The sequence below is a fragment of the Podarcis vaucheri genome (genome assembly GCF_965113315.1).
Source record: "Podarcis vaucheri genome assembly, chromosome: 7".
NCBI lineage: Eukaryota > Metazoa > Chordata > Lepidosauria > Squamata > Lacertidae > Podarcis > Podarcis vaucheri.
The window spans coordinates 73,056,092-73,108,795 of NC_138765.1; the positions used below are offsets into that span (position 1 = coordinate 73,056,092).

The 52,704-nt window shown below is 46.1% G+C and overlaps 1 protein-coding gene across 4 annotated transcripts; it reads left to right on the forward strand.

Annotated features, from left to right (window-relative positions):
- Window positions 1-11,576: 11,576 nt before the first annotated feature.
- MMEL1 (membrane metalloendopeptidase like 1) lies at window positions 11,577-52,163 on the forward strand. 4 transcript variants are annotated; one of them, XM_082229990.1, is made up of 23 exons: window positions 11,577-11,775; window positions 17,819-17,982; window positions 24,687-24,746; window positions 26,499-26,660; window positions 28,015-28,095; window positions 29,427-29,522; window positions 30,765-30,883; window positions 32,063-32,128; window positions 32,885-33,019; window positions 33,464-33,553; window positions 35,199-35,335; window positions 37,001-37,094; window positions 38,837-38,965; window positions 40,121-40,219; window positions 41,244-41,327; window positions 42,193-42,296; window positions 43,441-43,499; window positions 44,122-44,241; window positions 45,929-46,062; window positions 46,611-46,676; window positions 48,378-48,473; window positions 48,973-49,049; window positions 50,389-52,163. In XM_082229990.1, exons 2-23 carry the CDS (start codon window positions 17,829-17,831, stop codon window positions 50,486-50,488), a joined length of 2,262 nt encoding a protein of 753 aa, XP_082086116.1. In that variant the 5' UTR covers window positions 11,577-11,775; window positions 17,819-17,828; the 3' UTR covers window positions 50,489-52,163. The 4 variants fall into 4 exon arrangements, with proteins under 4 accessions (XP_082086116.1, XP_082086117.1, XP_082086115.1 ...); XM_082229991.1 differs by lacking the exon at window positions 11,577-11,775 and adding an exon at window positions 16,638-16,770; XM_082229989.1 differs by lacking the exon at window positions 11,577-11,775 and adding an exon at window positions 17,134-17,607.
- Window positions 52,164-52,704: the final 541 nt, after the last annotated feature.

A 52,704-nucleotide genomic window follows, 5' to 3' on the forward strand; every position in this document is an offset into this window, starting at 1 on the left:
GTGCCTTATGGCTGCCGTTAATTTAGCCAATTCTATAAATTCATAGTTTACCTAACCAATCTTCTTTGGTGGGGATGATGTCCCCTTTCCAGTTTTTAGCAAGTAATAATCTGGCTCTGGCTGTGGCATATAAAAATAGCCTTTACTTATCCTGTGGAACGTCCTTTCCTAAAATGCCCAATAAGTATGCCTCTGGCTTTTTTTCCCTAAAGAGGCTTTGAGCAACCCTTCTTTTCTTATCTCTGTGGCTGTGACCTCTTGGGTGACACAGACTCCATTAGGCAGTTGAATGTATATGTATACTCTGTCCGTGTTCTTTCCCTCCCACCCCTGCTCTGTGCAGCCCTGGGCACTAGTAATCCCCGCTACGCCACTGTCACAGAGTCATTGTAAAGACAACATGGAGAGAGAGAGGATGCCACCTCAACTTCTCAGAAGAGAAAGGTGGGATATAAATGTAATTTACACAATAAAACAGGTTCAGGAGAGGTATTCCACAGGAGGGGAAAAAATAATCTGTGGGAAAGGTTGAAAGAACTGGGTATGTGTAGCCTAGAGAAGAAGAGAACTGAGTAAGAACATGAGAGCACTCTTCAAAAGGTGTGAAGAGTCATCATATAAATGAAGGCAAATCATAGAATTGCAGAGTTGGATGGGATCCCAAGGGTCATCTAGTCCAACCCCCTGCAGTGCAGGAATCACAGCTAATCACAGGAATGATTGTCATCCTTTCTGTGCATGCTGCCTTTTCAGAGTTAAAACTGCTTGTGGCATCAAAGATTTGCATAATTAAATGCAAACTAACAAAATTCAATTAGTCCTAAAGAGTAAATGAAAACATCCCAGTAAATACACAGCAAAAATTAACAATCCTCAAATAATTCATCATAAGATCTAACAATAAAGATGCAAAACCATAGTACGAAGAGCAGCAAAGTTAAATATTGACATCCCCCACCAACAGTAACTCCTAAGCAACACCCCATCCCTAGAGTCTCTAGGCATCCTGAGCAGCGGATCCTGCAGGACTCACAGGTAGGATGATCATGGATCCCTGCAGAAGTAGCAGCAGACCATCTCCAGGCTAAATTAACCAAATTTGGGTCCCACGGACCCACTAAGCATGGTTAACCTAAGCTCCATTCATTTCAATGGGAACTAAGTGCAAGTAAGTGGTAAGTAAGTGGAGGGAGATCACAGTCCCTCAAAGCGTCCCTATTTTCCAGGGACGTCCCTACTTTAGAGAAGCTGTCCCAGTTTCTGATTTGACCCCGGAATGCCCCACTTTTCCTTAGGATGTCCCTATTTTCATTGAAGAAATGTTGGTCTGTATGGAGTTATCTGACCCCTGAGATATCTGAAGGCAATCCTGTAGAGGGAAGGTTAAAAATAAAATTTATTATGTTTTTTATATATGTTGGAAGCTGCCCAGAGTGGCTGGGGCAACCCAGTAAAATGTGTGGGTTATAAATAGTAAAATGATCATTATGGAATGGGACGTCCCTATTTTCATCAGAGAAATGTTAGAGGGTATGAGCTCAAGAGGCAGAGATGAGTCAAGCTGGTGAAGAGTCATGAGTGTCACCACCTCCTGCTGTAACAAGCTCCCCTCCCCCTTGTCTCCCAGAACCAGGGGAGGCATGAAATGGGCAGAGAAAAGATTGACTGCATGAAGGTGCAGTCTCCAATTGCATGGGGGGAAGCCGTGGAAAGGAGGACATTGGCAGATGTGGGGAGGCAGGAACCTTTAGTCTTGGCAACTGATTTCATGGAGTAAGACCCACAGGGAATGAGCTGCTGTGCTCAACAGGCCTGACACTCAGCCAAGTCTGTGGAGATCATGTTTTTGCTAATAAAGAGTTAACTCCAGCTTGAAGTGTATACAGTGGTACCTTGGGTTAAGTACTTAATTCGTTCCGGAGGTCCGTTCTTAACCTGAAACTGTTCTTAACCTGAAGCACCACTTTAGCTAATGGGGCCTCCTGCTGCCGCGCCGCCAGAGCACGATTTCTGTTCTCATCCTGAAGCAAAGTTCTTAACCCGAGGTACTATTTCTGGGTTAGCAGAATCTTTAACCTGAAGTGTATGTAACCCGAGGTACCACTGTACTCTGTGACACTCTGCTTGTCATTGACTCTGGTACCACTTCCCATTGGCTTTCTGTCTTCTGTCCCACTAGTCCCAAAGGGTGCCAGCCACTACTGTGCCTATTTTGCCTTGCCAGACTTAGCTCTAACCATGACTTCCAAACTCAGCCTTTTCCTCGCAGGGCAAAGATGTCCAGGGCTCTTGCCTTGCCCCACAGCCACCCATACCTTCCTTTTGATTTCTATTTCCCTGGGAGTATATAAGGACACCGTTCTGAAGCCGGGAGGCAGATGTTTCTGTTTTAATGACAGCTCATCTAAAAACCATTTTGTTTTACTACCATCGCCCCAGGCAAGATTGGAAGCTGCGTTATCGTTTGCATTGTCTGAGCCTTGAGCAATTTCCAATTTGCCGAGGTTCTGGGGAGCCGGCATCCTCATTAATTTAATGTGCTATGCAAAATTACCGTTGGCATCCCAGCCCTGCCTTTGGAGACATGGTTCCTTAATCACATTTTGACTCAACCGGTCTGCATCAGAACCTGCCGGCCCGCAAAGCCATTTGTCAATGCCATCTCAAATAAAGGAGCTTGTTGTTTTCGGGAGGCTTGCCTCCCAGGGGTCCAAAGAAACCTCATCAGCCCACGAGCACCATAAAGAGAGAGGAGACCCTCATTGAATCCTAAGCTTACAGAAAAGCTTCTGCATGCAAAGAGAACCACCCTCTAAAATGCCAGCAACTGAGGAGATTTCTGAGACATTTCTTTTTTCTCATTGCCCTAGAAGAAGAAGAAATTTGCGCAATTTTCTCGGAACGTTCGCCACCATTTCTTTGCTTTGTCTCTCATTAGCTGTGATTCCGGCAATGCAGAAGGTTGAACTCGAATGACCCTTTAGGCCCCTTCCAACTCTAAAGTTCTGATTCCCAAACAAATGTGCATGCACACTCACACAAAGAAACAAGCAGAGTCCCAGGATTGGGAAATTGTAGAGTTGGAAGGGACCCCAAAAACCATCTAGTCCAACCCCCTGCAATGCAGGGCTATGCAGCTGTCTCATATGGGGATTGAACCTGCAACCAGTGCCGGATTTACGTATAAGCTAAACTAGCTATAGCTTAGCGCCTCTCTCTCCTGGGGCCCCCCCCAAAAAAATAAAGGAAAAAACTGGGTGTACATTTCCAAAATATAAGATAAAAAACAAATAAAATAAAACCTGCATGCAGCAGCAGTGTTTTGTGTTGTATAAGCTCCTATGATGTAAGTAACGCTAGCTTGCTCCCTAAAATATCACTGGTTTGCTCATTTCTATATACAGTGGTACCTCTGGTTGCGAACAGGATCTGTTCCGGAACTCCATTTGCAACATGAGCAGAACACCACCCGCGTCTGCGCTTGCACGGGTCGCGGTTTGCCGCTTCTGCGCATGTGCGTGACGTCATTTTGAGCGTCTGCACATGCACGAGCGGTGAAACCCGGAAGTAACCCTTTCTGGTACTTCCGGGTCGCCACGGGATGCAACCTGAAAAGATTTAACCTGAAGCAAACGTAACAAGAGGTATGACTGTATAGGGTGCCTAAATTCTGCATGGACTGGTTGCATGACAATATGTGCAAATGGCTTTAGATACCTATTAGGTCCATAAATTACCATATAGCATATATTCAACACAAAAAACAGTGACAATTTGTTGTTGACAAAGGACAGCTGAACATATAAAGGGCCCCATTACCTTCAGTAGCTTAGGGCCTCATCAAACCTAAATCTGGCCCTGCCTGCAACCTTGGTGTTATCAGCACCATACTCTAACCAATTGAGCTATCCAGGCTGAACCTCTGGCCCAAAGCCTCACTAATCTGGCCCTTGGGATTCTCCCAAGCTTCATCGGTTCCCCACACCCCTCACTGGCCATGCTTCACACCCTCCTTGAGTGTGTGTTTTTTTGCCTAGCTGGGAATGCGCCATTGAACTCTGATCATGCCCCTTAGTTGCCTGGATGGAGTTTAGAGATCAGGGGGCAGGTGAGCGTAGAAACAAAGCCTACAGTACAAAGGTAAACTTTGCACCTCTCATAATATAGAACTTATGGACAGACAAATGAAGCTGAATGTTGCAAGATTCAAGACAGATGAAAGAAAATATTTCCTCACATGGCATATAGTTGAACTATGGACCTCTCTCCCATGGGAGGCAGTGATGGCGCACCAAGCTAGAATGGCTTTAAAAGAGTATTAGACAAATTCATGGAGTAAAAGGGCTATTAGCCCTGATGGCTATTCTTTGCCCACACAGTCAGAGGCAGAAACACTTCTGAATGTCAGTTGCTAGAAGCTGGAGGGGAGAGCCCTCTTGTACTCAAGTCTACAAAGTTCCCAGGATAACAGTAAAACACAGAGACATGAAGTATTTTGTTTTATGAGTTCAAATAGGCCACAACTTTATTGGTTACAGATGTGAGCGGTTTGGCGTGGGCATTTGGGTGAAGCTGGCTATATCTCGACTCCTGTCTGTCTGCAGGGAGTCCACTTAAGAGTAAACCCCGATAGGGGGTGCCCTATGACTTACATCAAATAAGGGCACCCCAAGCGGTCCCTGTAGGAGTTTGACGCGCAGCGTAAATTAATAATGCAGAGTTTTAAAGAATAAAAGCTTTACTGAATTAAAATAAACTTCTTCATAAACAACATGGTTCCAAACAGTTTGGCTGAGATTACATATAGACTCTGTTCATAGCTGAAGCAGACAGACTCTCACTGAAATCTTACAGAGAACACAAAAGAGAAATTGGCTAAAAAGTCACATGTCAGAATGACTCAACAGTTAGCAGTTAGGCCTGAATAACTTTAGTAGGCCCAAATGATTGTGTAGTCCCAGCACTTCCCAGCCTGCTTTGCTGCTTCTGCTCTCATGTGTCTTTGTCACATGACAGAGTTGTGTCATGGCCCTAGCCCACATCCAGGCTTTGGACAGAATTCACATCCTGGATCCCTTTAGCACGATACCTTTACTGAGGAGGGGCGGGTGAAGGCAACAACCCCCCCTCCAACCAAACAAAGGCTTACCCAATGCCTAACCTCACAAAAGTTGTGATGATTGTTACTAGGTAGGCAAAAACCCAATGGCCAGTGCCAATTTGCCAAGTAGAAAAAATTCCTACCCGGCCCCAACAAAATGGTGACCGACAATTGTCCATAGCAAGGTCATATCTGAGCAAAGCATGAAAAGAGGGTGGGTGGGCAGGGCCATCTGGCGATCTGGTTCTTAAGTTCTTATCAGAGTCTGCCCCACCTCATTGGAATGAGTTGGGCTGTTTTAACCGAAGAGACATCTGCCATGTAAGGCAAAGCTTGCAGTTGAGACCAGAATGGCTGCTCCTAAATGAAGCTCAGTGGCTGAAGCAACATTAGAGTTTTGCCTTCTATACAGGCAGCTTGACCACTTGCCTTGCATGAGGTCAGTGATTGCATCATAAAAGGATGCTTCTTAAATCCTGGCCCAGCCAAAAGGTGAGTTGGCAGTGTTTTGTGCTAGTGGGAGCTTCTGCGCTGTGTTATGAAAGGAAGCCCCAGCCAGAATACATTCAATAACCAAGGGCTGCTTGAGGGGGTATTTAGCAAAGCACATCCTGATGCATGCCCTCTTTTGTCAGTGGGTTTTGATACGCTTCCGTGTAATAATTCTCCATGGTGCCCCTGGGTGGTGTTAATTTAGGACATTGTGGGGAATGTAAATGGATGAGCACCTAGAGCTCAATGGAGGAAAGGCCAGGTATAAGCGTATAATTCAGTAAGCAAGGGCCATTATCAGAGTTCAAAGACACATTCCAACCAGGCAAAAGTACTCAGGATACAAAGCAGAACCCAAGAGGTGTGTGGCCTGGGTAGAACTCCAAAGACCAGATGGAGAAGCTTGGAGGGCCACATTTGGCCCCCCAGGCCTGTGGTTCACCACCCTTGATGTTAGAAAAAGGCCATAGCTCAGTGGTAAGTGTTATTAAAATCATGGGGTTGTATCCAGTGGCGAGGAACCCTCTCCAACACCCGGGGTGGCGCAGCCCATACGGACTGCACATGTGTGGCACCCCGTGCATGTGCACTCCGTACAGAATGCCGCACATGCGCAGTCTGTATGGGCTGCTGCTCACGCGTGGTGGCCACATGGGCTGCCGCTTCCACGGCGACCATACAGACAGCGCATGAGCAGTGCCCATACAGACTGTGTGCGCCCTCGGCTGCTCTACAGCTGGGGGGAGGCAGGGGCCATCTTGTCACCCCTCCCAGAGTAGCTCCTGGGGCGAACCACGCCCTCCACCCCCCTTCCTACGCCCTGGTTGTATCCAATGAAGTTCTAATCAAAATGGACCCATTGAAATGAATGGGCTCAAGCTAGTCATGTCCATTAACATGGCTAACATGTTACTGCTTTGAGTCGAATTAGCATTAGATGTAACTCTTGATGTCTACCAACAGGAACTATGTAAAAAGTTGTGACAGTGAGGCAAAATGGTGGCTGTAGAATTTGGAGATAGAGTGCACACTTCTGCTCATGCACTGCTTGTGGGCTCCCAGTTGGGGCATCTGGTTGTCCACAGTGGAGATAAGATGTTGGACTAGATGGGCCATGGACCTGATCCAGCAGCTGGTTCTTGTGTCCTTTCTGGTGCTAGCATTGGTTCAGTCAAAAAGCATAGCTAGGGGGTAGACCCTGCAAGTGAGGAGGCACTGGGCAGGCTGCAGCAGCAAAGCCAACCTGAGAGAAGCTCGCTGGTGGGTCCCAGACCACTCTTTGAGAAACACTCTTCTGCAGCCTTCACAGGTGCTAAATGCTTGCACTGAAATGTGATTGATTTCCCCCCCCCCCTGGGCAATTTCAGCACAAGGACGGATTGGGTAATTAGCATTTTGCAAATGTTGCACACAGCCTGGGCCCTTAATGGACTTGGAGTATGATTATTATTGTTGTCTTAATTGACCGCCTCCTCAACTGCCTGAGACTGACCTAAATGCCTGCTAATGCAATCCAATTAAGTTCCTCTTAATCAACCTTTTCTGGCAAACTGCAGTATAAAGCAACAGTTACTATGGAGGCATGCAGCTGGTGTGCTGCCCCCCAGCGGCGAAAGAGGGGCAATGCTGTGATTTTCTAAGCTAAAATGCCCAGCTATGGGCTTGTGCAGTGCGCATTGGGAATCTCTCTGATAGTCTGGAAACTGAGACTTACCTGCTCACAAACAGTCCTAGTGGAATCCCGTCCAAAATGTATATAGCAAGGAGGGAGTTGAATAAGGGTTTAACTCCAGTTCCCACCAGCCCAAGCCAGCATAGTCAATTATGGAAGTTGAAGCCCAATATCTGGAGGGCTAGAGGATTAGATGCCCCAGATGTAAACTCTCAGCTGCTGCTTGCAAGCTGCCAGTCTAGTTACCTTATGGACAGCTCCCCTCCTGCTGGACAGCTCCCCAGCCTTGCTTAGAAGGCTGAAATGGTGTGGCCAGCATGAGGTTTAGTGTCTCCTTCCAGCTCCCATCAGTCAAGGGACCAGGGCTTGGGGCATGTACCCAAACCATGGGTTGTATTCAGTGTTACTCCTTCTCAGAGTAGACTCATTGATATGAATGGATATAACAAAGTTAAATGCATTTAATTTCAATGGGCTTGCTCTGGTCGAACTTAGTTGGAGACAACTATCTGTTTCTTGCTTCATACCAAATCAGTGGGATTGATTGGAGAATTGGAAGTTTTTTTCTCCTTCATTGGAGGTTTGTAGACAGAGGTTGGATGGTCATCTGTCAGAGATTATTCAGCTGTGATTCCTGCATTGCAAGTGGTGGACAAGAGGACACTTGTGGTTCCTTCTGACCCTAGAGTTCTATGGTTCTGTGACTGATACCTTGTATTTTTGCTATTTTACTTTGTTGTGTCTCACTTATGGAGCTTTGAAGCTACATTACTTTTGAATCAGGAAGCGTTTTTATTTGTTAATGATGTGCCATGGTTGCGAACTACTTTGAACTCAGATGGTGGGGGAAGCAGCATACAAAAATAAAATAAAATCTGCCAGAATGGTGTTTGACGGGACTACAAGCATAGTTAGTGAGGGTCAGGCAGTGGCTGACCCTAGGCCACCAGTGAGCTTTGCAGTTTATCAGGCAGTATTTGTGGATATAGAAAAGTTCTTCTCCCTCTCATATAACATGAGAACTCGTGGACGCCTAAAGGCTCTAAATATCGGAAGACTCAGTAGAGACAAAAGAATGTACTTCTTCACAAAGCGAATTGTTAAACTATGGAATTTGCTCCCACAAGAGCCAGTGATGGCCACCAATTTGGGTAACTGTAAAGGCAGTGGAGGCAATGGAAGACAGGAGTGCCTGGCGTGTTCTGGTCCATGGGGTCACGAAGAGTCGGACATGACTAAATGACTAAACAACAACAAAGGGGGATCAGAACACTGATGGAGGATAAAGCTATCAGTAGCTACCAACCCTGAAGGCTTTGTTCTACCTGCATTGCTGAAGAGAGTATGTCCCTGAATACCAGATTCTGGAAGTGGACGGAGGAGAAATTGGAAGCTGGACTAAATGGGTCACTGGCCAGATCCAGCCAATATCTTTATATGTTCAACCCACAGCTGCCTACACTTGTATTTTAATTTATGCACTGCCTTTTTGCCAAATGAGCCTCCTAATGTTTCTCGCAAAGGTTAACAAATAAACAAGTTTCAATCAATAAAAAACAGTAAGGCAAAATAATCCCAACAACAGAACCTAATACCCAAATTGGGGACAGGCAAATCTATCGATTTCAGTTTCTCCTTTTGCCCTGTCTGAAGTTTGGATCTCCACATTTCTGAATCACTTTTATTAGGTTTAGTCCTCTTAAAAACCCATCAGCATTTTTGCTCAATGTTAACATTATTGCAAAGCAATTTCCCCTTAGATGGTGCGTTTTTTTATGTTACTTTCACCAATGTGTGAGTTTATATGGACACTTCTGACCCCATTACATGCATTTCTATGTGCATAACTTAACAATAATAATAATAACTTGACAGGAGAACCACACTACAAAATCCAGAGAAGTGTGGCTTTCAAAAGATAGCAGTGTTGTGGTTCATATATTGTTTCAGTAAGTGCAAATTAGGGAGGTTCGCCTTTCAATGAAATCTGAATCAAATTTCTCCCCCTTCCCTAAAACACATAAATTCAGCCACTCACCTACCTAAATGCTAGAACCACGACTCCAAAAAAATGCCTGGGAAAAACCACCTCCCATGCAGTAGCTCTTCCTTATAAAGACCCCAGACTAGGGGTGGGTGGGGCAGAACAGATAGGAAAGCTTGACCTTTGGTGGTCCATCATGGTCTCCCCATTGCAGCCATTTTTTGATTCTCCTTAGGGGTGTAGCTCTGGGCATTGTGGGCATTGCAGGAGGTTGGGCAAGATGACCCTTTGGGTCCTTCCAATTCTATGTTTCTATGAGCCCTTGCACTTCAAAATTAAGCCTTGATTCACTTTCTGGATACAAGTCTACATGAGCGCCAGTGTGGTGTAGTGGTTAGGAGCGGTAGACTCGTAATCTGGTGAACTGGGTTCGCGTCCCCGCTCCTCCACATGCAGCTGCTGGGTGACCTTGGGCTAGTCACACTTCTCTGAAGTCTCTCAGCCTCACTCACCTCACTGGGTGTCTGTTGTCGGGGAGGAAGGAAAAGGAGAATGTTAGCCGCTTTGAGACTCCTTAGGGTAGTGATAAAGCGGGATATCAAATCCAAACTCTTCTTCTTCTTCTACATCTGAAGTCCTACATGCCAGGGATTCTAATGGGTGATGGAATAGCCATTTTGATGTAAACCCTGCTGGTCTTCAGCAGCTCATAATCAGAAGCTTCCTTATACCAAGTCAGACAAGTGGCCCATCAAACTCACTGACCAGCAGTCGTGCTACATAGAATGATGGGGACTGAGCCTGGGACTTCCCACATGCAAAGCAGCTACGCTATAGTTCTTCCCTGAAGACATAGGGAGCTGTCTTATGTTGATTCAGATCATTGGTCCATGTGGCTCAGTATTGTCTACTGACAGCAGCTCCCCAGGGTTTCAGACAAGGAGTCTCTCCCAGGCCAACCTGCAGATGCTGGGGATTGAACCTGGAACTCTTTGCATGCAAATCAGATTCTCTGACACTGAGCTATTCTATGGGGGCGGGGGGAGGAAATCTTCATATGGAAACATTTGAGGCATAGATGGTGAGTTTAGTGTTTAGGTTGGCCAGGAAACATCCATGTACCACTTTCCTGTAAGAAATGCAAGAGAAGTCAAGAGAGTGCCAGGGAAATGTTACCTAATTTAAATAACACTTTGGTTATTTTTGTAATAATTTTTTTTCCCCTTCCAGTAGCACCTTAAAGACCAACTAAGTTAGTTCTTGGTATAAGCTTTCGTGTGCATGCACACTTCTTCAGATACACTGAAACAGAAGTTGCCAGATCCTTCTATATAGTGAGAAGGTGGGGAGGGGTATTACTCAGAAGGGTGGTGGGAATCAGAGATTGGCAGATAGCTGAGATGAGCCTGTTGATGACTCTTAACGACTGTAATAGGTCTTACAGGAAAAGGCAAGGGGTGAGAAGGTGAGAAATGGCTTAGTCATGTATAATGAGATAAGAATCCAATGTCTCTGTTCAGACCAGGTCTCTCCATTGTTTTAAGTTTGGTAATGAGTTGCAATTCAGCAGCTTCTCTTTCCAGTCTGTTTCTGAAATTCCTTTGTAGTAAAACAGCTACTTTGAGATCTTGTATAGAATGTCCTGGGAGATTGAAGTGTTCTCCTACTGGTTTCTCTGTTTTGTGATTCTTGATGTCAGATTTATGTCCGTTTATTCTTTGGCGTAAGGTTTGGCCTGTTTGTCCAATATAGAGAGCTGAAGGACACTGTTGGCATTTGATGGCATACACAATGTTAGACGATGAGCAATTAAATAGTCCCGAGATGGTATGTGTGATGTTGTTGGGGCCAGTAATGGCGTTGTTCGGGTGTATGTGGCAGCAAAGTTGGCATCTGGGTTTATTGCAGGCTCTGGTGCCAGTGTCCGTGTTAAGTCTGGTTGTATTATTATTGTGGGTTAGGAGTTGTTTAAGATTGGGTGGCTGTCTGTAGGCAATGAAAGGTCTTCCTCCCAGAGCTTGAGAAAGAGAACTGTCATTGTCCAGGAGAGGTTGTAGATCTCTGATGATGCGCTGAACTGTTTTAACTTGGGAGCTGTATGTGATGACTAGTGGTGTTCTGTTATTTTCTTTTTTGGGTCTGTCTTGCAGCAAGTTCTCTCTGGGTATCAGTCTGGCTATTTTTGTACTGAGTAACTAAACAAACCTGCTGAGGAATTGTGCTAGCAATGCAAATGGCCACACCCACTACATCTGATTGGGTGTTCTGTGGTGGGAAGCAGTCAGCTTTTTATTTCATCAATCCTGGACCATTTCTTTGCAGTGGACTTTCATTCTCTGGACATCCCAGGACACCTGTGAGCAGACATGGAAGAACACCACAAGCCCGATGTAGCCTGCATGCATGCTTTCGACACCAATGGCCAAATCTACAAAATAAATGCACTTCCTACCAGAGGACATTAGGAGCAAACTGATATCCCAGTTATGTTGCTCATTATCATTCCTGAAAAGAAAAGGAAAGCAGGTAAGAATGCTCCACATTTTAAATATTTTTGTGCTTGAATGAATCCTTGTGCATGGACAGCTGTCCACCTAGAATTTGGAAAGCTAAGGAGAGAGCTTTGAAAAATCATGCAGACTGCTCCTGAAAGTCAGTTGCTGGGAATCACAAGTGGGGATTGTGATTGCGGTTTTGCCCATGTTCTGCTTCAGAACTTCCCACAGGGGCAACTGATTAGCCACTGTGAAGACGTGATGCTCAAGTAGATGCAGGATTTCCCCCCCCATGGGCTGTATCCAGTTAAGTCCTACTGAGAGTAACCCCACTGAAATAAGTGGACAAATTAGTCATGCCCATCAATTTCAATGGGTGTACTCTGAGAAAGACTAGGACTGCCTACAACACGTTCGGCAGGATTCCACTAAGTTTTTGCCTGTGTAGAAGGAGGGCTGCTTCTGAAACTAAACTCTCCACCCCTCCCCTCTTCCTGCACACCTCTAAATCCGCTCTGGAGTGTTGGAGCAAAATCCAGAACAGCCTTAGGAGGCCATGGAGAGGAAGGAGAGTGGGAGTAAGTCCCATTGCACAAGTGGTCCTCAATTCCCTGCACATCTATCCACCTAGTGCCATGTTAAATTCTGCACTGTGTACTTAAAAACCTTTTGAGATTTCTTTCTTTCTTTCTTTCTTTCTTTCTTTCTTTCTTTCTTTCTTTCTGCTTCATTGGAAAATTTTACCTTTAAGGATTGCATATCCCTATCTGATATACAAGTTGGGAGCCTTGAATGTGACTCCTTATGCATCACACACAAGAGGGAGATATCTACATGCTTAGAGAAAAACCAAAGTCTGCAGAAGTAAATATGCAGCTCTATCTATCTGAGGGGGGAAACCTAAAAAGACAGGACCCCAAGAATCACTCAATTGAAACTGAACACACTATTAAGGCGCTGTGGGTTAAACCACAGAGCCTAGGACTTGCCGATCGGAAGGTCGGCGGTTCGAATCCCCGTGATGGGGTGAGCTCCCGTTGCTCGGTCCCAGCTCCTGCCAACCTAGCAGTTCGAAAGCACATCAAAGTGCAAGTAGATAAATAGGTACCGCTCTGGCGGGAAGGTAAACTGCATTTTTGTGCGCTGCTCTGGTTTGCCAGAAGCGGCTTAGTCATGCTGGCCACATGAACCGGAAGCTGTATGCCGGCTCCCTCGGCCAGTAAAGCAAGATGAGCGCCGCAACCCCAGTGTCGGTCACAACTGGTCCTAATTGTCAGGGGTCCCTTTACCTGTACCTATTAAGGCACAGAAGGCTGGCTGCTTGTTTTTGTGGTTGAAGAGGACAGAAAACAAGAGTGAAAGGGTACAGAATGGAGTTACCTAGGGAAAGGCCATGGCTGACTGGAAGCCTGAACTGGAGCACTCCAGGCCCCACTTACAAGGAAGGACGAACCTGTCAATGTGTCATGAACTGGCAGGGCAATGGGGAGGAGGAAGAGGATCCCAGTGAGGGGTGTAGCTGGGACTGGGACACACCAGGGCAAGCTGGGAAAGGGGAAGGAGAGGTTGGTGTAGGAAGTACTCATGGGGTGATGGAGGATGACAAGAGGATGGGGGTCAGTGCATAGGAACCAGAGCAGCAGGACCCATCACCAGAGCCAGAGGGGCACCTGTCTCCATGAATACGACAGTCTCTGAGGAGTGGGGAGCAGTGGGAGGGGTGCTCCAGTAGGCTGAGGCAGGCAAGGGCCCACAGCCCAGCTCCGTAGCTGGCCAGGTGGGGCTCGCTAGCTCTGGGAGATAGTATGTGGTTCCTCAGATGGAGTGTGCTGGGAACAGGTGAGAGTTGCATGCCTCATCAAGCCCAGATGCTGCAATCAGCATACAAAACATAAAAGGGCAGCAGATCTGAGGTGCTGTTTTCTCAACTGACCATGTTGATGGTGCCTCAACTTGGATGTGAGGCTTTGCTTCACTTTAGACATGTGGATTGATCCTGGGCTGGGGACTTGACAAATGGACTTGCCGCCAGTTAGGCCAGGGGTTCAGGGAACAATGTTGGCTTGTCCCCCAGCTTCTGACAAACCAGGCAAAATAACTCAAGGAGGGTATGCAGTAGTAGGGCTAGCGAGGGATATGAGCCTGTGGAGAGTTCAAAGAGCTGAATAGCGAGGCCTAGCGAACTGCATTTTGCCCTGAGGCTTCAGGCTCCTCATGCCTGCCAGTTGCATTCCATTTGTTCACAAAGGTGTTTATCCATTCCTCTGCATTTCTAGGGAACCCATTTCCAACCAACAGCAAATTTGCTCCCCTGATACCCTTGAGTCTTCATCTGCAAACCATTTTTCCATTTCCAAGTGTTCCTCCAAATGAAATATCTGTGGCAGTAAACTGCATTTGCTCCCAAGTCATGTGGACTCCCCATTTATCTGAGGCAGAAAAGTTCCCACCAGAAAATTGGTGAGAATGTGACGTCCTGGACATCTTCTGAGTCTGAGGGCATCACATGAAGCCTGGAGAGGGACGGAACTTTCTTTATAGCTGACGCTTATCTTGGTCCGTTTGAAAGGCAGACTGGCCTTAGGCCCCTGTTCCTGAAGGCTGTAGTGAAAACCGTCACATTGATCCGGGGACATTTGGTGCTGTGGTTAGCATTTGTCTGATGATCAGGGTGGAGAGAAGAAAATGTCTTTAAGAGAACCTGAGGCAGTTTTCCTCTTTCATGTTGGCCAGATGTCAAGAAGACCATGTGCAGGAGTGGGGAAGGACGGTGAGCATCTCAACACCACAGACTTGAACTGGCTTGAAGGAACTGTTCCTTCTCCTCAGAGATCTCTGAAGACTGTAGGTCTGGGGGGACATAAGGCACTTCCAGCCAGAGGCCCATCTACTCCAGCGACATATTCTCATCATAACCAATGAGGTGCCCATTATTGGAAACCCTCAACCAGTTGCCTATTATGCTTCTCTCACATGATTCCCAGAAACAGAGATTCAAAGCCATACCATATGACAGTGGAGGGAGACATAGGTGCTGTGGCTAGTAACTACTGACAGCCTTCATGAGGGCAGAGGCAGGATACTAGGGAATACTTGTGGGAGATAGACAGGCCTAGTCTCAGCTGGCACCGCTGCCCTGAGGTCCCTTTTCTGCTGCTTCACTGGGTGCCCTTGTGAACAAATACTCTGGGAGCCTCCTGACACCCATAAGAGCAGGAGTCACCAGTGTGCTTGCCAGTAGTAATAATAATAGTAGTAGTAATAATTTATTATTTATACCCGGCCAACTGGCTGGGCTTCCCCAGCCACTCTGGGCAGCTTTCAACAACGTATTGAAATACACTAATACATCAAAAATTAAAAGCTTCCCTAAACAGGGTGTCTTCTAAAAGTCTGGTAGTTGTTCTCTTTGACATCTGGTGGGAGGGTGTTCCACAGTGTGGGTGCCACTACTGAGAAGGCCCTCTGCCTGGTTCCCTGTAACTTGGCTTCTCGCAGTGAGGGAACCACCAGAAGGCCCTCGGCGCTGGACCTCGGTGTCCGGGTAGAATGATGGGGGTGGAGACACTCCTTCAGATGTACTGGACCGAGGCCGTTTACTTCCTCTGAAACCGACAAAATATCCCCTCGGAAATTCACTCTAATTCAGGAACAGGAACCTTTTGTTTCACCCCAAGGACCACATATTACCTAAGAAGAGGAGGAGCTTGGACTTGATATCCTGCCTTTCACTCCCCTTAAGGAGTCTCAAAGTGGCTAACAATCTCCTTTCCCTTCCTCCCCCACAACAAACACTCTGTGAGGTGAGTGGGGCTGAGATACTTCAAAGAAGTGTGACTAGCCCAAGGTCACCCAGCAGCTGCATGTGGAGGAGCAGGGAAGCCAGATTATGAGTCCACAGCTCTTATCCACTACACCATGCTGGCTAGAGAAAACTTCCTGCAACCACATACCAGTTGTGGGTGGGGCAAAGGTGGGCAAAGCAAGGAATGTAAATTTTACCTCTCGTACAGTATGTTAGAGGGACGCGGGTGGCGCTGCGGTCTAAACCACTGAGCCTAAGGCTTGCCGATCAGATGTTCGGCAGTTTGACACACACCCCCCAAGACGGGGTGAGTCCCCATTGCTCGGTCCCAGCTCCTGCCAACCTAGCAGTTCAAAAGCACATCAAAGTGCAAGTAGATAAATAGGTACTGCTCCGGCGGGAAGGGAAACGGCTTTTCCATGCACTGCTCTGGTTTTGCCAGAAGCGGCTTAGTCATGCTGGCCACATGACCCGGAAAAACTGTCTGCAGACAAACGTTGGCTCCCTCGGCCAATAAAGCAAGATGAGTGCCGCAACCCCAGAGTTGTTCGTGGCTGGACTTAACTGTCAGAGGTCCTTTACCTTTACCTTTTACAGTATGCTAATACACACACTCCCACACCCATCTCTATCCTTCATGAAGATCAGAGTTTAGGGACACATCCCAGCCAGCCAAGGAGGGTGTGAATCAGGGCCAGTGAGGGGCATGGCCTGCAGAGAGTCCCAAGGGCTAGACAGAAAGGCCTAGTGCAGGGGCGGAGGAAGGGGGTGTGATGGGTGTCAGCCACCCCAGGTGTCACCACTGAGGGGAGTGACAAAATGCTGGGCGGCACTTACTGCAGGACCAGCAGTGCGCCTGAGCCACACGTCTCTCCTGGGAGAGATGCGGTAACTTGGGCGCATGCAGGTTCTGTGCTGCCCAAACGGTCTTCCTGTTGCCTCCCTCCAGCTGTAGGGCAGCTGCGTGGGAGGAGGCAGGCAGACTCAGGAGGCCCTGCAGTGCACCCCACCCCTATTGGCGGCTCGCCCCGCCCCTGGGCACGCCGCCCAAGCGGCTTCCTCCACCACTGGCCTCATGGCCACCAGGTGTGAGGTTCCCCCATCCCTGCTCTTATCCTCCATTCCAAATGCCATTGCAGCCAGTTCCTCATTGCTACCCACACAAGTCCTGAGCATCCCTCCTAGAATGGTGTTTCAAGGGAGGAGGAATAAACATGGCTGGTAATTTCAGCACTTGAAAGGGAAGGGAAGATAGAAGGGTTTTTTGTGGTGGTGGTGTTTTTCAATCTAAGGAGCATTTGCTGCTGCTCTCTCCTTTTGCGGCTGACAAGACCAAGGCAAACGATGTTCCTCCGCTTGCTGGCTTGCTCCCCACCCCCCAGGTCTCTGTAGCATTGTAGCACACTCCTGCCATCAGCTGTCTGATTGACAGAACAGTCTGATCACCTGGAGAGGAGCAAAAGTGCATCCATTAGCTAGTGAGAGAGGGCTAGGTAGAATCTTATCTTCTGCTGCTGGCTGCTTATGAGCTGTGTGGTTGCAAAAAGGCAAGCCTCCTCCTCCCTTCTCTTCTCGCACTCCTCCTCCTCCTCCGGCTCATTTGCTGGAAGAAAGCAGCAGCAGCAGCAAGGCTGAGCTGAGAAGTTTTTGGCATGGACTTGAGAAGGCAGAGGGACTTAAGCTCACCAGCTCCAGCACCCCAGCAGCCAGACTGCTCATCCATAGCCTGGACAGGTTTCCAAGCTGCTCTGTGTTCTGCTAGGGAGAAACCAAGCACAGACGTGTTTCTGGGACTTGGTTTGGAATCACAGCATTTTAGCCAAAGTTAATGGGACTATCTGAGGTTGTGGTTTTTTCCTCCCTCCTCCTTATGGTGAGAAGATCCCAAGAAGTGTCAGTGGAAAGGTGGGGGTGCCTTTGAATCCACCCCTTTTGGTGGGGTCAAGGAGGTTCTCCTTCCTAAGTACCAAAGAGGTCTCTGTTTGGATGTAAGCAAGATCACCAAGACATCCCTGCTGATCAAAGCTCGTTCTGCAGGAACTGGAGATGGAGAATGAGGTTGGGAAATCTGTGGATAAGCAAATGGATAAATACATGTAATTATTCTGGTCTCTCTTTTTTTAGAAAAGCTCACTTTCTTTCTTTGTTTTCTGCTTTTGCACCATTGCCCTCTCCATTCTCCCATCTTCTGTTCTTCTGGTGTGTGTGCATATCCCTTTAGAAAGTCAGAGGGACGTGTGGTTAATCATTTTGTGCCCTTCTTCCATAGAGTGACCATAATGGGGAAATCAGAAAGCCAAATGGATATTGTGGAGAAAACGACCAGATCTGGGCAGAAGTCCTGGAGCTTGGTTGCTCTCAGCTTGTCTGTGCTCCTAGTCCTCATGAGCTGTGCTGTGGTTTCCTTAGTAATCCTCTACTCGAAAAGCAGAGGTAAGAGAACAACTGTTACTTATGTGGTTTCCTTCTCTCCTTAACTGCATATTTGGGTAAATTGTATACAGTGCTAAAAAAAAAAAAACTATTTAGGAAAGAATTTGTTACCATTGCTTGGGAGGGGGGGATTGGGGGATAATTTGTGAGATCTCTTCTCCTAATGTGTGTGTGTGTGTGTGTGTGTGTGTGTGTGTGTTTGTGTGTGAATATGAATAAACTCACCACAATCCCATCTGCAGTTTTCAAGGTAAATCTCAACTTGACAAGAATGAAAATCAAGAAAGGAGTCCCTGTATAATCAAGGGCATTCTCCACATACCTTACAAGGGGTGAATAGTAATCCCAGATCCCAGGCAAAAAAGATAGCTGCCATTGCCCAGCATAGTACAGCAGATTAAATGTTGAGTTTCAACACAGAACACCAATATTTAAATACTCGCTGCTCCACAGAGTCTACTAACTGGGAAGCTCTGGGATTTGAGCAAATGAGAATATACAGAGTTTGTGTGTGTGTTTGTGTGTACACACACACACACAGAGAGAGAGAGAGAGAGAGAGAGAGAGAGAGCCAATTTAAGTGGAGAGAGAAAATTTAAGAGAGAGAAAAGCTGTATAAGTGAAATAGAGGGGGGAAATTGAAATATTATCCTCAGTTAACAATATTGAAAAGCTTGGTTGAGTTAACAAGAGCCCAGATTCTCAACATTCAGCTGGTAGACATAAGAATGTGTGTTTGCATCTGTCTCCTTGAGACAGTGTGCAGTGGAGGAAACGACTCCTTGTGCAGTGTGGATTTTAGGCAGAATGAGGAGAGGGGCTTATTTAGATGTAGACAATTTGGGATCTGCTACGCTTATCACGCTAGAGGAGGAGATGCAGTAAGCTTGTAAGAACTGAATAATTTTGTACCTTCTGCAGAAGCCCAAATGCAGTCTGTTGCTAGAAGAGTGAGTTTTAAAAGAACTCCCACACAGAACTGGGAAGGAGGGGGAGAGCGACATGCTGTATTTATTCTGCCTTTAAAAGCCTTTTTTAAAAAAAAAAAAAAAGTTCTGATGGCAGCACTGATTTCCTCCTCGTTGGCTTTCTCTCCACTGAAGTGTTGCCTGAATATTTTGTCCCCGGGTTCATAAAAATATACATGTTGTTGTGGAGGACAGAGTGGATACAGAGAAGCTTTCCCACCTCCATTCGTAGAACTAGAAATCAATCGTTCAGCAGAACCAGCTCCCAGTAGATTTAGGGAAGAGGAAAGGATTGTATTTCATTGATATCTCATTTTTAGCCTAAGAATCTTTAGAAGTAGTCCCTAAGAAGCCCACGGGGGACACATTCTCTTCTGGGCAGCATTCAGGGGAGGTACATGCCAATGGTAGGCAGGGCAAGAGGCAAAAGTAAGCAGAGAAATGAATGCCTCTGTATGGTAGGGGAGTTTCTGAACACACACAAACAGCCTTATCCCCCAACCAGGCAAACAAGGGGCATTATCAGAGGGTTTTTTAAAACTGTTTTTATTAAAAGATTTCCATGGGTAATAAAGGAATAATAATAATAATAATAATAATAATAATAATAATAATAATAATAATAATAATAATAATAAATTTAATATTAATACCCCACCCATCTGTCTGGGTTTCCCCAGCCACCCTGGGCAGCTTCCAACAAAATATTAAAATACATTAAAACATCAGTCATTAAAAATTTCCCTAAACAGGGCTGCCTTCAGGTGTCTTCTAAACATCAGATAGTTGTGTATTTCTTTGACATCGGATGGGAGGGCATTCCACAGGGTGGGCGCCACTACCAAGAAGGTACATATAACGTCTCTGTTTTCAGTTTGTAGATTCTTTTCTGCATGTCAGTTACGTTCAATGTGAGACATTGCTGTCATGTGCATTCTGAGGTTGGGGGGAGAGAGAAGTAGGTCCAAGGAAATATTCCAGCGAGATCGAAACACTCGGGAAGGGTGCAAAGAAGAGCTGGTCATGGGGTGTAAGAAAAGCCCTGCTGGAATCAGGCAAAAGGCCCATTTGCTCCAGCAGCCTGTTCTCACAGTGGCCAACCAGACAGTGATGTAGCATGGGTTGCCAGTGCCCAGGGCAGAGTCAGTGTTGCACCCCCACAGACACAGCTGGGGTGGAGGTGCGCACCACAGCCCCAAAGTTTCAGCTTGGGTGCAGCTTGCCTCCCCATGGCTGCAGAAGGCAGCAGGGGCTCACCCATATGGCCTCAGTGAAGGAACCTGTTGTGGGGGTGCCTGGTTTGCCCCTCTCAGAATTTTGGGGCCCAGGGCCACTGTTAGAATTCCTGCTCTGTGATTGCAGTCATGGGATTGTTGTCTATCACATTACAGTGTATATTTTGACTCCACAGAGTAGGAAGTGATGGAGACAGGATGTTTGTGTTACTGTGATCTGTGAAGTAGGACTATTGTCCTTTGTTCTTTCTCTTTGCTGTCTGATTCTGGAGAGAGAGGGAGCCATGTTGCAGTGCTCCGTGTGTGTTTATATGTAAATAAAGTAGATTAGCCAAAATGCTGAGTTCCTGAGGTCGGTTACGCAAGCTGCGAAGACTCTGTGGATCCCTAAGTGTGCTGATGTCTGTTGGCATCAGTCACTGTGATGTTCGGGCTGAAGGAAGCTTTTGAAGCTCACAAACGATTGACCAGGAGGGCGAGAACATGCCAGCTGGGCAAGTGTCTCTGCCAGGATCCTACTCGAGTGTAGGGCAAGCTCCTGACAGCCACTACCCCTCCGCCCCCCATGCTATGCCACTGCAACCAGATGCCGGCAAGTAGGACCTGAATACAACTACCCTCTGTCCAGTGATTCCAAGCAATGGTTATTCAGACCATATAGCCTGTGACAAGGATATGGGTGGCGCTGTGGGTTAAACCACAGAGCCTAGGACTTGCCGATCAGAAGGTCAGCAGTTCGAATCCCCGCAACGGGGTGAGCTCCCGTTGCTCAGTCCCTGCTCCTGCCAACCTAGCAGTTTGAAAGCACGTCAAAGTGCAAGTAGATCAATAGGTCTGGCGGTAAGGTAAACGGTGTTTCCATGCGCTGCTCTGGTTCATCAGAAGCGGCTTAATCATGCTGCCCACATGACCCGGAAGCTGTATGCTTGCTCCCTCAGCCAATATAGCAAGATGAGCGCTGCAACCCCAGAGTCGGTCACGACTGGACCTAATGGTCAGGGGTCTCTTTACCTATACCTTTATGGCCTACGACAGTGGAGGCAGAGCACAGCCACAATGGGCTTTCTTTCCAGGAATTTGTCCAATCCTCTTTTATAGCCACTGGAGCCAACTTCAGGGGGCTATGGGCAGTGGCAGAAGAAGCCAGTCAGGCACCTGGAGCGGGGCGCCCAGGGGCGGGGCTAGCCGCCCATAGGGGCTGGGCACACTATGGGGCCTCCGGAGTCTGCCTACCTCCTTCCACTCAGCCACCCTACAGCTGGGGGGGAGGCAGCGGGCAGGCCGTTTGGGCAGCGAAGAGCCTGCCCACGCCCAAGCCATCACATCTCTCCCAGGAGGCCCCGCAGTGAGTGCCTCCTGGCATTTTGTCACTCCCCTCAATTGTGATGCCTGGAGCGGCCCGCACCCACCACACACCCCTTCCTCCACTCCGGCTATTGGTGCTTCAGCACCCACAATAATGCACTTGTGGAATGTGCCCCCAGAAAGTCGATGGGCAAAGCTGAAGCCCTTCATTGCAGGCGCCCACAATCTTTGGCGCAAGATAGCACCGATTTACAGCCTTCCAAGTAGGTGGCCATTGCCCCCCTTATGTCAAATAAATCTTGGCTTTGTCCCTGTCTTAGAAAGGTATTAGGGTGACAGGAGGGTTAGGTCAGGATAAATCACTGTGAAATAAGCTCTCAGAAGGGGTGCTCTTTTGACAGATTCAGTAAAAGTAGTAGGACCCCCCCCCCACACACACATAAGCACGCCCCCCCCCCACATATAGACACACTCACAGAAGAAAAGCCCTGCTGGGTCAGGCAAATGACCTATCTAGCCCAGCATCCTGTTCTCACAGTGCCCAGTCACATGCCCACGGGAAACCTGCAATCAGGATTCAAGCACAGAAGCCCTCTCCTCTTTTGTGGCTCCAGAATCTGGTATTTGGAAGCATGGCCCTCCAAGTGTGGAGGCAGAGCATAGCCATCCTGGCTAATAGCTATTGATAACCCTCTCCTCCACCAATTTGTCTAATCTTCTTGTAAAGCCATCCAAGTTGGGGAGGAGTGAGTTCCATACTTTAATTGTGTGAAGAAGTGCTTTCTTTTCATCTGTCCCGAATCCTCAAACATTCAGCCTCCTTGGATGCCCATGAGTTCTAGTGTTATGAGGGAGGGAGAAAACCATTCCTCTATCCGCTTTCTCCATGCCAGGCATAATCTTATAAACTTCTATCATGTCACTTTTTACTCTTTTCTCCAAGCCAGTGTTTCCCAAACTTGGCTCTCCAGCTGTTTTTTGGACTACAACTCCCATCGCCCCCAGTGGTCAGGAACGATGGGAACTGTAGTCCGAAAACAGCTGGAGAGCCAAGTTTGGGAAAACACTGTTCTAAACCAAATGCTGCAGCCTTTTCTCATAGGGGAGTCGATCCATCCCTTTGATAATTTTGGTGGTCCTTTTCTGAGCCTTCTCCAAGTCAACTCAATATATAATATATATATATATTCTAACTATAAGAAAAACCAAACTTCACACATTGGCGTTTGTGTTATCGGTGTCACCCAAATCCTCCAAGTTCAGGAACACTCTGCAGAAAGTTTACACATTTATATCCATTCCCCATGGTGATGCAAATAAAAATATCCTGCTGGTTCTGGGTCTCGGTGATTTTCACACCTACATAAAAAACGAGGGCTACTGAAACCAAAGATGGCTATCAAGCTGGATTGGATTGCGGGAGTTCTTGGTGAGGAGAGCAGGAGGGTGGGAATCCTAAGAAGCTGTGTTATGTTTGCTGGGGAAAGAACGTGGTTGAGCTGGCTTGAGAGGAGGCATTGCAAGATGTCCAGGCGTGTCGCACATTTCTCAAGGTCTGAGTCTGAAGATACAAAGATGCCCACAAACTTGGCTCTAAAGGAGGGGAACCTCAGACCTGTGGCCCAAATACTGCCCTCCAACTCCTCTATTTGAACTGCAGGCTTCATTCCCTCTCAAAGGCAACATCATCCTTTGGTGCTTTTTCATGGTTGGAATGTGCCCTGAATCTGTGACGATGCCTCATGGTTACCTGCAAGGAAGATGGAGAGACTGGGGGCAGGGGTGGGTGTCTTACTCCACATAGGCAAGAGTCACATCCATTGCCCATAGGCGCCAACTCCTAGGGACTGAGGTCCCTTTGCCCACCCACCCCCCAAAAATTGAGGAGGCTGCTACCCCCAAAGTTGATGGGCATTGCCATTCAAATGGTGTGTGTGTGCATCTCATCTTGTGATAGATTATGCAGCACTTACCTGCCCCTCCCCAACGTTTTATTCAAGTTGGCACCCTGATCTGGCCTCACCCAGCAGCTATATGTAGCATCTGGAAGGGCACCCACAAAAGAACAAAGAGTAGAGTTGTATGGGACTCTGAACATCATGGTCCATTGGCAATATCATGAGCACACTGCCTCTGAACCTAAAGGCTGAATATCTATTCATCCTTACTAGGATGTCCTGTCTAAAATCCCCTCCAAACCCTGGAGCCGTCAGTGATGAAGCTCCTGGGATACACCATTGACACAATGCCAGAATAACTATGGAGATGTCAATAACCTTTTGGTGGAATTCTGAAGAGCAGTTGCTGGGAATCACAAGTGGGGAGAGTGCTGTTGTGCTCAAGTCCTGCTTGTGGGCTTCCCATCATGGGCAACTGGTTGGCCACTGTGAGAGCAGGGTGGTGTGCCTGATCCAGAAGGGCTCTTCTCATGTAGAACAGGAGACATGATAGAGGTGTATAGAATTATGTATGGCGTTGAGCAAGTGGACAGAGGACAGTTTTTCTCCCTCATAACACTAGAACTCAGGGCCATGCAATGAAGCTGAATGTTCAAAGATTCAGGATGAAAGAAAATACTTCTTCATGCAGCACATATTCGATCCCACGGGATCTAGTGATGACCACTAACCTGGAGAACTAGCCTCTTCTCCAGGAATTTCTGTCAATGGTAAAGGTAAAGGGACCCCTGACCATTAGGTCCAGTCGTGGCCGACTCTGGGGTTGCGGCGCTCATCTTGCTTTATTGGCCGAGGGAGCCAGCATACAGCTTCCAGGTCATGTGGCCAGCATGACTAAGCCGCTTCTGGCGAACCAGAGCAGCGCACGGAAACGCCGTTTACCTTCCCGCCGGAGCGGTACCTATTTATCTACTCACACTTTGATGTGCTTTCGAACTGCTAGGTTGGCAAGAGCAGGGACTGAGCAACAGGAGCTCACCCCATTGCAGGGATTCGAACCGCCGACCTTCTGATCGGCAAGTCCTAGGCTCTGTGGTTTAACCCACAACGCCACCTGTGTCCCATGTCAATGGTATCTAGCCACAATGGCTATGTCCTGCCTCCACTGTCAGAGGCAGTATGTCTCTGAATACGAGTTACTGGAAAATTCAGGTATGGAGAGGTTTGTTGGCATGTGGTTTGTTTTGTACAATCCTTGAGAATGGTCTGTGTTTTATGTGCTTTTCTTATATCCACAGATTTACAGAATGGTGCCAGTCCACAGAATGTCTGTACCACCCGTGGGTGTGTAACAGCAGGTAAAAATGACATTCTTTCCTGACTCATTCTTTTTTTGCCTGCTGAGGTCCACTACAGGGAATGTGCAGGCATAGCAGACCAATGAAGTCAGCAGGATTGAACCCTCCACTCATCAGCTATGGGTAGTGCTCCACTATTGTGTTCTCTGCAAGGAACATGCTGAAAAAGCAGGTGTCTCCCAACTCCGCCCACCAACCAACTTTGACAGTACCTCCCACTTTTGAGCCACTAACTGTCAACATGATGTCAAATGATTGTTGGCCCTGCTTGGAGTCCCTAAGACAGTTGGATGGTACCTTGTACGCCTCCTTCCGGCAACTCCTTCAGCCAAGCTGGTGCCACAAGTATTGCTTTGCTTTCCTTTGGACCACATTGACAAGACCAAAAGGGGTGGGGTCTTGTCATCTGGGCAGCCCAAGACCTCCTTACACACTGCCAAGGTTAGTGCCCTGGGGAGGTTACATTGGTGCTGCTAATGCAGCCGTCTGACTTCACCCCCAGAGGTGCACTTTATTGTATCTCAAAACAGACAGATGCCAACAAGGCTGACTCCACCCACTTGTCAAAGTTGTGCCGTGGTGGTGGGAGAGATAATGATCTGTCCCCTTGGGCCAAAAATGTTCCACATAACCCTGGGTTAGGGGGAGCCCAGAAAAGGCAAATGATCAGGTAACTTAATCAGAATATTTTTCTGAATAAATTTTGGCTCTGTCCTCATTTTGATGTTTATTAGATACAATAGGAGTGGTGGACTTTTTCAGTCTGAGGGCCACATGACCTTCTGGGCAACCTTCAGGGGGCCACATGCTAATGGTGGGTAGGGCTAGAGGCAAAACTGGGAAGAACCACTAATGTAAAGCAACTAATGTTATGTTTATACAGTAGGCTGGGTTCTAGACACACCCCTCTATATCCCATGTTCTAAAACACACTGGTTGCCATTTTGTTTCCAGTCCCAGTTCAAGGGGCTTGCATTAGCATGGGGGGAGCTACTTAATTACAAGCATTATTTAATTATTTTTGCAAACAGTTACCAAGTGTGTAGTGTTGTCTGCCAGAACAATTCCAGTTCTAGGTGAATTCTTTCTTCTTCTTTCTTTCTTTCTTTCTTTCTTTCTTTCCAATTATTTTTTATTGCTTTTCATTTTTTAACGAATTAACATCAAATTAATTCCAATTTAATACAAATTTAAAAGTTGACTTCCCATCCCGCTCCCTTGATGTTTCACTTCCCACCCTTAATTTCATTTCAAAATATTTTAGCTTTTCAATCTTAATTCCCCCCCTATTTTCTTCTTTACTTCCCATCAGCTGCTCTTCTTCGATCCCTGCCAGACTTCTACTTAGCTATAACATATTCGCAAATATCAAGAAGAATTGCTCCTCACTTTGTCAGCCCACATGCATCCTTAATTTTAAAATCAACAAATCATAAACACAAAAAAAAAGCTCTAGGGGAAATTCAAGCTCTAGGGCAGTGATGGCCAAACTTGGCCCTCCAGCTGTTTTGGGACTACAGTTCCCATCATCCCTGACCACTGGTCCTGTTAGCTAGGGATGATGGGAGTTGTAGTCACAAAACAGCTGGAGGGCCAAATTTGGCCATCACTGCTCTAGGGGGATGTGCTGCCTCTAGGTACAAACTGGCAAACAACAGCTGGGAATGGGCTCAATTATTGGGCACCACAAGAGTACTTGAAAGCATTCTGCTTCCCCAGTAATGGACACTTTTATGTTTTCATGACATGCAGCTGCCAGAATAATTCAGAACATGGACCCCACGGCAGAACCTTGCCAGAATTTTTACCAGTATGCCTGTGGAGGCTGGCTCAGTCGTCATGTCATCCCAGAGACCAGTTCCAGATACAACATCTTTGACACACTGAGGGATGAACTGGAAATTATTCTCAAAGGTGAGGATCTCTTTTCTGTACTTTCCCATTACCTGTCTACTTCCCTACTTAGTGCTAGATCTGTGCACCAGCTAAGTATGCTGCAGTCATGGACTCAGATTATGACATTCATAATGTGTGTGTGTGTGTGTAAGTTTTTTTAACATATTATTTTCAACACTTATTAAACATACTTTTATATCTTATACAATTTTTTTGATTGCCATCAATCACATCTGAAAATTTTCCAATCTTTTTCACTTAGTTTACATTTCTTACTTCCACTATTACACTTAAATATCATAACTAATATCTCTCTTCTTTCTCTTCTTTGAAATATTTCATATATTCCTCCTTACAAAACTTCTTGTAGTCCTAGTAGCGTAATTTGTTGATTACAGTTGCTCTTCAAATAGTTCGTATATTTCTTCCAATCTTCTGTGAATCTCTGGTCCTGCAGGTTTCGAATCCTTCCTGTCATCTTGTCCAATTCTGCGTAGTCCACAGATTATGACGTTCTAAATACCTCCCCCCAAAAGAAAATACCAGTTAGATTGTTAGCCACCTCCATCCAAGGTCTGGATATGCCAATGGGAAGTCTCTGTTCATTGGCATCATGCATGGTTAATTCAACAATACTGTCAAAGAGGTGGTGTCCTCTGCAAGTTGCACAAAGATGCAAAACCTTGGAGAGCGTCGCAACAGAAAATGCTCCGGCAGATGGTGGTAGAAAACTTGAGTGCCTTGTTCACTATTAAGTTGTATTTCAACCAGCAGGTGGCTGTAAACAGCTTCCAGTATAGCTTGTTTCAGTCTCTGCAACTTCAGCCCATAGAAAGTGCAAGCAAGAACCCAGCAACTGGTGATTTCAGCCAGGAAGAATAGGCCCAGTTCTCAGTGATTTCAGCCAACAGGTTAGCAAATCCCTGTTTCCAGCATTAAGAGCATAAGAATAACTTGCTGGATCAGACCAAAGGTCCTTCTAATCCAGTGGTTCCCAACCTTTTTTTGGCCATGCCCCACCTAAGCATCTCTAAAATCCTGTCCATCCGTCCGTCCCCCATGACATATAATTATTATTATTCAAAAAGTGAACTCCTGTTCACATGGAGGAAGCCTAAAAAGTCATACATTGTTAATAACTCATTCTCAAATTGCCCCCTCCTTAAAAATCAAATTGTCCCATGCTGGGAACCATGGTTCTAATCCAACATTCTCTTCTCACAGTGGCCCAACCAGCAATTGCTATTCAGAGACAGTGGAGGCCGAAACCACAAGTGCTTTATCATCTGTTGCAGCCATGAACTCACCTGCACCCAAACAGAGAGAACAGATTGCAGGTCATTAAGCTATCATGACCCTTTTCTTCTTCCAGGTGTGCTAGAGACACCAGAGCAGGAAGACCGGGAAGCCTTCCAAAAGGCGAAAATGCTTTATAGATCCTGTATGAATGAAAGTGAGTCTCCTCCTCCTCTTTATTCACCCATTTGCTCTATTTATCAAGCTGTTTTCCCTAGCGGCCACTTTTAGTGAATGGAGTAGGGTGGCGCTATGCTCTAAACCACAAAGCCCAGGGCTTGCAGATCAGAAGGTCGGCGGTTCGAATCCCCTCGACTGGGTGAGCTCCCGTTGCTTGGTCCCAGCTCCTGCCAACCTAGCAGTTCGAAAGCATGTCAGAGTGCAAGTAGATAAATAGGTATCACTCCGGCGGGAAGGTAAACGACATTTCCGTGCGCTACTCTGGTTCGCCAGAAGCGGCTTAGTCATGCTGGCCACATGACTTGGAAGCTGTACGCCGGCTCCCTCGGCCAATAAAGCGAGATGAGCACCACAACCCCAGAGTCGGCCACGACTGGACCTAACGGTCAGGGGTCCCTTTGCCTTTACCTATATATGGTTTACAATGTAGCTAAAGAAATAATGCATTGCATATTTTATTGGTTAGGGGAAGGGAAGCTCAGTGACAGAGCATCTGCTTTGCAATCAGAAGGACCCAGGTTTGGACCCCATAGTCGGGCAGTGTATGGTAGCTTCCTATAGTCATTTCTTCTTTCAGATACCTGTTTTAGATGCACTCATTTCTATTGTCTCCAATGTTGGTTGGTGACATTCTACATGTTGCAAGTGTTGGGATGCAGCTTGCGCTGGAGGCTGATGTGCCTGCATGGGAAAGAGGAGAGAGAGGAACCTCCAGGCATATTAAGCATATTCAGCCAGGTTCGGGAAGGAGCTGTCTGAGGTCCTGGACAGCCACTGCAAACCTAAGGAGATAATACTGAGCTCTGAGTCAGTATGATGTAGCTTCCTTTATCTTCACGGATCTGCCATAGCTCTGTGGCTGGAGCTCTGCATATAGATGCTCCCAGGGTCAAACCACAGCATTTCCAGCTGCAGCTGTGAATCTCCCTTGTCCGAAACCCTGTAGTGCCTCTGCCAGTCAGTGTAGGTAACACTGAGCTTGATCTTCCAATTCCTTGGTACAGTGGATGCTTCAGTTGCAAATGTGATCCATGCAGGAGGCATGTTCACAACCCACAGTGTTCGCAACCTGCAGCACCGCATCTGTGCAGGTTGTGATTCGGCACTTCTGTCCTTGCACAAAGCACGATTTAGTGCTTCTGCGCATGTGTGACTGCCGAAACCCATTTTGGTACTTTCAGGTTTCGGCGCATCCGTAACCCAAAAAAAGGCAACCTCAAGCGTCTGTAACTGGTGGTATGACTGTGCTAGGATCCCTATTCTCATTCACTTTTTCCCTTTCCTGCTGCTTTCCTTTCCCATTCACAGGCATCATAGAGCAACGCGACTCATTGCCTCTGCTTGAGGTCTTGCAGACGGTTGGAGGCTGGCCAGTGGCTTCTGCAGACTGGAATATTACAAACGGTAACAAGGAGGCCAGGGGAACTTTGAGGTTGTTGTTGTTGGCAACCAAGCAGTGTATACATTTTATGAAATAAATAATAGTAAATAAAGGAGGGTGCCCATCTTTGAGCAGGGATGAGGCAAATCTAAAAAAAAAAAGTAATATAAACACTGACAACTAGGAAACACTGGCCTGTGAGCGCTCCAGTAGGAGAAGAGCCTTTACCAAAGGTGTCATGGGCTTTGAAGACACTCAAACTCAGGACACAAGGGAGAAACATGCTAAGAGGAAGGCATGCTTGGCAAACCCTCACCATGATCAACTCCCACCTGGAAACCTATGTCTCCACTGTGGAAGGACGTGTGCGTCCAGAATTGGCCTTCACAGTTGCTTACGGACTCATTGTTAAAACCGTGTTTATGGAAGACAATCTTACTCGGCTATGAGTGATCGCCAAAGAAGAAGCTATAACACTTTGAATCCCAAACTCTGGCACTTGGGTGAGGACTGAGGGTGATGCCCTATGGGGTGAAGCCCTGCCCTTCCAGCTCTTATCATTCTATGTGGATTATATGGGTGGCCAGTTGGGGACAGCAGATTCAACCTGCAGGGGCAGCGTGCCCCATTTCTCCACTTGAGACGAAATGGGGAAGTGTCCCAATGTGTCTGTTGACTGGTGAAGGTCTGTGGAGCCTATGCAGCTGAAGCTACCGTCCAACATTTGGGTCTAGGGCATTGAAGCTTCCATGCCAAGTTAGTAGGGCAAGTGCCAGAGTTTGGGATTCAAAGTGTTATAGCTTCTTCTTTGGCGATCACTCATAGCCGAGTAAGATTGAGGCAGGGTGAAGCAGCCACCTCAGGTGGCGGAAGCCCCCAAGGCAGCACCCCACCCTGCTGCCTCCAACACTGGCATTGGCTTGGATTAACACCTGAGAAGAATTCAGGGGTCCTAATCAACATATCCATCTTCCTGATTTGGTGGAAGAACACAAAGTATTATACAAATGAACACTGCAAACATATGTTACTCATTTATTTGCTGCCTAATCCTGTGACCTTGGAAAGGCTGTAGGAATTTACGCTGGTGGCAACTTGTACATTTGATTTCAATTGGGTTTAGTCATAAGTTATAGCTTAGAGATAATTGTGATACATAAGTAGTTGAAATAGGAACATTATTATTATTATTATTATTATTATTATTATTATTATTAAACTTTTTTAAAAATCTCATTTTCTTTTCTTTAATCCTTTTGCCACAGAGCCAAACTGGAAAATAGAAGACAAGCTTGCCTTATTGAATTTCCAATATAACGCACGGGTCCTCATTGACATGTTTGTGTGGCATGACGACCGGGATTCCAGCAGAAATATAATTTATGTAAGAAAGCATCAAATCAGGGAATTGTGGTACTTTAGGTTGGTGGGCTGCTCTTCTTTGCCCATTACATGCATTTGTACATTTCCCTCCCCCATACCCAATATTTTATGGATATTGTCTTCTACTATTCCTCTTCCATCTTTTAAAGATTTCATCATCATCATCTTCACCACTTTTAATTTGTATCCCGTCTTTCTATCTTACAATACCCAAGGCGGTTTACAAGCTGAAGAAACAAAGAATGTACACCTTATAACAATCTAATGCAATACAAAAATGTGATAATAAAACATAACTTTAAAATAAGCAACCTTCATCAAATAAAGTAACATTCAACAATCATTAGAACAGTACAGAATAATATTGAATATCAGCATATAAAAATTAAACAGAAATCTACTCATAACAATTACAATAATTAATTTCTAAACTATTTCAATTTCATTGAAACACAGATATATAGCATGTGGCACAGGTCCTTCTAGGCAGGTGGAAATTGCATGTAGTCCTTGAAATAAACAGCATCTCCAAATAAAGAACTAGAACAGTAAGAAGGAAGCTGGTATGCTCTGCTTTGTGTGCTGTTTCCCCAAACAGAAAGGACTGGGTTGTAACCCATGCTTATACTCCCAACTTAGATATAACCCACTGTATTGCAAGCTGTTTCTGCTCAGTATTGAAGGACAAGTCAACCATCAGCTCTAGCAAAAGACAGATGATCTTTTTGTGCAAGTGGAAGACAGATCATGGTGCCTTCCTGATGTTGTTGAACTATAGCTCCCATCATCTCAGACAATTGACCATACTGTCTGGGGCTGATGGGAGTTGTAGTCCAACAATATCTGGAGGATGCCTATCCCTGCTATATGTGGTGTGCCACTTGAGATCCTAAGGATGCTGTGGATTGAACCTTCACTTGGTTCCCTAAAGCTATTGTATGCCGAGTCACATGATTGGTTCATTAGCTCAGTATTGTATCTTCCAATTGGTAACAGCTCCTCTGCATCTTAATAAGAAATGTCCCGGTGCTGGACATTCTTTGAATTAGAAATTTCAGGAATTGAATCTGGGGCCTTCCATATGCAAATCATTTGGTCGTCTTCTAAGCAATGGGTTTTTGATACTGACATCTTCTGTTGAATCCTTTCCTACACAATAAGAGAGATTCTTTTCCTCCAGATTGACCAGCCTGGGTTGGGAATGCCCTCAAGAGATTACTACTTTAGTGATGGCAACTACCAAAGAGTAAGTATTTTAACAGTTTCCAAACTTCACTTTCACCTTTTGAACATCACAATATTGGAAGATTCCAGGGATCCCACACATCCTGTCAACAATCTACTAAAATAGCTGCTATTCTGTTGTCTGCTCCATTCATGGTTTATGTGCTGGTCTGAGAGAGATCTCCTAAAACATTGATGGGGATTATGACAATCTCTACACACCCCAGAACTTTTACTACTCTTGGCAAATGCTTTTAGCTCTTATTTCAATCTGAGACAGAGAAGAGTTTGGGTGCTCATAGGAGGTCATCTCTTCTTCTTAGTTACAAGACCCTAAAGTTCATTTTTTGGCCTGAGCCTACTAAGCTTTTCTTGCATCTCTGCTGATTAAAATATCAACAGCCAAGCTCAACCCTAAGGTGGTCCTTCAGAGAAACCAGTCCCAGATAATTGAGAACACTTTGGGGGGGGCTATGTTCTTTCAGATGTTGTTGGCCATCAACTCCCATCAGCTGCAGCCAGCACTGTAGACAATCAGGCATGGTAGGAGTTGTAGTCCAACATCAACTGAAGGACCACAGGCTCCCCATCTCTGGTTTAGAGATTTATACTTCAGATGTAGGACTATCCAATGAATTGGAAGCCACTGAACTATCCAGTGGTAGTCTCTACCTTCAGTGTTTCTGACTGTTAACAACTTTGCCTGATGAATTTATTGCCTCTGGACTGTGCTTAAATGCAAATTTCTAACATCTTCTCTTTGTCCTCCTCTGTTTAGGTGAGGGAAGCTTACTTCCAGTACATGGTCCTCATTGTCAAGATGATTAGAGAAGATATGAATATGTCCAAAGATGACAACTTTGTCCAGGAAGAAATGAGAAAGGTTATGGAATTTGAAACAGATGTAGCAAACGTGAGTACAGCATTTTTTTTGGAAAGCTGAAGAGTAAATCCAAAGGGGAATGAGGACAGCAGTATATATAGTGTTATAGCCAATGTTAGTACACTCAAATGTAGACCCATTGGGTTGTATCAAATGTAGCACTAATTTAAACTCACATAGTGGTGTACTTGTTCCAGTGGTGAAATGCTTTGTGCCAGTGGAACATTGTGGTGCATGAGAATGCATAAGCACTTTGCTGGTGACTTTGTTGTGCAATAGCCAGAGCAATGAGTTTTTGTCAGCATAACTGTTCCATTGGATTCCTCCACTACACAATGTGATAACTCACAAAGAGCCCTTGAGCCAATGGACAGAGAACTTTCTGGGTGTCCCATCCAAGGAGTAACTTCCGAATTGTCCTTGAAATTTCTGTTTTGGCACAACATGAGGGCAACTCTGATCTTTGCTTTCTAGGCTACAGTGCCCACAGAGGAAAGGCATGATGTGACTTTGCTATACAACAAAATGACTGTTGCTGAACTCCAGGAAAAGTTTGAACTAAACGTAAGTGTTTGAAGACCTGCTTTTTAATTTGCTATTGGAATGACAATCTAAGATTCCAAAACATAACATGTTGTTTAGTAATAGCAGTTGGGTTGGGTGAATCTGACAATGTTGGTTTCTGTCCGTTTTGGGGTTTCACGCTCTTCAGTTCTCCACATTTCTACACCAGTTTGCAATTTTTGTGTGCCTGGAGATCTGCTCTGCAAAATTCAGAGATGTGCAAATTTCAAATGATGATTGTTCTTCCGTTTGCAATTTGTTTAGGAAAGTACTAATTAGGTCTGTTCATCTTTACATGTGAAATGAACTGAAACCTCCCCCACCCCTAGTTAGCAGTAGAGGAGGCCATGACTATGTTCTGAAGGAAGCCTCAGAACCTAGTCCTGCTCTGTCCACTCAAGGCACAGGCAAAATGAAGCATACCAGTAGTAGCTGGTGGGGCAAATGGGGCTGTGTTGCTCTCCCGGCTTTCTAATGCCACATATCATTACCACTTCCTGAGAAGAGGAGGAGGAGGAGGAGGGGCAAGGCAGTGGGGATCATGCTGTGGGTGCAATGGTGGAGCTAATCTGATCCTCCCAACACTGTGCCTGCACCTTGCTGAGCTACCTGCTGCCTTGCTCCCCTCCCCCTGGTAAGCAACACTGATGTGCAGCATTAGGAAGTCAGGAGAGCAACACAGCCCCACTTGCCCCACCAACTACTACTGGTAAGCTTCATTTGGCCTGTGCCTCGATTGGACCCAGAGGGCAGGACTAGCATCGATGGGTGGACATTACAGGGAAGCAAATTTCAGCTATACATTCAGTGACTTCAGAATGGTTAGAGCTGATCAGCTATGGAACAGACTGCCTCAGGAAATGGCATGGAGATACTCAGGCAGGGGCACCTATCCACCTGTCAGGGATGCTTCAATTGCACCCTACATTACAGGTTGTGCATGGAGGGCTCAAGGAAGATGCGAGCTGTGCTCCAAAAGCATCTTGGCAAGGTTGAAGAGCACTGGACCAGGGTTCCTTAGAGCACTACATTCTATGGACTCTCTCCCTATGAATCCTTTTCTGCATGATGATAAATACCTTTGAATGGGACATGTTGAGGAATGCATTATCTAGGGATGCTTAAGGAATCCAGTCTTTGTGATTTGATATAAACCGAACTGGATCTCCTGAACTAGTGTGTCCACCAGCTTTTGCACTTCCTGATCAATTTCCCCACCCCTTCTTTTAATACTGTGCATATACAGTGGTACCTTGGGTTACATACGCTTCAGGTTACAGATGCTTCAGGTTACAGACTTTGCTAGCCCAGAAATAATACCTTGAGTTAAGAACTTTGCTTCCAGATGAGACCAGAAATTGTGCAGCAGCAGCACAGCAGCAGCTGGAGGCCCCATTAGCTAAAGTGGTCTCCAGGTTAAGAACAGTTTCAGGTTAAGAAAGGACCTCCGGAACGAATTAAGTACTTAACCCGAGGTACCACTGTATCGGGAATTAAATTCATTGAGCAAATCCCTTTGCTATGTTAATTTCAAGGAAAAACAATTTCAACAGGACCACGGAGGGATGAAAATGGAATTTCCCAATATCTTTTTAAAGGACTTGTTTTCATTTCCCCCTTCCCCCACTCTCTCTCTCTCATCTAGGGGTTCAATTGGACACTCTTCATCCAAAATGTAATGTCTTCGGTTAACGTTGAGATCAGCCCCAATGAGGAGGTGGTCGTGCACGGAATGCCATATCTCCGGGAGCTAAAAGCTGTCATCGCCAGTTATTCAGCCAGGTAGGGATGCCAGATTTCTTGGACTGAGGCGGGGGAGGGGAGAGGGAAGAAGGGAGCAAATATAAAAACATAAAGAGAGAGAAAATGAAACAGTAAAAGAGAAGCAGAAAGTAAAACAGAGAAACAAACAGGGAGAAGAGGGGTTGGGGAGAAATACAGTTCAGTCCACATTTAGAGATGAATTTACTTAATCTGCATTTCCCCAAGCAACACACAGATCAAAACACAGACATCTTTCAAAAATTCACACTTTTCTGAATTTTTCATTCCAGTTTTCCAGCCAGGTAATATGAACAAAAATGCATATGCTAGAGTAGAGTGTGCCTATAAATGCACGTATTAGTGAAACTAACGTACAAAAGTGCATTATTTTAGAGAAATCGTCTTGCAAAAAAACCCAGCATGGTTATTATTGGTGAAACAAACAAGGAAAATGCATTGTATTTATTAAGTTACATGGCTTTGCAAAAAATGTGTATATTAGGCAAAACATTATTATCATTATTATTATTATTTATTTGCAAACTGATGTTGAAATGTGAAGATGTGAACTTAAAGCTGAAAAAAGAGAAACTGAGCGAAATTAAAACTGACAGAGCATGACTGAGTAAAAGAGAAACACAGAAAGAGGGAGAGAAACTGAATAGAAAGAATAAAAAAATTCCTTCCTGTAGCACCTTAAAGACCAACTAAGTTAGTTCTTGGTATAAGCTTTCGTGTGCATGCACACTTCTTCAGATACACTGAAGAAAGAGACACTGTGAGTGAGTGAGTGAGTGAGTGAGTGAGTGAGTGAGTGAGAGTGACCCATCTGCACTATACATTTAAAGCAGTATCAATGTGCTTCACAGTCATGGCTTCCCCCAAAGAATTCTGGGAGCTATAGTTCAAGTGTGATGAGAGTTGTTGGGAGACCTGTATTCTTTGAGGGAAGTCATGACTGCTTAAATTGGCATCATAGTGCCTCCACTGTATGGGTTGAAAGTGATCTCAGTGTCACTCTTTAAATGATGACATTGGACTTATTATGGCTGCAGCGCTATGTGCACAGCTTCATTAAACATTGTTGTTGTTGTTTAGTCGTGTCCGACTCTTCATGACCCCATGGACCAGAGCACGCCAGGCACTCCTGTCCTCCACTGCCTCCCACAGTTTAGTCAAACTCATGACTAAACTGTCCAACCAACTCATCCTCTGTCATCCTCTTCTCCTTGTGCCCTCAATCTTTCCCAATCTTTCGCCTTTTCCAGGGAGTCTTCTCTTCTCATGAGGTTGCCAAAGTACTGGAGCCTCAGCTTCAGGATCTGTCCTTCCAGTGAGCACTCAGGGCTGAGTACTCATTAAACATAGCATTAATCATAGCAAGACTTAATGGCTGAGTAAATTGGCTGAGGACTGCACTGCAAGTTATAGCAGAGCTTATGCATTCCATATGCTTCAGAGTGTCTTTTACTGAATGATGCAGTAATGGGGGCAGTGGGGAGGAAAAAGACAATTTAACCCCTTCCTTCCTAGATGTTTATGAGTTCAAAATTGCCCAGAGGGGTTTTAAATTTCAAGAGGGTTTTAGTAATTAAATTATGTAGTGAGCAACCCGTTTAACAATTCCTCATTTCTACTCTTCCTGTCGTTTCCCCCCCCCCCCATGAATGCATACACCCCCAGCACAATCCAGAACTATCTGGTGTGGCGCCTGGTACTCGACAGAGTCAGCGGTTTGAGCCGGCGTTTCAAGGAGGCCAGGGCAAACTACCGAAAGGTAACACACTCCCACTTTTTACTCACAGGTTCTACTGATATCATTTTGGGCGGAGCCATTTACTAGTGTTATAGGTACTTTTTACTTTCTTTGGGAGGGGGGAATTTCTAGATGTATGTTGCAATTGTATTATCAAGATGTCCGCCGACCTCTGAGGCAAGGCGAGGCAGCTGCTCTCATCGTTTTATTGTTTTATTGCCCTATTTTATTGTTTTATTGCTTACTTCCTTGTTATTTCACTGGTAAGACTCTGGTGGGATTTCTGCTGAGATACTAAAAAATATATACAGATTGGTGAGCATCACCACTTGCTAACTATAAGTAAACTCTAAGCATTTAGAGCACTATCTATTGGACTGGATTAAAATGAACAGAATTATTGGCCCTGAACAGATCACATTTACAAAACAGAAATCACATGCCAGGGATTGAAGTGTATATTGATTGCTTACATATTTCCTTTTGTGGCTTGTATTTATTTCACTTGTGTACATTTATTTATTTATTTATTTATTTATTTATTTATGAATGAGAGAAATGCCCAGAGCATAGCGCTTCACAGTACTCAGCAATCAGCTGATAGTTCGGTATTCCACAGCCCCAATCCAAGCACTCCGCAAGCTCCAAGGATATGCTGATGAAGGCTGCATCTTTGCCAGGATTGTTTGCTTTCAAACTATGCAGGCTAAAAAAAAATGGGTCATCCTGACATCATTGCAATGGCAGGTGGTTGATGGGTAGATGACCTGTCTAACTTGGTCCGTAGCAGGTGGAAGTAATAAACATTATGGCTTCCCAGCCAGATCTAATTCTCCCCATCACCACCACCCTGCAGGAAGGCATTAAGATACAGTGGTGCCCCGCAAGACGAATGCCTCGCAAGACGGAAAACCCGCTAGACGAAAGGGTTTTCTGTTTTGGAGGTGCTTCGCAAAACGAATTTCCTATGGGCTTGCTTCGCAAGACGAAAATGTCTTGCGAGTTCCTGCGGGGTTTTTTTCCTCCCCCCCCTTTTTCCCAAGCCGCTAAGCCGCTTATCAGCTGATCCTAAGCCGCTTATCAGCTGATCCACTAAGCCGCTTAACAGCTGATCCACTAAGCCACTAAGCCGCTTATCAGCTGATCCGCTAAGCCGCTAAACCGCTTATCAGCTGATCCGCCAAGCCCGCTAAGCCGCTAATGGGCTTGCTTTGCAAGACGAAAAAAACGCAAGACGAAGAGACTCGCGGAACGGATTCTTTTCGTCTTGCGAGGCACCACTGTAATCTATACCAGGGATTGTCAACCTGGTTCCTACCGCCCACTAGTGGGCGTTTCAGGATTCTAGGTGGGCGGTAGGGGGTTCAAATGGCACAAGGTGAATCCTCCTTCCATCAAGCACTGGTGGGCGGTAAGGAAATTTTACCATCAGGAAAGATGCATTAGTGCAGACATAGGCAAACTCCGGCCCTTCAGATGTTTGGGACTACAATTCCCATCATCCGTAGCTAACAGGACCAGTGGTCAGGGATGATGGGAATTGTAGTCCCAAACATCTGGAGGGCCGGAGTTTGCCTATGCCTGCATTAGTGGGTGGTGGGTATAAAAAGGTAGACTACCCCTGGTCTAGACTGTGGACAACCTTAGAACAAGGAGCTCATGCTGGGCAGATAAGGGGTTCCGAAGCCAGCTGAAGGGATGTTGGGAGCAGGCGTGACGTGGTCTGGATGACAAGAGAAGTGTTGGGACTTCTTTTCTCCAAGGCACTTTATGGCATGATGCTAGAAGAAGCTCGGTGGCGGGAATGTGTGAGCTACGTCAACACCAACATGGAGAATGCAGTAGGAGCTCTGTATGTTAGAGAGACTTTTGCTGGCAAGAGCAAAAGTATGGTATGTTGTTGGCTCTTGATTTTCTTATTTTTCCATGTTCCTACCCCCCTCACCGTCCCAGCCACTGTGAGTCATGCCTCCACCTACATTCACAGTCCTATCCATAAAGCTGGTTCCAGTGTAATGTTAACTCTAGTTTAGTATTACAATAATAAGAGAAGACGAGTCTTGGACCCTCACATAGGCCTCAAGCTTGGAAGGTTTCACTGCAGTTTCTCACAGCATCCAAACCCCAAAACCGAAAGCTTGATCCTGACTTGTTTGATGAAGGAAGCCCACTTCAAACCACAGTTTATAAAGTTGTTGTTTTCCCCAAGAAACTATTGCTAGCTTTAACCTCAGTTTAGAGTTTGGGGGCAATGCTAAACTGTGGTTAATGTGAAACGGGAAGTGAAAATGACTGACCTCGTCATAGCCATATGAAAGTGTGAATTTCAGTGATGTCCAAACAAGCCCATGGTTCTGTCTTTTGATCCTGTAGCAATATAGGATGGGAACTGACACAGATACATTTCTGCTAGCAAAGAAACAATCTTAATGTGCCCAGCTTAGCCCACACCAACGGCACTGACTTGGGCCCCACACTGTAGGTGCCCGCCGTGCCCCAACCACACCATAATATCATAACACACATGCCGTGACATCATGACGCACGCTGTAGTGTCATGATGTCATAGGGCAGTGGTTCTCAACCTGTGGATCCCCAGATGTTGTTGGACTACAACTCCCATCATCCCTAGCTAGCAAGGCTAGAGCTCAGGGATGATGGGAGTTGTAGTCCAACAACATTGGGGACCCAGAGGTTGAGAACCTCTGTCATAGGGTGGAGTGTAAGCCCCAGTGGCACAGTAGCAGTTGCACCCTTCCCATCCAAATGTTACCCTTTCTCTCTCCCCCAACTCTGCGTTCTCTTCCACCTCCCCAAATCCATGCTCTCTCCCCCTCCTGCCAGATATTTGCACTCTTTGTACACCTGCCCCCACATTTTGTAGATGCACAGCCCCTGTATGGGTAATTTTTGGGGGGCTCAGGCACCCAGAGCCCCAGGGAGATGGGGCCTATGGCCCACGCCTGATTGATCTTCACTTGGACCTCTACATTCTGTTCTTGGAAACGGCTTGAGAATTATACCTCTCCTATCTATTTTTGCCTCAGGTCCGAGACCTCATTGAGAAAATTCGTGAAGTGTTTATCGAGACACTGGATGAATTGCAGTGGATGGATGAAGCATCGAAAGGGAAAGCTCGGGAAAAGGTCAGAAGAAATGTGTGTCTAAGAATAGTTTTCAATAATGAAATTTCGTGATTGGGTTTTTTATATTTAAAAAGATATCAAATATATCAGACGTTCATATATCTTATGAAGACCATTTCTCTGTCTCTCTCAAATATGAAGCAATGGAGAATTTTCATACAAGATGCAGAATAGGGGTGAGCAAGCCCAAGCCAGGGGGGTGAATGTGGCCCTCCATACACCTCTATCTGGCCCCCCAAACTCTCCACAGATAGCATCCCCTCCCCAACCACACACCCCTTTCCCAGGCCACACCCCTCACCATCGCTTATTGCATCCTCCTTGAGTGCTTTTGCCTTGCTGGGATACGTCCTTGAACTCTGATGATGCTTTTACAGAGGATAGAGTGGTGTGAGTCCACTTAGAAACTAGCCTACAGCACAAAGGGGGGGAAATTGTGTGTGTTGCTCTGCTCACTTTGCCTCTGGCCCTGCCCACTACTAACATGTTGTCTCCAAAGGGTTCCCCACAAGGCCATGTGCCCCTCTGGTAGAAAAAGAGGGGAAAGCGGGTATACAGTAAGTTGCATTTCAGCTATGCAAAAATCAGAGGTTTCTATACATGTTTATTCCAGAGGATTATCTCAGTTCAAAGACAGGCAAAAGCACTTGAGAAGGATGGGGAACAGGACCAGTGCAAAGCCTGTCCTGAACAGGAGGAATGGCCTAGGGTGATGTCCAAGGGCCAGATTTGAACCCCCAGTCCTGAGGTTATCCCCCCCCCCCAGTTTGCACCTTCATTGAGAAATAAATATTGGTGCACTTTGGATCTTCTGAAGTATTGTAACCTGCCTCGCCCACGGCAAACAGTAGTGTAAAATAAATACTGTGGTGTTTTTTAAAAAAATAAATGAATGAGAAAGGTTGGAAAAATTGTATACAGACACTGTAAAATAAAATAAACAAACCCAGTAGATGGGTACGATACTGCCTGGCCCTGGAGAAAGGCAAGAAGTGAGGGTTTGGTTTCTGCTGTCTTCTTCTAGGTGACTGCAATTAGAGAGCAGATAGGTTACCCGGACTACATTCTCGAAGGTCAGAATGAAAAACTAGATCGGGAATACACAAATGTAAGTGTGAAGGCGATACCTGGACATTTCCGTTAAGGACAGTTTTGGGATTGTAGCCAATTGCTAGTCCTACTCAGAGTAGACCCAATGACTTTAAGGGATAAGACTAACTTTGGTTTATTAATTTCGTTGGGTCTTCCCTGAGTAGAACTTAGAATCATTGAATTGTAGCGTTGGAATTGACCACAAGTCATCTAGTCCAACCCCATGCAATGCAGCAACCTTTTGCCCAACATGGGATTTGAACCCACAACACTGAGATTAAAAGTCTCATGCTCTACTGACTGAGCTATCCCTTCTTCATTGGATGCAACCTTTTGTCTATAATTATTGGTAAAGGTAAAGGTAAAGGTAAAGGTAAAGGTAAAGGGACCCCTGACCATTAGGTCCAGTCATGGCCGACTCTGGGGTTGCGGAGCTCATCTCGCTTTATTGGCCGAGGGAGCCGGCGTACATCTTCCAGGTCATGTGGCCAGCATGACTAAGCTGCTTCTGACAAACCAGAGCAGCACACGGAAACACCGTTTACCTTCCCGCCAGAGCGGTACCTATTTATCTACTTGCACTTCATGCTTTTGAACTGGTAGGTTGGCAGGAGCAGGGACGGAGCTATGGGAGCTCACCCCGTCGCGGGGATTCGAACCGCCGACCTTCTGATCGCCAAGTCCTAGGCTCTGTGGTTTAACCCACAGCGCCACCCATGATAATTACTGGTAGACATGCTTTGTAAGACAATTATTTTTACACAATCATACTCCCTTTGGGTTTCTATGTAACTGGGCATTGATGTCTACTTGGTAATAGGGGCAACAACTCAGCAAAAGGACTTCAAGACAAATGCTTGTATTATTATTATTTTTTACAGCTGAACTTCAGCGAGCATGAGTACTTTCAAAACATCCTGCAAAACCTCCAACATGGAGCTCAGAAAAGCCTGAGGAAGCTCCGGGAGAAGGTTGACCAAGACCTGTGCGTATCTCTATGGATTGTATGATGTCTTGCCTGGGGGCCACATGCTCTTCTGGACAACAATCCAGGGGCCGCATGCTAGCGGGTGAATGGGGAGAGAAGCAAAAGTGGGCAGAACAACAAATGTAAATTCTACCTTTGTAGAATAGGCTGGGTTCTGCACACTCTCTCTGTCCTACATTCAGCCAAGCAAGAAGCATTTTCAGAGACCCAGGTCACATTCCAGCCAGTCAAAAACATTCAAAAGAGGGTGAATATCAGGGAGAGTAAATGGGGGAGCCCCAGGGGTCAGACAGAAAGGGCTCGAGGGCCACATTTTTTCATTTTGCCAAGATAATATGAGTATTCAGGGAGCACAAGGCATCTTTAGGGGAGAATCAGCAGCTCAGCAGCTCTTAAACCTCCAGTGCCTGCTGATTATTCCCTACAAACCAGACTTTGGGGTAGAGATCCAGGGCCTCACTCAGCAGAATGAAGAGAGAACCGCAAAATGAGTGAGGCAATTCACATTTCCATCAGACAAGAGGGTGTGTGTAGGATCATGAAGTACAAAATCTGGAACTAGGCCATAGAGCATCAACTTTGTGATCAGAAGGTCCAAGGTTCCATTCTTACCATCCCTGGGTAGGGATGGGAAAGACCCCCTGTCTAAAACTCTGGAGAGCTGCTGCCAGTCAGTGTAGACAATACTGAGTTAGATAGACCAATGGTCTAACTCTGTATGAGTTTCCTATGAACCTAACTGCACCACTGCTGTGGGGTTGGACATGATTTGCTTAACATGGAGGGGAATCAGAGGCGGGTAGGCCCTCTCAAACTTTTTGCCCCAAATCCAAACATTGTTTCAGAATCTTGATGAAAATGAAATGATGGGGAGAAATGCAGAGAAGAAATATTAAAGAATTCCCTGCCCTCTAACTCTCCCCTACAAATGCTTCTATGACATTTATCTAATGAGGGTCAGCACAGAGTTCAGAAGCTCAACCTTCCAATAACAGGACATTTCTACTGCTTTATGTTAGCAACTGTCCCATTGTTGTGCTGGGGGCCCCTCCTCTGTTTGTGTGGGTGTTTTCCTCCTTGCATCCTGCTACACGAGTTAGCACTGATCCTGACAACGGCTTTCATCGCTGATATCTTTCAGATGGTTAATTGGTGCTGCTGTGGTCAATGCCTTCTACTCCCCTAACCGGAACCAAATTGGTAAGTCCCAAAATATTCCAGCAGATTTAGGTGGCAACCCTGAACATGCCTACTCAAAGTAAACCAGTGGGACTTACTCCGAGGTAAGTTAGCAGTGAAAAATGCATGTTTTAGTGATGAATCAAAAGAAAAAATGCATTGCAATAGCTTTGCGGGAAAGTTGATATTAGGCAAAATGGCATGCAAAGACGAAATTCAGACTGAAATGGTGCTGGATTTTCCTGAACTTTTTTTGGGTGGTGGTGGGGAACCACACAAACGTGTGTGGAAATGTGGAGAAACTGAACTTTCAAGTGGGACAATAAGAAACTGAAAGTAAGATTCACCCCTCCCTGGTGCACGCCTGTAAACCATGTGATACTCCTGGCAATGGAACACACTTGCTGGGCAGGGATATTGTGGGGCTAGGAAGACCCTTAGGTAGCCAAGTTGCTGAGGGCTTTAAATGCTGAAAGAAGAACCCTGAACTGCACCCAGTAGCATGCCAGCAGCCAATGTAGCTTCCACAACAGAGGCTTAGCATCCAGGAAATCCATGCAGTTCCTCAGTCACCCTCAAAATCTATCACACTGAATGGTCTTCCATTGCCATCATAATTTCCTTTTTCATCTAATTTCTGTAGTATTCCCAGCCGGGATCCTGCAGCCGCCCTTTTTCAGCAAGCACCAGCCGCAAGCCCTCAACTTTGGAGGTATTGGGATGGTAATCGGACATGAAATCACACATGGGTTTGATGACAATGGTAAGGCAAGTCAGCAGAGCAGCTTGATCTGCCCCTTCCCTGGTAGCTCGCTGGATTGGGAAGAAAGGCCGGGGAGAAAGAGGGTTCAGAAACAGAGAGAGAAGTGGGTGTCAACAAAACAGAGGGGAGAAAGTTGTAGGGATGTTTGGAGAAAGAGAGAGCTGTTAGCAGTGCTATTTTTCTAGAAAAAGAGGTGCCATAGCTCAAAACAAACCCTTGTTGTGTGGCGAGTTCCCCCCCCCCAGTGGAAAGAATGACACATGACACAGTTATTAAGGTTAATGGGCTAAATAAGGCCACAACTTTATTGGTTACAGGTGATGAGCGGTATTGGCTTAGGCATTGGTCCTAACCAACTATATCCAACTTCAGCCCATCCGCTTGAAGTTCAGGAAGTGTTAACCACCAGTAGGGGGAGTCCTGCTGATGCACATCAACTAGGAACTCCCCCAGGGTCACTGATTGGGGGTGTGCCTTAGGCCCTCACCTCCCCCAGGGTTCGGACAGGGCCACGCCCCCCAGAATCCTTTGTCGGACTACCCTTCAATATACGGGGCAGGTGATGGCGTTACCTCCCCTCTTCCATCTACAGAGCAATACCAATGCCTAACCGCCAATACCAAGAAAATTGTGGCAATTTGTAGGCAAAAACCAAGTGGCTGGTGCCAATTTGCCAAGTGGAAAAATTCCTACCAGGCCCCTCAACAGCGACCAACCAAGGTCCATAGCAAGGTCAAAGAACAAAAACCTTTATAGGGCAGGAGGGTGGGAAAAGCAGGAGCAGCTGGCAGGCGGCAAAGAGGGAGGTCCCTGGCCGCGTCCTGTTTTAAATAGGGCAGGCCACACCCCCAGAGCCAGCCGATTCGCTGGCCAGCCGGTGCCGCAACCGGGAATCCCCCCAATCGTGCGTTGGGGCAGTGAAGCCCGCAACTCCACCTCCTCCGAAGGGCAGAAGTGGCTTTCTCTTAGAATGGCAATGGCGCCCACCTGAGAGGTGCTGGAGCTGAGCTCCGTCTGCAAAAAAAAAAGCCCTGGGAATTAGAAAGAGTGAGGGAGAAACATGGGAATGTAGGAGAAAGAGAGAGAAAAAAAACAACATGGTGGGTTGGAGAAAGAGAGAGAAATAAAACCATAGGGGTGTCAGAGAGAGGAGTGTCATAGCAAGCCTATCCAGTCAAACAGCTTAGTTCTCTTTCTCAAGTCTGGCAGATTTTGATACGTGTTTTGTTGGAGATATATATTTATATATACAGTGGTACCTCAGGTTACATACGCTTCAGGTTACATACGCTTCAGGTTAAAGATTCCGCTAACCCAGAAATAGTGCTTCAGGTTAAGAACTTTGCTTCAGGATGAGAACAGAAATCAGGCTCCGCCGGTGTAGCAGCAGCAGGAGGCCCCATTAGCTAAAGTGGTGCTTCAAGTTAAGAACAGTTTCAGGTTAAGTACGGACCTCCGGAACGAATTAAGTACTTAACCTGAGGTACTACTGTATGCTGTGGATTTTAGCTGTGTTTCATATATAATTTTAGAGCTTAGAACTCTTTTTGCAAGTGGTCTACAAATACTGTATTTCCACATAAATAAAAAGGAGGTGGCCCTGCCTACCATCTTTGGCCTAGGGCCCCTATGTTGTGATGTGGGTCCCTACCAAGTTGCTCATTTCTTTCGCCTTGTCCCCAAACAGGCAGGAATTTCGACAAAGAGGGCAACATGTTTGACTGGTGGAGCAACTTCTCTGCCACCCACTTCAAGGAGCAGTCGCGCTGCATGATCTACCAGTATGGCAACTACACTTGGGAGCTGGCAGGGGGACAAAATGTGAGTTGGGGCCACAGAGGCCCTGCCCCACCAACCTCAGTATGCTCTCAATCAGCCCCCACCTTCATGCCTTCTTACTTATGAAGAGTCTAGGGGGTCCCATGCCTGTCACCTTCTTTCTTCTCAGTCTTAGTGTTGCCCTTGCAGAACTCTGCGGAGGAGGAGGATGGGGGCAAAACTAGAATTAGCTGGCTCTGACTCTGGTGCCACCTGCTGGTGGGCTCCCTGCTTTCTGCCCTACCAGTTCCAGTGGGCAGCCACCAAAGGCTCCTCTTCCTAGCCCATCGTCCATTAAGACCAGATTGATGAGTATCTGGGAGAGGCCCTTTTTTGTGGCTGGTGCCACGTATTGTGGAATTCTCTCCACAGGGAAATCCACTAAGTCAAGGGTTGCCCTTGGGGGGGGGCAGTGGGCACATCTGAAATTCTGAGTGCATTGTCACCCGTCACAAAATGGCTGCTATGTAGTGCAATGATTTCAAAAGTTCAAAATTATTTCGAGCTATAATACAACCGTATGTGGAACTGAAGAGCATTTGTTGTCATAGGTCAGTGGAATCAACACACTGGGAGAAAACATTGCCGATAATGGAGGCGTCCGTCAGGCCTACAAGGTGATTTGAAACTGTTGTGTGAGAGGTTCTGCAAGATTACTTATTCACGGCTGGAAACTGGGGGTTGAATTTTCTGCTTCTGGGTTGTATATTATTATAGATGTTGATGATGAGAATAGTGGGGGAGATGCTCATAAGATGTCCCATCAGCATAATGATTTCTGCATGTGCAATGGGGCTTTTGCTCCCTCTCTTCACCCTTCACACACCCCACACCTCCCAAAATTCACTTGGGGGGCAGGAGAACGCCCAGAACAGCACACAGGGAGGAAGAGAGCAGATTGTTCTGCCTGACAAGCTGAAATGTTTGTCCAGATGAAACTTTGTCAAGAGTGTGGCATTGGCTTCCATCCAATGTACTGTAGCCAACTGAGTTTGCTCAGAGTAGAACCCTAGTCGTAGTATTAGTAGTATTTTATTAATTGCCTTCTACACCAAGATTTCCCAGACTTGGTTCTCCAAGCTGTTTTCAGACTACAGTTCCCATCATCCCCAGCCACTGGTCCTGCTTGCTAGAGATGATGGGAGTCATTCTACCTACACCATCATCTCAATATGGCATCCAATTAAAGCAGCCAAAGAAGCATTTAAACAAAAGGGTGGGGGGTGAGAGGAAGCCAATTCATGTCAAGCAAAACTAAAACAATACACAATAACCATAGCAAAAGTCCATTTATCTCACAGGGAAAACTTGTCAGGACAAAAATGTCCTCACTTGTTTCTGGAAAGTTCAGGTAGTGGATGCTATTTTACAGAACTGAAAGCCCTGCTCTGAGTTACTATGGAGTGGGCTTCAGAATTTGTAGGAGAAACGCCTCTGCCAGCCCTACAGCAGGTGGATTTCATATTTAGCAATTAGGGCATCTTGAGGCGGCCATCTGTTTTGTGAGAATAACAGGGGTGTGATAAGAGTTTGTTTTTACTATTAGCCAGATGTGGTGTAATGGTAAGAGTATCAGGCCCAGGACCCAGATGACCAGGGTTCAAATCCCCACATGGCCATGAAGCTCTCTGAGTGACCGTGGGCCAGTCGCAGTATCCAGCCTAACCTCCCTTGCAGGGTAGGTTGTTGTGTGGATAAAAATAGGAGTGGGGTAGAGACCCATGTGCCTCACCATAAGCTCCTTGGAATAATTTTGTTGTTTAGTTGTTTAGTCGTGTCCGACTCTTCGTGATCCCATGGACCAGAGCACGCCAGGCACTCCTCTCTTCCACTGCCTCTCGCAGTTTGGTCAAACTCATGCTGGTAGCTTCGAGAACACTGTCCAGCCATCTCGTCCTCTGTCGTCCCCTTCTCCTTGTGCCCTCAATCTTTCCCAACATCAGGGTCTTTTCCAGGGAGTCTTCTCATGAGGTGGCCAAAGTATTGGAGCCTCAGCTTCAGGATCTGTCCTTCAAGTGAGCACTCAGGGCTGATTTCCTTAAGAACGGATAGGTTTGATCTTCTTGCAGTCCATGGGACTCTCAAGAATCTCCTCCAGCACCATAATTCAAAAGCATCAATTCTTCAGTGATCAGCTCTCACTTCCATACATCACTACTGGGAAAACCATAGCTTTAACCCTTGGAGTAATAGCGGGATATAAATGTAACAAGTGGAATATTGTGTTTTTCAAGCTACTCATTTAGGTGTATTAATTATTTTATTTTTTATTATTATTATTATTATTATTATTATTATTATTATTATTATTATTACAGGCCTATTTGAAATGGGTGGCAAAAGAAGGACAGGAACCAAGATTGCCTGGACTTGATCTAACCCACAACCAGCTCTTCTTCCTCAACTTTGCACAGGTGTTTTTGGCCGCAGGAAAGGAGAATATTTATTTGGGAGCAGGGAAGAGGGCTTATTTAATGTAATGTTACGCATTTGCCTGGCTTGTACGCTTTCTCCTTCTGAACCACATTGGCTCCCTTAATGTGGGAGAGGTATCGGTCAGAAGCTCAAAAAGTGAATGAGATTTAATACTCTGAGGCTGGTGTGCCTGGCCCCTTCTTCCTGTGAGGAATCCCTCTAAATATGCTGCAAGGGGTGGGAGCGAAATCCACAGCAAATACGCCTTCCAAAAAATTGTGGCATTTGAAGCCACTGTGCTCACCTCATGTCTATTTGCATCAATTATCCTGCTGCTTTGCAGTCCCAGAGCTGTAGTTGCACCCACAACATGGGTTGTAATATTCAATGTTCAGCTGTCTCAAGCTTTGGGGTCAATGCTGATTTTGAATGGTTTTATCTGGGTATTCCGAGGCTTTCTAGACTCAATTACAATCAAATTCATTGTCCATCTCCCAGGTATGGTGCGGTTCCTACAGGCCAGAATACGCCAGCCAGTCTATTAAGACTGATGTCCACAGTCCACTGAAATACAGGTAAAGCCCCCGTGAACCCTTCTCCCACCTTCTGCTCGCTCACACACCACCGCTGATCCAGTGGACCAGTTCACTACCTTTGCAATACTGCCAACTTTCCATTTCTCTGCACCTGTTCTCGGCAAAAGCTCTCTCTTTCCCTGCTTCGCCAGGATTCTCAGTGGGGGAAATGAACAATTGGAATGTTCATAAGCATTCTGTAGCAGCTCAGCAGCTGCACCAGTGTCATTCCTCTGGAACTGAGCACGCTCAGCCAAAAAAGCAAGAACGGTTGCCAAAGCTCTGGTTTACTTTCTGTTGCGAGGTGTCATTTTGCCAGGTTTAGTACATCCACTGATTGTCAGATTGCAGCCACAGAGTTACAATTCCCAGCATAGTTTTGCAATTGATCCCTCTTCCCGGGGAATTCTGGGTGGGGAATAGGGATCTCCAAGCAACTCAGCAAACTGTAGCCCACAGGATTATTTGTGGGAAGCCATGATCGTAGGAAGTGAGAAAAGAGTGCCTTCAATGTCTGATGTGGCTGACCAGACACATTGTGAGGGGTGATTGTGCTCAGGCACACAGTGTATGGAGAGGGGGAGTTTAAGGCTTCCGTCCCTAGAAGCAGTTTTAGTGAAAATCCTCCCTTCCCAGGCAGCTATTAGCATCCTGATAATGTTTGCCAAAGTAAACCACAGAGCCTAGGGCTTGCCGATCAGAAGGTCGGAGGTTCGAATCCCCGTGACGGGGTGAACTCCTGTTGCTCGGTCCCTGCTCATGCCAACCTAGCAGTTCAAAAGCATTGCAAAATGCAAGTAGATAAATAGGTACCGCTCCAGTGGGAAGGTAAAAGGTGTTTCCGTGAGCTGCTCTGGTTCGCCAGAAGCGGCTTAGTCATGCTGGCCACATGACCCAGAAGCTGTACACCGGCTACCTCGGCCAATAAAGTGAGATGAGCGCTGCAACCCCAGCGTCGGCCACGACTGGACCTAATGGTCAGGGGTCCCTTTAGCTTTAATGTTTGCCAAGGGGAGCATTATTACCTTCACCAAGGGGGCAGGGGGATGAATTCTGTCACTATTGCGATCCTTCACATGTGTGCTCTGGCGTACATGACAATCGCCCTCAACCACTCTTTAATTTTAGAAAAACTCACCACGTAATTAATGTCATGTGCAATTAAAGCCATAAGTGGCAGGTCAGTTAGTGGTGAACCTGCCATAAGGAAAGATCACTTTCAACCATTCCAAATTCTATGCATTTTGTAAAAGACAAGGCCCTCCTGTGGTTCTCACCTAATCCCACACATTCCTTTCCAATCCTCAGCTTCTTTCCCTCTTCTGTTCTTCCCTCCTAGGGTGATGGGCTCCTTGCAAAACTTTGAAGCCTTTTCTGAAGTGTTTCACTGCAAAAAGGGCACCGCCATGCACCCCGCTGAGAAATGCAGGATCTGGTAGCCAAAGGACTTGGTCTCTACAGTCAGACCTCCGTTGTCCGAATTTGTTCGGGTTTCGCCAATGACGTGCCTGGTGGTCTATTTTGTCTCTTCCCCTTGCCTGCTCCAGTTCAATCACAGCCACGGTTTATGGTGCAACTATCGCAGCAATGGTGGGTCAAGCTACAGTTGTGAGTGCGGTGACTCAAAGTGGACTAAGCACTAGTGTTTTGACATGCCACTGTGTTGCTTCAGGAAAGAAAGAAAAAAAAAGACTCTCTCAAGACATTGACTGTTATTAAGATACATCAGGGTTCAAAAGATTAGCTACTTCAGAACAAAAGACGGTTCTATTTTTCAGCAAGGAGTATTACTTTTAATATGTCTTATGCCTTTTGGAAGTTTGGCAAAGTATCATTGAGGCTCCCTCACCCCATACTGCTACTGTGTTCATCTTTGTCTGAGGATGGGATCGATCCACCAGCTCCTCCTAGCTGCACAATCTCATTTCATTCCCAATTAATGCTGTTTTTTTGCACACAGCCTTGCTCTCAATCAGACAAGTACGCATATAAGTAATAGAATAATGGGGATGTATCCTTGAGACCATCAAGTCCAACCTCCTTACTCAGCACAGAATCTGCTCTGTAGGATGCGATTCCAGCATCCCTGACAGATTCCCTGCTTCAGCACCTCCAGTAAAAAATAATCGTAGCATTGAAGGGGTTGGACTAGATGACCCTCAGGACCCACTCCAACTCTACGATCCTTTGATTTTCTGCAGCAGTCACTTCCACTGTTGATAGCCTGTTAAACCTGAGACCATCTGCCTATAAAGCAGATGCTCTACCACTGCGCTACAGCTCATTAACTTCATGGTGCTAGCCAGCCATGTCCTCTTCCAGGTACTCCATTCCGTCCCCCTTATCAGTTTCTTTTCCTTTCTTCCTATTTTCCTCTCTCTATGATCCCCAAACCTGTTCAGCCCACATTGGGCTGGGAGTTTTTTTGCAGCATCTGTGAGGGAGGGTTGCATCCATTAGGTTCCCATATACACACACACACACACACACACACACACACACACACACACACTATTTCTGCAAACCATGAGTTTCAAGCATGCCAAGACCTCCTTCTCAGTGGCCCCATTTTGTTTTTTGTTTTTCTATATACATTTTTATTAATTTTTTAACATATCAGTTCCAACAGGCATACTACAAATCTTCACATCTTATACAATATTTTTGACTTCCGTCAACACCTCTGATGATTTTCCATTCTCAGTGGCCCCATTTTGAGCTGCAATCCTGCTGGCACTCAGCAACGGAGTTTGCCGATAAGGGGGGGGGGGGCTGGGATAGCCCAGAGGTGCTTGCACAACAAGCCTGCTTGGCAATTCTACATGCCTTTTTTTTTTCAGCCAGGAGGGGTGGTGGGGGTTAGGGTGTGCTACCCATGCAAGTCCAACCAAAACAGCTGGAGGGATTGCACAGCAGCCAGGGATGGGGGGTGTTAGGGAACGTCCATACCCTCTACCCAACAGTAGATTGAATGGCTCGGTACGCTGACATGAAATTCCCCGCAGCTTGCATTGTGATGAGCTCTTGTGAAAGGTAGCAACATGTCTTGGCTTTCATATGGTGAACTGTCTCTTCAGCCTGTCAGCTTTTGCTGTAAAGTGATGCTAAAATCCACTGGTTCCCTGGCACATCTTTTCTTTTAAATGCTTTCCACTGGCTTATTGGAATACAGAAACTCCATGTCGTCCAGAGGGCCCAGCAGCACAAATGCAGCACTCCATATCTTTCTAGAGCATGGTCTGCACCAATTTGCAGTAGCCCTCTGAGGTTAGATGAGGGAATAGGGTGGTCTTTCCAAGCCCTACCTAGAGAAGCTAGGGATTGAAGCTGGGACTTTTTACAGGCAGAGTAGGTCCTCTGCCACTTGCTGCATGCAGTCCCCAACCCAAACAAATGCCTAAGGAATGAATGCTTGAACACCCCATTTTCACAAAGCCAGTTGTAACTATTATAGAACCATAGAATTCTTGAGTTGGAAGGGTCCCTAGTCCAATGCCCTGTAACTTAGTTTTTAAAACCTCCAATGAAGGCGAGTCATCCACCACCTTCCAAGGCAGCCCATTCCACTGTCAAAGAGCTCTTACCACCAGAAAGTTCTTCCTAGTGTTTAGTTGGGATCTCCTTCCTTGTAACTTGAATCCACTGTTTTGTATCC

What these genes read in the sequence shown, in the direction of transcription:
- MMEL1 (XM_082229988.1), top strand. Translation starts at nt 17,596, where the DNA reads ATGGAGAATGAGGTTGGGAAATCTGTGGATAAGCAAATGGATAAATAC. An exon ending in AGGAAAAGTTTGAACTAAAC is followed by an intron (nt 33,554 to 35,198) that starts GTAAGTGTTTGA and finishes TCTCTCATCTAG; the next exon opens with GGGTTCAATTGGACACTCTT. An exon ending in TAGATCGGGAATACACAAAT is followed by an intron (nt 41,328 to 42,192) that starts GTAAGTGTGAAG and finishes TATTTTTTACAG; the next exon opens with CTGAACTTCAGCGAGCATGA.